The sequence below is a fragment of the Callospermophilus lateralis genome, chromosome 17 (assembly GCF_048772815.1).
Source record: "Callospermophilus lateralis isolate mCalLat2 chromosome 17, mCalLat2.hap1, whole genome shotgun sequence".
Taxonomy (NCBI): domain Eukaryota; kingdom Metazoa; phylum Chordata; class Mammalia; order Rodentia; family Sciuridae; genus Callospermophilus; species Callospermophilus lateralis.
This window is the reverse complement of record NC_135321.1, coordinates 27339157-27411245: the sequence shown is the minus strand read 5'-3', so window position 1 is coordinate 27411245 and position 72089 is coordinate 27339157.

The window sequence follows — 72089 nt, the reverse complement described above, 5'->3', positions numbered from 1 at the left end:
CAGCCATGTAGAGAAAATGTCTCTCTAGCATAGTCCCAGAAGTCTTGTAACTGCTTCCTTGGCTCTGATTGGTTTACATTCTTATCCTTGAACCAATTACTGTGCCCAGAGCAAAGGGATGCTGTGACTGGTCATATTTCTGTCACATTCTTCTCCTTGGAGCAGGAGGTAAAAATAAAATTAATACCTGAACCATGGAGATCTAAATTGGGAGAGGAATTCCCAGGGAAGAAAAAGAAAATCTTCTACCAGATGAAGAGGAAATGGGTAATGAGCAATACAACTGTGAAATACCTATACATTTTAGACTCAACTTTTTCTTTGATGATGGGGGTATTTATATGGCAAAGAGTATCCAAGAGGAGGGAGAGGGGGAGACAAGCAGTGAGCAGACTAATTGTGTCTGCAAACAAGTGACCAATAGTCTATAATGAAAGCGTTAAGCAAGAGCTAAGAGGCAACTTATATACCAAGTAGGAAAACAAGCTAGATTCAGCATATTGGCACAGATTTTCCTTTGGGTAAAACAAAATTCTCTTCTCTTTTGGAAATTAAGATTTAACTGTGACAACTGCAAGAGACTTTTCTTCTATGGGCTCAGCATGGTCATCTATAAAATGGAATCAAAGAATAAAGAGGATTTAGTTTGACCTCACACTAAGATTTCATTATGCTATAAATTTATGTTATATTTAATGTTTAATGAATTTAATTTAATTTGCCTTTTATTACAAAACAGGAATAATGAGAGTCAGGGTTAAGAAAAATGTAGTCAATACACCCATACTTCCTTGTGTCCTTGGATTCCATTGGATTCTGTTGATAGTGGGCTTGCCAGGAATCCCTTTTACTGGTGATGTCATTACCTAACTTGATCAACAGTGAGTATTACAACTTTGAGATCTTCTATGTAGTGAATGGGTACAGAATGGGAGATAGGTCAAAATAAATTAATTATTCGTGATTGGAATGAATATTTTCACTCATGTTGGATCAATTCAGGCAAGATATATGTTTTTCTTGTCAATGAGGTTAAAGATGCTGGCTTAGAGAAGAAATTTTAGTCTGCTTGTATTTAAACAGAAGAACTTAAACAGTATTCTAGGATTATTTAAATTGTATACTAAGTTTTTTTCTATTTTATTTTTAGAAGCCTTTGAGGTTAAAAAATGCCTTTTAATAAGACAACATTGTTTGCCAAGGCCAAGACCCAGTTATATATCTTTTAGGATCTTTATTATAATCATAGTCCAGCCTTCCACAAAGTCCAGATTTTCCAAATATCTGATTCTTCTCTAATTTTACATACATAATTTTGTTAAGCTACCTTTTTTATTTAAGTCACCCAGAGAATAGGAAATCCATGCCATAATTAATTTATGTTTTTAGAACAGATCCTGCCAGTCAACAGATGCCTGATATGGAACTTACAGAGATCCAAATTTTAAAAGACCTCTGTAGTAGTATCTAGGCCTTGCACAAGAGTGTTCAGCTCACTTAATTTTGTTTGATTTTCTTAATACTCACATGCCATCTTGAACACCATTGGCCCATTTGTGAACACATCCCTTGGAAATGCCATTGCTGTGTTTCTCAAACATGGTTTCCCCAGAGCAGTTTTTCTAGGCTTGATTTTCTGTTTGATAAATACATTTGATGGTGTCTTCCAGGGAGAAGCCATGGAGATGCATTAATAGAATTATCTCTCTTAAAATATCTCCTTAGCTATGATCTTTCCTTTTCTTATTCGAAGATTGTTTCCAAACATTATAGAACCTAGGGCCTGGAAAAGAGCGGTATCATGTAGACAAAAGTAAAGCACTGTTTTTCATGTTTCATAGAATGTGTGGTAGTTGTCAACATTCATGGTGACTTTATTGCTAGATGAAAGCAAATAATAATGAAAAGTTATGTGTAAAGAATAGGAAGAAAAAAATACTTTTTATAAGCTTGTTTTTGAATACATATCTATGTATCTATCATCACCTTGGAAATAATATATGTCATATTTGTGCAATTCCTATAATACAAAGACTTGTATACATGCAATTCTAGTGGGAGATCAGAAGACCAGAATGCAGAGAGTAAAGTTCTATGTTCATGAGGTTCAGAGAAAAATGAGGCTTCTACGGAATTTGACTAGAAGCTACTCATATTCTGGCAAAAACTTAACTACATTTTGTCCTTTTTGTCTATGTCCTGAGACTTTGTATGAGACTGATTTTAAAAGTGATGGGCAATTAATCTTTTGTAGGGAATTTCAAGGCAACCCAGCATTCAGTCAGTGGCATGGATAAAGCTGATATCTTTTAAGGAGTGTTTTATCTGAGAACCAGGAGCAAAAATCAGAGCTAAAGGATTTAAAAACTTGTAGTTTGACCTGAAATACTCATGCAAAACTGGGCCAAGAAAGTTGTTCATATAGAAGAGATTATAGCCCCTACAGAGATGCCGAGTATTCTAAGAAGAGACAAAAAGAAAGATGCCTTGAGGGCACTTTGAGAATATGTAAGACCATAACCATTGCAGACTCAAGATGTAGAAGGGAAAATTCCTGGAAGAAGAGATCATGAGAGTACTCTGTTTGCATAGAAGGGATTTAGGAAGTTGTTTGGAAGGTACTCAGCTACCTAGGCACTCAGAGGACTCTATAGCTGTGATCCCAGGGAACTGAACTACTGCAAGAGCTGGCAGCAAAACTTGGCATCATTCACATTCTGCAGGAATGCAGAATGCTCAAGCTAAGGGGTCATGGAGGTTCCCATGGAGATTTCAAAGGAAGGCCTGGGAGTTTAGGTAAAGTGTATCAGGGGTAAAATCTCTACAGGCTACCTCTGTGGGGCAAATGCCTAAAACTGTTATGATGAACCCAAAGTTGGAATAGAGACCACAGGAACTAAAAGATGTCAGTAATGTACAGTACACTGTCTGCCTCTGCTAGCTGCAGAAGGAGATAGGCTAAAAGAGAGGCCATGTGTGCTACAATGGGCAAGGCCAAAGGGGTGGAGCTGCTTAAGCCATTTGTAGCCTAGCTGCTATACTTGCAGGTACTGTACCTGTTTGCTTAGCTGGTTTCAGTCCTGTTTTATTCCCATACCTTGTTTCTATGCCCCTTTTCCTTCCTTTTGGAATGGGAATATTGACTCTGTACCACTGGATATTGGTTTTGATTTTTACAGGGTTTCAAACTGAGAGCCTGCCTTGAGTCTCAGAGGAAACTTTGGACTTAGACTTTTGAGTAATGATGAAAATGTTAAGACCATGGGACTTTTGGAGATAGGCTAAATACAATTTGCACTGTGAGATGGACATGAGCATTGGGGATCAGAGGTGGAATTTTATGGTTTGGATAGGAGGTATCCTCTAAAAACTCCTATGTTCATTGAGGAATAGTCAGAGGTGAAATTATTGGATTTTGAGAACTATGACCTTATCATCCATTCTAGCTCAAATATGCAGGTGGGGCATGGCTCGAGGAGGTAGATCACTGGAGGCATGCTCTGTAAGTATTCATCTTGCCTACAGTCCCATCCCATCCTCCTCTCTGCTTCCTGACCCCACCATGAGCTAAGAAGCTTTTCTTCAATGGGCCCTTCCAATGTTGATGTGCTGCCTCACCTTGGGCCCAGAGCAATGGACTCAGCTGTCTGTGGAATGAGCCCTCTGAAACCATGAGCCCTAAATAAACTTTTCCTCCTAAGTGGTTTTTGTCAGGTATCTGGTCACAAGATTAATTAAAACAGTAATCAACTCAATCATTTTTTAAAAAATTAACTGAGTTATTGGTTACCATTGGCAGAAAAAAAAATTCTTGTCTTCATTGAATTCACATTTCAGTAGGAGAAACAGATAAAAATTTTCTTACATGAGCATAAAATATGGAAGTTATCGGTAAGTGCTAAGAAGAAAACAAAGCAGGTAAGAACTTAGAGATGAAGGAATAAAGGTGCTATTTTTGACAACATGGTCAAGGATTACCTCTTCATGCAGTTGACATTGGAGCAGAGACTTAAGAGAAGGAATGAACCACGACATCGATTGGATGGCAGAGAACTCCAGGCAGTTGTAGCACCAAGTGTGAAGGCCTGAGGCCAGGCTCTAGGAATAGTGAGTTTGGGTAGAAGAGTGTGTGACTGAGGTGTCAGGGAAGTGTGGTCTATGAAGTAGCCCAGGCAGATCATATAGAGCTTGTAGGCATGGTAAGGACATGTTTCAAGTGGGCATAGTTTATTTATTCATCCTTTGCATACTCTGCCATATGTGGATCAGGGGCTGTGTTTATAGGGGCTTTACAGATGAATACAAATGTTCAATGCAGTTATACAGTTATTATAACACAAGTGTGGGGAAAGTGCAGAGAGAGCCTGAGAGGTTCTTAAACCTGAGGAAATCAAGCAAGGCTCTCAGGACACTGGTTTCAAGAAGTGAGAAGTTGACTAGGAGTTTTCTTATATATATATATATATATATATATATATATATATATATATATATAGAGAGAGAGAGAGAGAGAGAGAGAGAGAGAGAGTTTTCTTGTATATATTAGTTGTAGTTGGACACAATACCTTTATTTTATTCATTTATTTTTATGTGGTGCTGAGGATTGAACCCAGGGTCTTGCATGTGCCAGGCGAGCACTCTACCACTGAGCCACAACCACAGCCCTGACTAGGAGTTTTCTAAGCAGGCAAAGGTATGAGGAGCAACTGAGGTAGGATAGTAATTTCTAATAATAGCAATAAGACATTAGAGAGTGTGGCGTGTGTAGGAACACAGTGTCTGATAGAGAAAGTCTGCTATTGAGCATATAATTTGTTTCTTAATAAAATATTGTATTAAGCAAGTATATATTGGACATTACATGGGACATGTTAACATTGAGTTAGAATACCATTTGGAACAAATTTAAATTAAATTTTTTTTAACTAAGGACAGATTAGTACCATTGGAATAACTGAATTATCATCAAACACTCCTTAGCTAAAATTTATTTTATTGGTTTGCAATCTCCAATATTAGTCTGAATCCCTGTTCCAGTGTCCAAGATAACCTATCACAGAAAGGCTGATGTCTAGACCTGACTTCCAACTCTGGCCCTGACTGCTACGCCATGACATAACTTTGCTTTTATAGCTTGTCTTCTCTAGTAGACTTAGATCCAATCTTTTCTTATAGATATTAACAAGGGCAATCTCAGGCCTTTGGTACTTATCTTCTTCATTTTCTCCTATTAGTTTAAAACTGCTCTAAAAGCAGAATAACACAAATGTTCCATTTTTCTTAGCTTCTCACTGGAGCCATTCAGTCATCTCAGGAAAAATAAATACTCCTTAGCAACTTTCCTATAGGACAGATATACCCCATACTTGAATTTCCTTGCTGGATTGTTGTGAAGATAAATGAGAAAACATATGTAATGTGGAATGTCATATGTAAGAGACACACAAAAAGATGCAAAGGTGAAGTTCCAATACTTCGTTATTCTCTTTTCCAAAGGAGCTTCTTTTGTCCCACCTTCTACACACATTTAACGTTGATACAAACAGCCTCACATTGTAGATTTCTCCCAATAAGTATAACATAGTCTTACTCCACCTCCTCTCCCATGACATCCTGTCTCCCTGTAATTGCTCACATGCCAGGAGACTTTACCTATGAAGTCAGCACTCATGGTCAAGATATTCTCCCAAACCCCCAAATTCTGTAATGACCATTGCGATTCTATGGTTTAGCAAACAAATGGTAGTTTACAAAGGGCTTTTTTTTCAGGAACTTCCCATGGAAACACAGCCCTTGAGATGAATCAGTGACTTCCTTGTAGACTTTGGGGTTTTCTTATGTTTATTCAGTGTCTCATTCATGTGGTTGGTGGTAAGAAGGAGAGATTTCCTGTTAAGACAGTGTTTCTCAATGTTGACACTAATGACATTTGGGGTCAGATAATTTCTTATTGTTGGTGGGGGACTGTCCTGTGCATTGTGTGATGTTTAGCAGAATCCCTGACCTCTCTCTGATAGACTCGCAGTATCCACCAGTTGTCCCCAAACTTCAAATATCCCTTGGGGGAAGCAAAATTGCCCCAGTGAAAAACCACTGAATTAGGGCAGGACTTCTTACTCTGGACCTAGATGGGCACCTAACTTGGGCAGGAAATAGCAACATTGGTTCACATATGTCCCAGGGTGATGGCAGAATAGATAGAACTGAAGGTGTGACATACTGGTGTTACCATTCTTATTTTCTTCCTGAACTATGAAGGAAGAATGTCACTGGGTTTGCTTTGCTAAATGCCACAGTTGCTGCCTGATGCTTCCCATGACACTCACTATATCGAAGGTGTGACTAAGACCCAGTATATATTATTTCACCGCAGTCCCAAGATATAGGCAGCATATGTACCCATTTCACAGGAAAGAGAAATATAAAAATGACAAGAAACTCCCCTGATAGCACCTGCTGGTGAGTCATGGAGCTGAGATGGGGTCCCAGAGCCTGGTTCTGATCAGTTTTGCAGGTCATGGGGAGGGTTCTCTTCCTCAGAAGCCAGTGGGTCAAGTTCTCACTGGACACCAGGTAATAAAAGGGAATGTGAGAACAGCAGTTAACAGATGGTCTGAGATATTTTAAGATAATTCAAAGGACCAATAGAAAGACCCTTGAAATTTACCTCCGATATTTTCCAGCAAAAACAAGTCACTTGAAAGATTTCCGATGAATTTATGTGCAAAGGTGAAATTTCCTCACACTGTTCGGGCCCCCTTCATCTATCACTTTGATGGCTTGCAGAATTGCAAAGGGGGGGTTTAGTCAAACAGGGTTTCTTTTGTTATCAACTTGTGGGAAAGCAGACTTGACTGTCTTTCTCTTTTTTAAATTGTCTTTGAGTGATCTGGATGTGGTTGTAGTGTGATCTACTGTTGGGTTCTGGGGGTGGGGAGAGGACAGGGTTTGTGTAGTTTACTTCTGTCTCTGTGAATAATGAACCAAGGGCAGAATACCAGATTGATCCTTTTGCCAGCAGAATCAAAAGTCTTTTCTGTGATTCATTTTACTGAGTAGTTGATGACTTTCGGGGCTTTTCACTTTGAAAGGTTCTGAAGGGAAAGCAGTACCACCCCCTGCCTGCCTGCAAGGAGCTTATGACCATCCTAAACCCCACACAAGCATAAGGAATATACAGAAGCCATCACTGTTGAAGAACCACTGTGCAAGCTGGGCATGGTGGCACATGCCTGTAGTCCCAGAAGCTGGGGAGCCTGAGCCAGGAGGATCACGGGTTCCAACCCAGCCTCAGCAACTTAGCGAGACCCTAAGCAACTCAGCAAGACCCTGTCTCTAAATAAAAAATGAAAAGGGCTAGGGATGTGGCTCAGAAGTTAAGCACCCCTGGGTTCAATCCCCAGTACTCCAACACCCCCCCGCAAATAACCCACTGTGCACAAACATTTCATGTGCCTCAAAGAATCAGAACAAAGACATAACCACATGCAGCCCTGCAAGAGATAGGGTACCACCGGAGAAGGGACCTCAGTATAGATAGTTGAGATTAAAGGGAAGAGGGTGAGGTACAGGCTGGGAGAGGAGGGCAAAAGCCACAGAGCGCAGAGTGACTCTACCCCTTCGGGGTGACATTTGTACAAGTCCTGGAAGGGGGATACTTTCCCTCTGTATGGTTAGCTCTGGTTGAGCTCTCCTGACCCTAAGCCCTCCTGGGAGGCATTTGTCATTGGGCTTTTCTTCCTGGAGCACTAAACAAGCCATGCTTGCCACAAACTGCAAAGAGAAATAAAGCACGGGGGAAGTGATGCTTATCCCTGCTTGGTCTGACTTTTGGCCCCTGCTCTTTCTCTTTAATAATCCCCCAAGAGGGAGACCTGGTAAATGCAAGTCTGCCCTTCTCGCTTCACCCTGCCACCAGCAGCCCAGAAGCCCAGCCTCTCACTGCGCCTTTATCTTCATATCACCTCTCTCCCCTCCCTCCAATTTGAAAAGAATTCCCGAGCAGGCTTGTCAATCTGTCACAGAGGTCTCCAGCCTCTCCCCCTCCCTCTCCCCAAACCTCACCAACCAGCACCTCCCTGGCTCTGTCCTGAACATCAGTCTAAACAGTCATTCGGTGTCTGTCAAAATACTGACAGCGCTTCTCCCAGCTCGGAGACATCAGATCCCATCTGTATCGCAAACAGTCTTCCAGGTTTATTTTGCCTATCACTTCTGAACACTTGCTATTTAAATTCCAAATCATTTTTCTGGGGGTTAACAGTGTCCCTGCTATTCTTGGAGTTTACTCACTACATCTCCAACTCAGCCACCTTATTTGTATGCTGCTAGTATGATAGACACACGCACTTAGACACGCGTGGATCTGGTACACATGTGGTGTGTACACAGATGTGTCAGTCAGGTCTCAGGCCACACCATGACCACCCTAAACATCAGGAAGGGCTCTCGTTGGTCTGTAAGTTACACGAGCAACAAAATATCTGAGATCGTTCCTGCTTTCAAAGACCATTTGAATCGTCAGCGGAGCCGGTGGGCGGCGGGGGTGGGGGGGGATAAAATAGGAAACAAGTTTAGAAATTTTGTTTGTTTCTTCAGGTCCTTTCCAATCAAAATTTAATTATGTGACTGTGTCAGTCGAAATATGTTGGGAACGCTTGTCATCAGTCTGTCCCTCTCTTAGACGTTGGAGTTGCGGGAGTTAAAAGTATTCCTTGGTAAATAAAAGATGACTTGTCACTTTCTCTGTCACTAGAAACAAGACTACTTAGTGGCCAGGGAAGTGCAGTAATCCTGCCTGGGTCAGGGGCAGGACTCCCTTACCAAATGTGACCCTTGTCTGTTCATGTAAAAAGCTTCTAGGTCCAAAAACATTGACATGCCACCTCCTCCGCTGTCCCTTCTTCCCTCCCTCCCTCCCTCACTCCTTTACTTCCTTCCTTCTGTTCCTCCTTCCACCTTTTTCATTGACCTTTTGTGCATTTGTGTGAATTCCCAGTATGAATGTATTAAACATCAAAAGAATATGAAAACATGTGTAGAATATGAAGACTAGCAATGCAGTCAATACTCACGGGCCCATCCCTGAGTAGAAGCCATGACAAGGCCACTTTTAAAAGCCCCTGTCTCATTCTACCCTCTCCCATCAAAACTAATCATTACACCACCCTGGGTGTATGACTATGAGCCTCATCGCCTATTGAGACTTCTTACAGCCCCTAGATTCTACATCATTACCTGCTCCAAGGAAACTTTCCATCCAATTCTGGAAAGATCATAGTAGGACAGATTCAGAGCACTTCCAGTCTCCTTCATTGTGAAAGTAGAAACTATTACAAGTTAATATATCCTCATTTGACATCACCAAAAGAAACCCACAGATCAATAACATAGCTTATGATTCTGAAGCTACTTAATATAATGTGTGAAGTAGTCTTAAATGTTATTAAATCTGGCGTCAACAGCACGTCACAATATACAGACATCTACAATTTCTGTTCCGCAGGTTTCTGTTGTATTTTCCCTCTTTAAGTTCTGAGTCTACTCAGAACTTGTGCAAATTTTCACTCTTGTGAGATCTCAGATGTGTAGATGTACTCTAAGGTGGACTCTTTCTGACCTCAAAAATCTTACACCTTCCCCAAACTTGAACCATAAGAAATAGCTGAGAGTTCTTAATACTGTGCTCTTTAATAGGGACCCTCTAAGCTTCCATGATCATTGAGCATTTGAAATGTCTGAATTGAGAAGTATTGTAGGTATAAAAAGTACACTGGATTTCCGTATGAAAAAAAATTAAGATATCTTATTAAACCTGGTAATATTGATTATATGTTGAAGTGATAGTATTGTGGATATGTTGAATGAAATTAAATAGTATTAAAATTCATTGCACTTCTTTTTATTTTTCAAATGTGGTTATAAGAGCATTTAAAATAGTAAATGTGGGTCATATATCATGGCTTGCATTATATTTCCATTGAGTAGGGCATTCATCAGGTGTTTTTTTTTTTTTGTTACTATAATGAAATATCTGAGGTTAGCTACTTTATTTTTTAAAAGAGGTTTATTTAGCTCACAGTTCTGGAGGTTCAAGGACATGGCACCAGCTTCAGCTCAACTCTGGGGAGAACCTAATGATTGGAGCACATGCAGGAAGAAGAGATCACACTGCCAAACAGGAAGTCAGAAAATGATGCAGGGGTCAGGCTCAGGGTTTAATAAATACTCACTCTCACAAGAACTAACTCATGGGTCCATGGGAACTGCCGTCATCCCTTCTGAGAGTATGCCCCAAAGACCCAAAGACCTCCCATTGTACCCACCTGTTAATGTCAACACACAGGGGACCAAGCTCCCACCACCTAAATCCTTGGAGGATTAACTCAGACCATACCCAAATCACAGCAGTAGCTCTGTCTTCCAGGTATCCAACAAAACAGGATGCATTGAGGTATTAGAGGGTGCTTCACAAGCCACAAACACAGTGGGGGCTTTTGCATTTAGCTCCAGCCCATCCCTTTTATCTCCCCTGTTTGCTCTGCATCACAGTGGGGCTGACCCAGGGAGAATGTTTCCATGATATCTGGTTATGATTGAGTTTTGTCAATGGGTGGCATTGTTGGGAGATGAGAGGGCAGGAAGAAAGGAGAAGCCAGTGTGATTCTCCCTTCTTCCCATCAATAGAAAAACTGATAAAAGAAGATGTACTTCTGAATAGTCCAGGAATTATTCTATCAGCCACTGTGCTGTTCCTGGGGCAGCTGATCTTCCCTACAGACAACAGGAAGGAAACCAGGGCTAGAGTTTGGTGCATGACATTCCTCAGGGTCAGTGCTTATCCAGCTCTCTCCTTTGGGGAACATGTTGGGCCATTGATTGAAGGAATTAGCCGCTGCCCCACATTTCCTCGACCTTGGCTTCCCATTAGAGCCAACTGAGGAACTTGTAAAACATCTGTGTCTGGACCTAGTTCTCATCTAACTGGTCTACTTAGGAGTCTGGACATTGGTAGTTTTAAAAAGTTTCCTATAGTGTCCTAGATTGTCTAGAAGCTCTAGGAGATCATACATTCTGGCTTGATAATTTCCCTTGCTATGCCACAGAGCTGGCTGATGATCTGAGTATAGATTTCCACAAACATTGTATTCAGTCAGGTGCTTTTCAAAGATTCCTCTTCCACACTTCCTAGGAAATATTTATTTATCACTTGGAGACTTCCCATTCATCTGTATTACTATTAGCATAATCAAAAATCTCATTTTACCATGATCCATTATTTTCATCTTTTTTTCTTGTAATCACATGACCTTATGGTGATGCTCAAAGATATTTGTATTTAATTATGTATCAAAATTTTGAGGGCTGGGGATGTGGCTCAGGCGGTAGCGCATTCGCCTGGCATGCGTGCGGCCCGGGTTTGATCCTCAGCACCACATACAAGCGAAGATGTTGTGCCCGCTGATAACTAAAAAATAAATATTAAAATTCTCTCTCTCTCTGCCTCTCTCTACCTCTCTCTCTCTTTAAAAAAAAAAATTGAATTTGGTCTTTGCCAGCTCTAGCCTCCTTTGGTCTCTTATTATGCCCCACATCTGTACAGGTCTAAAGCTTTCATTGCATGTAGCCTCTCTTCCCTTCTTTGTTAAAATTGCAATTATAATTTCTGATTTATACTGAACCTCAAAACTTAGAATCCAAGAATTTTGGTGACTGTATAGAGCTAAGAGACTACCCCTACCCTCATTTCCTAGGAGACTAAGGGACAATACTCTCGTTTTCAGCTGAATATTGCCTTTCCTTCACTCATTCTCCTATAACTCCCTTGCAGAAGTTGAGGGACTGAGGGCATTTCTTTCAACTGGTATTTGTGGTTCTAAGGTATGCATATCTGTGTGCGTGTGCATGCATGTGTGCATGTGTGTGTTAGGGTCACAATATACAGTACCCATAGATGCTCACAGATGTTATGGAAATAATGGAAGGGCTGTGCCAATCACTCACATACCAAGCATGCATTATCCTAAGACTTTGGCTTTCCAAAGGGGAACCTGTAAAAACAGATGATAGATTTATGTTCATATATTAACCAGGCCACCCAGCCCCAGTGTAAAATTAGGGTGACAACTGAATACATCACTGTTCCCAGCAGCTACCTGGGTATAGTCATTACCCAGTGGAAAATGGTCCAGCCTTGCTCATTAGAACTCCCTTCTCCTAAGGAGAGTCATTTACACGCTGTCTCATTTAAAGCAAACCAACCAACCCCACAGAGACTTAAAAGAAAACAGAAAGACCTTTTCCTGAATAGCCCCTGGAAGGCGGTGTGTGTTTCTCCTGTTTGCCTGTGTCTGGGTTGTCGTGGATGACGGATAACTGCACACCTGCTCAGAAGAGGGAATTGTTTCCTTGTGGGAGGAGGGATTGCCTGCCAGCATTAATTAGAACGAGGTGAAATCTGGTAAATATTTTGGGAGAAATTACTGCAACTTGCACGAACAGCATATTGATTGTCACCACATCACCTCAGAGAAACAAATGGACTGATTGGATTTGGAGGAGGAAGCCTGGGGAAGCAGCGTGTAGCTCAAGACCCTGCAGGGCAAGCCTGAATGGCACAGGGAGAGGAGCAGCTTGTGGCCACCAGAAAGGAGCTCCTTGTTAGACCAGGAGAGTTCAGGGGACAGGGAGGAAAGGGCTGTATCCTGGGCTTTGCTGCCTGTAGCTTTACTCTCTCAAATTTTGGCATAATGGAATTTGGGAAGAGAAGCTGAGGCCGCAGGGCAGCATGGGAATTCAGTGATCCTGCTTTACTCTGCCCCTCTGTTCTCCTTCCTGCCCCCTCGCCAGCTGTGGACTCCCCCCTTCCCTTTATCTCTGGCCCTAGGGTTTCTCGACAATTCTTCTCCTTTTCACTGGGGCCCTCCTTGATCTGATGAGCCAGGTGGGCAGCACCATGCTTTGACCTTTCTCCCAGGTGCCTTCCCATCATCTCCCTCTGCCTGGATATAGGCTGCTGTAAATAAAAATTGGTCTTCCCAGCACCTCAGGACCTAGCACAGCCAGCCACCAGCCCTGGTCATCCTTGGGTACACTGTCCAACCCCAAAGCCACCCTTTGCTACTGAGTTCTGCTGAGAGCGAAACAACTGCCCTTTGGTCCTTGTTCCCTCTTACACAGTGGTTTCGAACCAGTCGCTTTAATGCTACGTGCTTTCTCCTTTCTAAACAGGGAGACTATGGAACAACCCCTTTACATACAGAAGCATCATGTTTATAGGGGGAGTTTCTGTCTCCTCTTCCTCCTTCTTTCTCCTCCTTCTCCTTCTCCTTCTTCTTCTTCTGTATCACTTAAACTGTTACTATCCAAGTTAGAGACCTGAAAAACTCGAGGAGACAACTCAGCCATCTCCTATGTGAGTTGTGACACTGAGAAGGAATACAGAACTGGGCTGAGGCCTCCCTTGCTGACAAAGTGGACAAAGTCAATGAGTTCTTGATAATAACTTTGACAAGCCTTCAACTGCCGAGATGCCATCTGTGGCTGATCTTCCCTCCTCCCATCAACCTTTAAAAGATTCTATTGTATTGTTTTAAGGCCACATTCTTAAAAGCCAGGCAAACTAAATTTTTCCTGAAACTTCTCAGAAGTTTGGTGCACCTCGTTGCTTTCTTGAGGTATTTGCTGGGTCCAGTTCCTGGCTGAGGCTGGGGTACATTGCAGGACTCAGGAAGAGCGAAGGGCGATGAGCATTGTGGAAATTGTTTGCTTCTCCCTTGTGTACTGAAGAGTATCAGAGGGTTAGGAGATGTGACTTCTGTTTCTGACTCTGCTACTAACTGGAAATGAAAACTTAGAGCCTGTTGTTCAACCTACGACCACGTGAGATCTGTTGTGAGAACCTGTTGTTCAACCACAGTCCCAAGTGAGATCTGTTGACAGTGTAAAACATGCAGAGTTTCAAACTCTTGACATGAAAAAAAAAAAAAAAGAATGTAAACATATTAACAGTATTCATGTTGAATACTTGATGATATTTAGGATATATTGGGTTAAAATATATTATTAATATCCACTGTGTGTTTTTACTTTTTTAATACAGCTACTAGAAAAATAAAATTTCACCTGTGTCTTATATTTTGTATAGGACAGTGCTGCCTTAGACAAACTTGTATAGCTTCCCCAATTTGGAAAATTAGGGGCATTAGAAACCATCTCTGACAAATAGTAATTTCCTTGCATGAGCTGTATCCTCCAAGGTTGGCTGCTTAGACATTTTTTTTTTAATGGTTTTCAGAATCGCCAACAAATGTTAGAGTAGAATACAGAACATCTGTCATGTGGGTCATATGCTGGCATTTGGGTGCCACAAAGATATAGGAAAAAATAAAGAGAGGAAGGATGGGAAAGAAACAGAATTCTTAGCCTCCACTAGCCAATGTTGGGGGTAAAGATAAAGACATATAAAATATAAACCAAGTACTAATGATATAAAGTCAAGTGTGATTAACTGCCTGGTTCATTTTCTCACAATTTAGGATGCATAAGGCTTTAACAGGTCCAGAGCACTTCAAACTGGGGGACTATTTTCTATTGAGAAGCAACAGTTAACAGCAGAAACAAAGAGGAGATTACCACGTCCATCTCTTTCTCCCATAAATAATTGCACGATAATCACAGGGAATGACAGTGAGCGTGGATGAGTTAAAGGTTGTTCACTGGTAATGGAACATGCCTTCTGGTTCATTATCTTTCCCTCTGGGAATTATTTCCCTTATTTTTTTCCCCAGCAAGACTGGGAATCATGTGTGGTAATACTCACTGCTCCTGGCTCCTCAAAAGCTCAGCATTTTCTCCTAACCCCCCAAGAGTGGGGAGCTGGAGATGATGTGAGCCCCACCCCATCCTCCCATCCCAGGTAACAAGAGATTATATTAGAAAATCCCAGTAGAGGACAGTGAGGGCATAAGGTCCCTGATACTCTACAAGGAGAGAGAGGGAATGGTGATTGAACACCCCTCCTTGGCACTTTGGGGATCTTCCATATCAGCTTTGTGAACTTCTTTACCCCATCCTAGGACCAATTCCCCCTCTGCAAATTTAAACACAGCATTCCAAGCTTCTGTGGGACTTGCAGTGACGCATCAGTCGAATTGTCGTCATGTTCTTCTGGGTTCCTCTGGGGAAATAAATCCTTTGGAGAAAACCACAAACTGGCCAGCACCCTCTCTCTCCTTCAAAGTTCTCCTCCCAGGTAATTGAGGAAATAACATCTCAGAGGCTCCTATCTTGGCATGTGTGGTGTTTTTAAATCCTTTCTAAATGGCTAAGAAGGTAATTCTTTTCAGTCATTTGCTGTGTGCTGCCCCCCCCTTCCTGGCAGAGACAGTGTATGCACTCTATTAGAGCATTTTTTTTTTCTTCATATAATGGCACCAATTAAATTACCTTGCAGCCCGACCTTAATCTGGCAGGAATGATTATTCCATGAAACAGTTAGGGCTCTAATTGACATGAAGTGCCTGCAAAATATGTCTTTTGCAGCAACCCCTGTCAAAGTCACATTGATATGCTAATCCCTATAGCTGGCAGAATCACTTCATAAAGAGAGACATTGAAAATTGAATTATTTCAATTTCAGTACCTAGGAATCTAGTGATCTGTCTGTATATGTAACTAAGTAGGTGCAATACTTTATATGGGTAAACAGCTGTACTAGGGCGTTGCCATGGAAACTGCTTGACTCATGGCAGTTGTGTTAGTGATGAAGTCATTAGCAGTGTGAAATGTACTTTGAGGTTGTCAAGTGTAACACTCCAGGAATATTTCAGCGGTATTAGTGGAGCCTTTTCATTTACATAATTTAGGTTTTCACACATGATCTCATTATGGTGCAAGAAAGGAATGGGTTGTGGGGGCAATTGTACCCAGACCAGATGAACCTTTGTTATGCCACTCAATAATTATTCTTCCTCCTCAAATAGGGTCCCCCAAATAAGTCTTATAGGAAATTGATAACTCCCTCAGAATAACGAGTTTGCAACCCTGTTGGTGTGTGACCACCAGATTGGCCTCCATGTTGCCTGCACAGTTAGGAACCAGCGAGGAGATTGGGATGGCACCCCCTCACACACACCAGTTACTTTTGTTCTGATCGTTCATTGACCCTGTGAGTTAGGAAATAAAACGTGACAGTCAGGATACACATTTTTAACTCAATATTCAAGTCAGTGTTGCCTACTTTCACGTACATCCCAGTGTCTCCGTAATAATCCCCATGATGATGGGATGGGCAAAGATTTCCAATTTGGAAATTGTCCTCCGGGCCTAATGATGAGTTTTGATTCTTGACACTCACTGGCCCCCAAATATGACTCAGCTTCCTTCAAGCTCTCTAGATTCAGTTCTGAATAATTTCTGCCTATTTCCCCAAATCAGAACACCCTGAATCAGGCTCTAAAGAACCCATCAAAAGGAGAATTCTGAACAAGTTTCAGGCAGTAATCACATCATTAGAGTTAGCAGATGCCTTCCCATGGGGGAACTTTTTAGACCTGCCAAGCACTGTTATGCACTGAAGTACATGAGTATGTAGCCACTTCTTGGTGTTTAGTTTGGTGTTCTGGGTTTTTTTTTTAAATTTTTTTATTAAGTCATTCAATCTTTCGTGTATTTATTCACCAAATATCTACTGAGTTCATATAAAGTACATGCCAGAAAGTGTTCTAACTTTACTGGAGGTAAGTGGAAAATATACAGACACAGCCCCTGTCTTTACAAAGCTTGATTTAATGAAAAAAAAAAACCCATATACTAAAATGTATATTTGTGATTATAAGAACCAGAAACAATGAGACAGAATAATGGAAAGTGCCCAGTTTAGATTGGCAGAGTCAGACAAGGCCCCCAAGAAGTGCTCTTTCCGCCTAGAACCAAGGGAGAAAGGGTCTGTCCAGTGAGATTAAGAGGAAGCACATTTCACAGGAGACAATACTGATATTGTGAATCTTGGGCCAGAGGCATTTTCTGGGACTGAGGAATTTAAAGAAAGAGGGTGTGATCCAGGCAAAACCCTTGGCTTCACCAAGAAAACTAATATGGTAGGGAAGATAGATGCCACCTGAAAAGGTTATTGTGCTTATCATTTGAGTGGTGATTTATTAAAGGATGGCATCCATATAGATGGAAACCTTTACATTTATCAGAAATGTAAGTATGTGCCAAAATCTCAAATAACCATTTTTTTATTTCTGCTTTTCCTTTGTGAGGGAGTGTGTGTGCATGGGTGACATACAGTCATTCCTCAGTATCCACAGGGGAGTGATTAGAGGATCCCTGTATATACCAAAATTCAAGGATGCCCAAGTCCTTTCTATCAAAAGGATTAGGATTTGCATATAACCTAAACTCAACCTCCTCTATACTTTAAATAATCTCTGGGTGACTTAGACCTAATACAATGCAAATGCTACATAAATAATTATTATAGTGTATTGTTTAGGGCATAATTACAAGAAAAACATTTGCTCATGATCTTAGATACAATTTTTTCCAAATATTTTTGTTCTGTGATTGGTTGAATCCATGAACATAACCTGTGGTTATAGAGGGCTGTATATGTGCTGAGATATCACACAGGTACTGAATTTTTACTTAAGAAAGTAACTTCTAGCCTATGTCATAGGGCCTGGACTAATTTGTTTTTCTTTTCTTAATATCTAAATACAGCTTCTTTCTAAATAAATTACATTAAATTTTGTGTGTGCTGTCAACCCAAGGTGTGAATTAATATTAACTACCATTAATATCAACATACCTGTTCCTGTTTATGTTTAATTATAATACTTTTAAGGGTAGGAACAGCTGTTATTTGTTTGAGATCCCATCAATTATCTTTTAGAACTATGTCCTAGAAATATTATAGTAGTTTCTGGAAGGAATGTATAAAAAAAAAAACTAATATGCAGCAAGACATGCACCAACCCTGCAAAATTCTTAAATGCCTACTAAACTCAACTGTTTTCTGCAGAAGAGTCTTGTACGTGTTAATATATACAACCTGAAGATTATTACCCTCATCAGATATATTTGGCTACACAATATAACAACTTTGTGAAGGCACACAGTGTGTGTCGGCATCTTACAAACGTGAAATCCTGCTTTAAAGATCAGACTTGAAGTTATATAAGTTCCCAAGCTTGGTTCATTATGGATCTCTCTCCAACTCCCTCTCCATTTTTGACTAAACATACTTTAGCATTTATGGAATAGATGAGTTTGGGGACCTCAGTTCATTTCAAGTCTTTAAAAAACATCTGAAATATACATATTTGCTTTCCATTTTTTAAAAGCATTAACATTCTTTAGTTAAAGTGAATATGTAATGATCCATCATATTTATCATTTCATTCCATTACTTATTCATCAAGCATATATTGTGACCTCCAGTGGGCAGGTAGTGTGCTGCGAGCCTCAGTCCAAGGGAAGTGACTGATGAGAAAATCCACTTCTGCGCAACAGTAGGGCAAATGATGGAGCTGAGTCCCAAGGCAGGCTGTGCTGACACAGAGGTGCAAGCCCTTCCACTCTGATTTGGATCCATAGAAGACAGCGCTATATACACAATAATGAGTGATTCTTCAACTTGTTTCACATTGTCCATCCATTTTAAGCATCAGCTTTAAAAGTAATATGCCTATTGTGTATATTTATAATTAAATAAATGTCAGTATATATATATATATATATATATATATATATATATATATATATATTAGAAGGATAATTTCTGGGAATAGGGGGACCCTTGTGGGAAACACAGCTGCTCACAGCCCTCTGAGTCCCTCTACTCTTCCACTTGCAAACTCATCATGGGCATGGGCATCGTTTTGTGTTGTTATAGATCATTGTCTGCCTAAGAGCATTGTTAAGGATCTGTTCCTCCTTTTCCCCTCTCTTAGCTTTCTATATCTAAAAGAGGAGGCACACCTGTAATCCCAGCTATTTGGGAGGCAGGAAGATCACAGGTTTGAGGCCAGCCTGGGTAACTTATCAAAAATTTTTTTAATTTTTAATTTATCAAAATAAAATGTAAAAAAAAAAATGTGCTGGGGATGTAGCTCAGTGGTAGAGCGCCCCCAGGTTCCATGACAGGACTGCAGAGGGAGAAAAAGGAAAGAGTCCATTACAAACATTTTCCTAGATGTGTTTCCTCAGAAAAGGTCAGGGCGCAGTCACTGCTGGATAAGAATCAGCACATTTCTCGGAAGCAATCCCAATCCTTTCCATCAGTCCTCCCAGCGAGGCATGTCATGTTCTGTCCATTTTTGCAGGCCTTATCTATCTGCAGCCTGCCTTTTTTGACTTGATAACTGATTTCTGCACCATCAGTCGCATTGGCTGTGGGAACTATCTGAAGGACCGCAGAAGAGGGCAAAGGACCAGATTTACACTTTTTCCCTCTTTGGTGTCTTTTATCCTAGAAATACTTTGTTAGATCCTGATTTTAGTTTTAAGACCATGGGCTACTGTGCTCATCTCTAAGTTAAGCATCTGCAGAATGAGAAAACACACACACACACACACACACACACACACCACACACAAATACCTCAAAAAGGCTGATGTGGTTATAAATGAGACAGTAGAGAGAAAACACTTGGATGTTAGGGTTAAGATATTAGGGGTCCCCTAAAATGTCACGTGTTAGACAATGCAAGAGAATTCAGAGGTGAAAGAATTGAGTTATGAGAGTTTTAACTCAATCGGTGCATTAATCCACTAATAGGAATTGGGTTTGGCTGAAGGAGGTGCACCACTGCGAGCATGCCTCTGAGATTTATATTTTGTTCCTGGTAAGTAAAATTCTCTCTCCTTCCTTATTGCCATGTCCTGAGCTACTTCACATCCTTCCATCATGATCTTGGATCCAGAGCAATGGAATCAGCCATCTTTGGACCAAGACCTCTGAAACCATGGACACCAAATAAACATTTTCTCTTTTAAATCGTTCTTGACAGGTCTTTTGGTCACAGTGGCAAAAAAAAAAAAAAAAAAAAAAAAAAAAAAATCTGACTATAACATGAGAGGAACCTAACAGGTAGAGTGTACCCAAAATATGTGTTATATTTTTACCCATTTCTTAGCTGTCTTTGTCAAGGCAGGTGTGGAATCAATTTTTTAAAGTCTTACCTACTATTTGAGTTAAACAAGGCTTCATTGAGCACCAGACGTGTAATTCAGCAAATATTTGGTAAGTACCCATGATTTGCAAGGCTTTGCACAGGGCTCTGGGGAAATATAGGTAAATAGGATAGCAGTCCTGCCTCCAAAGGAAAGCACTGTGGAATAAAGGACCTTGGAGTTGAGTACTGTTCTAGGGACTGGGAAGGTGTGGGATAGTTACAAATGTAGAAAAAAAAAAATAGTTCTCTTCTTGCAGGGATTCCATAACTTGGTTGTTATACAGAGACATCAACTTTTTGTGGAAGTAGTAAGGTTAAGTCGAGATCTAATTGGACCCCAAATTGACAGGAGTGTTTCTGTAGCATTAAGTACAGAAGCCAGGTGTGAAGTTAATCTGGTTACAACCTCTTGCCACTCAGGAGTTAATTAGGTATTTTAGGATTAGCTAAGTCAGTGTCTTGGTCCTTTCAGCCTCCTAGGTGACCCAAGCTGCATGCCAAATCAGGAAGTCAACCTTCCCTCTGGAATTCTCTGTTGAACCAATCAGTTACAAGTGACTGTGTTCCGCTGCTAGGGACACAGCTCTCTGGACCCACTGACTGAAGCAGGCAGTCCCCAGGCTGTTTCTGAAGGAAGCGAGGGAAGGAATTGTGGTCTCCACTTCCCTGGTTTAGGGAGAAATGTAAGATAACTTCTTTTCTTAGAGTATTTCCCCCAAGGTAGCCATCATAAAAGTGTCAGTCTCTGCTGACTGAGATATTCTTCTCTTTTTCAAATATCCTATTGTTCTTTTCATGTTTATTGTTTCCTTTATGCCCCTTGATAGCTGCTTTTTGAGGACTTGTAGGATATTTTGATACTGAGTTACGAAGCCAGATGTGAGGCCCTCTATTATTCTGCCTCTTATTTTGATTTAAAGTTACATGCTCCCCTATGGAAGAAAACAATAAAGATACAGTCCTGGAAGAGAGAAGGAGTGTGGGAAGATGAATAGGAACCTATTTCATTGGAGAATGAAAGAAGAAGGATAGTGAGTATAAACAATCAATACAAGAGATCATGAGTGACATTTAGGTAGTCCTTTAACCCAATAATGTCTTGTTAGATGACTATATTTCTTAAAGGTACAGCAGCTATTAGCAGTCAACCTACAATCGTAATTTCTCTCAATATTTTATCCAATTCAGTGTCATCATCATCTTTTGCATATTAATTACAGCTTAGTTTTGCAATTGGAAAGAAGGAAAGAGCTGACATTAGGCCAGATTTGTTAGCCTTCTTTGACAGGATTCTTATAGGAGCTGGCCTTCTGAATATCGTACCCTCTGGGGACAAATGTCAGTGAGTTTTGTTGTGAGCAGGGTGCAGGTCACCCTGGGTGCTCCGTGTTGGACATTACGTGCACTATGGAGGCAACACAGATTCAGCAAGGCCTAGTTCTAATCCTGCTCTATTACTTGCCAGCTGTGGATTTAGGACAAGTCACTTAACCTTTCTGAGTCTCAGTTCACTTCATCTTTAAAACAGGAGTAAAAATAGCCAGTCTGTTGACCTATACGATGTTTTGGAGGATCTCATGGGACCGTGTACGTGAAGGCACATGTTGTAAACTTTAACTTGTTAAGCAAGTGTCAGAGTCATCCCTGAATGGCCAGAGACACCATTCCCTGCTGGACAAGTCAATCCATCTGGACTAGCGTTCAGGGTCTGGGCTCAGCATTTCTGTGATAGCAGGCTCTCAACCCAGGGGACTGGCCAAACGGCCGGGCTGCCCAGTCCGGGCATCACCCTGAAGGACAGACTTTACAATCCCATTTAGGAGACAGATAAAATGTGACAAGCCACTCACTCAAAAGGTCAGAATAAGTTCACTTTAAAGACAAAGAGGCATTTTAAACTCATGCCTATGTCTCCATTTGAAAAGTAAGTGGAAAAATCCTTCAAAGACAAATTTGCTTAAGCCATAGTTTGAGCCGTGAAAAAGCTGTAATCATAATATAATATCTTCTGAATATTTATTACTTCTAACCTGACATAGCATCATTTCTTTTATTCCTAACATCATTCCCTGTAAAGTAGCAAGGGAGATAATTTAAGATTTAGGAAAGTGTGTTCCAAAACCATTTGTCTGAGGAGACATCCGGGTAATTGGTAGAGCAACGTTGAGAAAGCAGGTCATCCAGGGCCATGCTCGTTGCCGTTACTTAGAGGAAAGGCTAATGAAATAACCATTTATTTAAAGTGGTCTGTTTGTTTTGTTCTTCCCTTGATGCAGATATAACCAGGTAGCATGAAAAAAATCTACTGAGAGCCCAGGCTACACCTAGCCAAGGGCAATGTCAGGGAAAAGCATGGTGTTTGGGACTCTTACCTGTGTCCTCATCAGATCGGTTCAAATCAGGGTTTCTTTCTCTGGAGACCCCTTTATTCCACCTTCTAGGCCACAGTCAGGTCCCATATAGATGAATATTTTTTCCTCTTGTTTAGGTTAGTAAACCTGATCAAAGACTATCAACCTGCTGGTTTTCAGCTGAGGTTAGCCTAAGTCAGAATGTCATTAATGTCTGATTACATATTGACATCATTTTAATCACAGAAACCGAAAGTTAAATAAAAGTGCTCCATTTAAATGTCTCCTGGTTTCTCCCTCTGTGGGGTTCTCTGGGTGAGAAGAAAGGGGTTTTCTCTGACCTATTTCAGTGGAGGAATTCGTCTTATAGCTCTCAAAGACCTGGTTTCATTCCTTACTTTTTGATATTAAAATGACATCTTTCTCATTCTCCAGCATGAAATCATTTTCGAAAAATGTATTTTCTTGTATTTTCCAAGATATAAGCTGGAGCTGAGGTACTTGACCAGTTGGCTGAGAAGCCGCTGTTTAGCTGTAAAACAAACAAAACACAGAATAACTGAGAGAACCCATCACAACCCCTCTGACTAACAGTTTATTTTGTTTTGCAACAAATCAGATTCTTCCACACACTAAGAATTTGGTGAGAGAGAGAACAGCATTCAGCCTCAGCCTGGGTCCTGAATAGGTGATGGTCATCTAGAGGTAGCTCTGCTCCTAATACTGCAGCCAGGGGGTACATGTGAGCACAGTAACTGCTGAGGCCAAACCATCACTGGGAATGAGAATTCTTTAACAGGTGCAGCATTTTGAACAGTAGCAATTTTTCTAATGTTCTGGGCAAAAATAGGGTGTTAGGTAGTAAGTAGGCTTTGCATATCAGCTTGCCTGTCAATGGAATCCTCATGCTGTTTGATGTAGATTAGATGTCAGGAATAGTCAAGGGTGCATGGGGTGCACACATTCCCTACTTTAAACATAGCTGAGGGAAAAGGAAGGATCACCAGAGTTCCCTCCATTGCCCATTTCATGTCTCAAGTCCTGGCCTAAGAGAGGGTTTTGCATTTGCATTCTTGCTATTCCTTTGCATGTCTTCCATGGCTGGCCACACCACCACCACCACCACAGAGAGCTGATGCTTATGGCTAGGATAAGAATGTACAGGAGATGGCTTCCTGGGTTTGAACTCTTTTTAGATAGTTGGTAAATAGGTGTGCAGTTTCACTTTATGCATTTTGAGCAGCAGGAAAAAGAGCCTCTCTGACATCCCTGATTATGGTCCCTTTGTCAGGTCAAGGTTTGACCTAGGCACATTTCAGAAAAGAAGGCCAAGACAGGAAAAGAAAGAAACTCTAGACCATTCTGTCTGGTGTCACACTGTTCCCTGCCACTGTTTTCTTTTGTGGGGATTAAGCCCTTTCTGAGGATTTGCAGCTTCCTGGGTGCTACAGGCACCATTCCTTGCGTTTATCAATAGGACTGGGGAGTTAGGGACTATTGAATCTTCATTTTAAAGTGGAGGGTACTAAGTCTCAGAGAAGTTAAGTTGTGCTTCTGTGCCAAGATTTGTCTACCCACAGATCAGTTATCTCCACTTTTATGGGGTGGCATTTGTAGTATTCTAGGGGTGAGATGATATTCCATTGTAGTTTTGATTTGCATTCTCCTTTTAGAGAATGGTATTGAGCACATTTTCATATTTTTGTTGGCCATTTGTGCTTTGCACTTTTGAGAGGTGTAGTCAGATCATTGGATTATTTAATTGAGTTTCTTATATATTTTTGATATTAATCTTTTGTCAGAAGAATAGTTGGCAAATATTTTCTCTCATTCCATAGGTTGTCTCTGCACTGTTTCCCTCCATGTACGGAAGATTTTTAATTGGATGTCATTCCATTCATCTATCTCTGATTTTGTTTCCTGTGCTTTTGAGATCACTTCCAAAGAATCATTTTCTATTGTCTTGAAATGTTTCCCCTGTATTTTTTTTTTCCGAGTAGTTTCATAGTTTCAGGACTTAAGTCATTGATCTATTTTGAATTTATTTTTGTAGAGAGTGAGAGATAGGGGTCAAATTTCCATTTTCTGTGTATGATTATCCAGTTTTCCAAACACCAAGGATTGAAGAAGTGTCTTTTTTTCAATGTATGGTTTTGGCACCTTTGTCAAGAGAGAGTTGGTTGTAGATGCCTGGGTTTATTTACAAGGTCTCTATTGTTATGGTTTGGATATGATGTGTTCCCCAAAAGCTTATGCTTTTGTTTGAGTAAATGCAAGGAGGTTTACAGGAGAAATGACTAGGTTATAAGAACCTTACCCTAATCAGTGAATTAATCCCCTGACAGGATTCACTGAGTGGTAACTGAAGGCAGGTGGGACGATGTGGCTGGAGAAGGTAGGTCACTGGGGGCATGCCTTAGGGTGTATCTTTTGAATCCTGCCAGTGCTCGCTCTCTCTCTCTCTCTCTCTCTCTCTCTCTCTCCTTTCTGATCATCATGTGAGGCATTTCCCTCTGCCACACTCTTCCACCATGATGTTCTGCCTCACCTTGAACTTTGAGGTATGGAGTCAGCCGTCTATTGATTGAGACCTCTGAAACCATGACCCCTCAAATAAACTTTTTCTCCTCTAAAGTTGTTCTTATCAGGTCTTTTAGTCACAGCAGAAAAAAAAAAAGCTGACTAAACATCTATTCTCTGCTATTGGTCTATATGTCTGATTTTATGGAAGTACTGTGCTGTTTTCGTTACAATTGCTCTACACTATGTCTTGAAATAAGGTGATACCTCTAGTTTTGTTCTTTTTTGTTCTGATTGCTTTGACTATTTGGTTCTTTTGTGCTTCTATAGAATTTCAGAATTGTTTGTCTTTAGTTCTTTTTTTAAGCTTTTTCCTTATTTTTTATTGGTGCATTATAGTTAGACATAATGGTGGGGTTTCTTGTTATATATCTGTACATACACATTATATAACAATATACTTTGTCCAATATCATTCCCCAGAATTTCCCCGTACCCTGCCCTGTTCCCTCTTCCTGGAGTCTTCCCCTACTCTATTGATCTCTCTTCGATTTTCATAAGATTTGACTACCGCCTTTCTTTTCCCTTAGAAAAAATATATGACTGTTGACTTTTTGAATTTAACTCATTTCATTTAACATAATATTTCCAAGTTCTATCCATTCCCCTGCCAGTGAGATAATTTTACTCTTCTTTATTGCTGAAGAAACTCCATTGAGCATATATACTATATTTTCTTTATGCGTTCATCTGTTGATGGATATATACGCTGGTTCCATAGTTTGACTATTGTGAATTAGGCTGCTATATACATGGGCATGCATGTATCACTATAGTATGATGACTTTAATTCTTCAGGATAAATACAAAAGAGTGATATAGCTGCACCATATGCTGGTTCCATGCCTAGTGGAACCTCCATACTGATTTCCAGAGTCACTGTACTAATTTATAGTTCCACTAACACAAACATGTACATTTTTCTCCATTTCAACTAAAGCATTTATTCATTCTTTGTCTTCAAGATGGCTGCCAGTATAACTAGATCCAGAAGAAATCTCAGTATGGTTTTTTTTAATTTTTATATTTATTTTAATTAGTTACACATGAGAGTACAATGATCTTCACATATCATACATTTGAATCAGATGGGATATAATATCTCATTTTTCTGAGTATACAGGTTGCAGAATCACATTGGTCATGCATTCACATATATATACACAGTAATAATAATGTCTTTAGTTCTGTAAAGGATGTCATTGGTATTCTGAAGGGGATTTCATTGAGTTTGTAAATCCCTTTGGATGGCATAGACATTTTAACAATAACATAATTAATAACAATATTAATTATTACTTATATTATTTTTTTAATAATTAATAACAGTATTAGTTCTTCCAATCCATGAACATGGGAAGTCTTTCCTTTGTTGCATGTTTTTTATTTCCTTTATCAGTGTTTTGTAATTTTCATTGTAGAAGTCTTTCATTTCCTTGTTAGAGACCATTTGAAAGGTAGAAACCACCCCTGGGACTCATTCCTCAGTGGTCAAATGTAAAATAAGTACTTCCACCTTGACTTGTGTCCCAGGTTGGAAAAGTGGCTGAGTGCTGATGGCATGGGGTGGAGGAGGCCACAGCATTTTAGGAATAACAGCAAGGTCTAAGTGAAAGAGAGGGTAGAGAGCATGCTTGATTGGGAGATGAGATATAGCCCTAAATGGAAATAAGTATTAAGGAAGGAGTCTAAGGTCCCCAATCCTCTTTTTAGGCACCTAAAAGTGAGTCTGCCTCTAGATCAAGAGAAAAGTCACTGTACTGTCCATCAAAGGTCATGGGATTTCAAAATCTGAATCCTGAAGAGTACTTGAGTACTCTCTAGGTCAACTCCACCCTCAGTGGGAATCGTCACTCCAAGATTCTAGAGACTCTTCCACTTAAATTTTTTTCAGTGGCCAAATATACTGCTTCCTGAGGTGCTTGTTCCTTCCTGGTGGTTTCACTATCAGGGTGATTTCTTCCCACTTTTCCAACATTTCTCTTCTCCTGTTCTTCCTTCCCTCTATGACCAAATTCCCCCTGAAAGTTACCATGCTTTACTCCAGCCCCACCTGACTCACCACACATCCACCTACTACTGGAAACACAGAGCTCTCCATTGGACCTGCTATCAGCCTTAGTCACCAGCTTATGGCTTCTTATTATATTAATTGCTATGTGTAGCAAAGATGACTTTTTTTCTTCCTGCCAGATTTCTCCTCAGCCTTATTATTGTTCGGAAACCATAAAACTGAAAACTGCATTTTTATGACTCCAAATGACCTTCAGAATTCCAGACACGGCTGACTCCTGCTTGGCTATAATATTTTGGCTCATTAATTTCAGAGAAGATATTCTGATGTATAATTTTATTAAGTTTCTGAGGATTTTTTAATACTGTGTTTCTAAATATGATGAACTTCCCTCCACCAAATTTTAATTAGGGAGCATATTAAATCCTCAATTAATGCTTGCAGTAATGCATATTTAATATCCAATAACATTTGATCAGGATCCTTCCAGAGGGAGGGACTGGAACATCATGGCTCCTTGGTTCTCATTGACCAATAGAATAGTCACATCTTTCTTTCAGTCTTCCTTTGCCAGTAGAATAGAAGCCCATTAGGAGCTATTGGCCAGAAACACAATTAACACTCTCATTATTAGCTTTCCCATTGGAGTGAGAGGGGAGTGACTGCCTCTGGGTATGTGAGAGGAACAGTGTGGATTTTGTGAGCAAGCCATTCAAAGCACAGAGCAGAACTTTTAAAATTATGCACCTTAAAGATACCTCATTTCCTTTTTTCACTTCTAACCCTATTTCCCATGCATAGGAGAAATATGCTTTAGTACAGATATCTGCAAATGTTTCCTGTAAATGTTCAAATAAAAATATTTTAGGTTGTGAGGGCCATAAAAATCTCCATCACAGCTAAGTGATACTGCCCTTTTAGCATGAGAACAGCCATAAACAATATGTAAATGAATGAGGGTGATTGTATTGCAATGAAACTTCATTGACACTGAAATTTGAATTTCATATAATTTTTTTGTGTACAAAATACAGTTATTTGTTTAATTTTTTTTCAAACATTTAAAAACAAACAAAAATTCTTGACTCATGATCTGGCCAATGGCCACAGTATGCCAACCCCAGTTTGAAGGGAAAAAAGTCCTAGAACGAAATCTGGTATCTCAGTCTAACTCTGCCACTAGGTCACCAAGAGGAAAGCCACTGTACTGTCTTGGAAACCAGTTTCTTCATTTGAAAAATGATCATGATCATGCCAATGAAGTTTGAGTTAGATGGCAGCTAAGATCTTGTTTGAAGGATGATTTCTTCCCCATGAGTAACTTGTTTGGATTCTCTTTCTGTAGTCCACAAGAACCGTCTCTACTCATTTTTCTCTTTCCTCTTAAAATAACCTGTTGCCTCCACCATCAGAAGACTAATAGAAAGTAGGGCAATTGTAGCCAGGTCGGCTCAGGAGTGCTGGTGGCTCATGATCTGCAGCATGGGAGACCAGAGCTTCATTCATTTCTTAGCTCTAACAGAAAAGAATTCTTCCATGGTTCTCTGTCATCCCCATTCTCTAGAGAGCATCCAAATATTCATCTAGAAAACCTATCCAGAAAGACCCAATCACTGGGAGAGACCCATAAGATTCAGAAGCAATTGACATGGCTGTGGCATAGTGAGCATGCTTTTTCTTCCAAGGGCTGACCCCATAATCAAGATGCTGAAGGAGGAAGAACCCCCACCCCCACCCCGCTCAGCACCCCTTTCTCGCTCTCTGTCCCTTTCACAGCCAGGTCCCTCCCTTAGTACTCTTCTATTAAAAATCATCCTTGTGATAGGGACATAATTTGATGGTTCATGTTAAGATAAGAACTATTGCTGAAAATTGGTAGTACTGGAGAATGCTAGAGGAAGTAGGCATTGATAACCCTAGGAGCCAACTGGGTGCTTACTGTATGCTAAGCTGTTTGGGATGGGTGAGTGGATGGGTGTATGTGTGTGTGTTTACTAAAACCTCAACTTATCCAAGGTCACTACCTAGTATGCAGCAGAACTGGGATCTGAACCCAAGCACTCTTATTCCATATGTAAGAGCTATCATTCTTATATCATACTGTTTCTAAAATGGTAAAATTTGGGGGAAACAGTAAATAGAAGACATGTATTTGAAAGAGCTTGCCTGCACTGCAGTACCACTCGCCCTGATGCTGCTCTTTTTGTCTCTGTGGGGACTGTCTCTCCAGTCCCCTGCTTTCCTTCTCTCTTTAACAATTTCCTGGGAGGGAGGGTTCTTGTGTACTAGAATCCAGGAGGTGATTTTCCTCAGAGCCGTTGGTTCTGCCTCCCTCCCTTCGTCCCAGGTGCCTTGCCATCCTTTGCAGTATGATTTCATCCAGATGGCCAAATAATAACTTCATTATAAAAATAATTGGTTAACTAAAGCTAATATTTATGATTTCTACTCGAGATTTTTCTTTCCTCCTCTTCTGAACATAACAAAAACACAACACTTTGAAATGCTATCACAGCCATCTGTTCGTTCCTATCAGTTCTTGACGTCATTTGAGTGGCTTGGTTATTTCGGGGTTTCTGTAATGGAGAGAGCACAAGAAGCATTTCAGAAAGTGCTAGGACCATGGAACAAGGACTCAGAATTGGAAGGGACCCATAGCTCTCCACTCCTCCCTTCCCTGTTCTCTGAGAATTATTTCTAAGAATGTCTGGTAGGTGGAGTTCAGTTTTGGAGTCCCCTGATCCAGTGATTGAGAGATTCATTTGTTAGGAAGTTCTCTAGGTGCTAATGAATCGTCCCTCCCTTCCTACCCTCTAGAACTACATGGAATACGGTGCTTGACATGGGCAGCTGTTCTGAACTTTTAAAGCATAAGCATGTCACTTAGGAGGCCTCCTTATTCCACAGGGAACAATTCCTTCAAAGGCCTTCCATTCATTATACTTGCTTTCCTAATCTTTCTCCTCCATTAACTTCAGGGCTCTTTTTTGACATGAGTTAACTAGTAATTCTCAGAAACACCTTTAGAGTTGTCATCCCATTGAAACTCCACAAATCCCCTGTGATTAGGAAGGACACTACAATCCCCATTGCACAGAGAAGAACATTGATACCCAGGTGGATCAAATGATGTGTCCAAAATCTATCACCAACTTCTTTACAGTACAGTAGAAAGTCACCTTGTCCAATGCCCTTTTCTCCTCAGCCTGTTACCTGCTGCTCATGGCTCAGGGCCTTGTAATGAAGATATTCAGAATTAGTTTTCCTTTTTCTCCTCTCATTTTAAAATCAAATAGTATAAGAATTTAATTGACAGACACTTCTGTTGTCACTATTCAATGTAATAAAGAAAACATAACAGGTAACAATAGTATCTCTTTGAATAATAACCCAACCTATGTCCTTCCTTTTAGCTCATAAGTAACCATTATTTTAAATTTGATGTTCATCACTCTCTATTTTACATCTCTTGCTATACAACATACAGTATCATTTTGTATTTTATTAAGTTTCACATAAATGTTGTTCATAATAGGTATCCTGACTTTTTTCACTCAATACTTTGGTTTTGAGATTCATCCACATTGATACACATGACTATAGTTCATATTTTTGCTATACCCTATAATATTCCTGTCAATGGATATTCTATTTATTTACCCATTTAACTTTTGATGAACATTTAGGTTCCTTCTCATTTTTGTCACTGCAATAATACTTCCACAAACATTGTGCTGGTCTCCCTGAGCTTACATTTTCTCTAGGGTTTGCTTAGAAATAGAATAGCCAGCTCATAGGATGTGTGCATTTTCAACTTTATGAGATATTGCCACATTGCTCTCCAAATTGGTATTTTATATCCAATAGCAATGGCTGAAGGGCTCCTTGGTGCCACCTCTTCATCTATACTTAGCTGTATCCTGCTTTGCCAGCTTCATAGACATGATCATTATTATTTTGAACAACACATATATTACTATTTCTAATTTATATTAGAGTGCTGAGAACTAAGCTTTATTAAAGCTAATTGACTTCCTCAAACCATACAGTCCAAATTTGAATATGAAGACTTTGGCAGGACTTAGAATTTGGACCATTAGTCACCATTTCCCAGGTGTTGCTGCAGGGAGTGCACTACCCTAGGTGCCATGAGATATTCACAGGAAATAAATGTGTACTTGTTAATGCTGATGGAGGCAGGAGACAAGTAAAATGAGTTTGTAGTTTGGACTTCTGCTACTTTCAGAGATGTGCAACATGTCATTTTTTTTTTTTTTTTAATCACAGGAAGATGCGCTCATGTGATTCTATTGAGCCATAGCCTCAAGAAGGTTCTATTGGGTTCCATAGCCTCAAGAAGGCCACCATTTACTAGGAGAGCCAGCTAAGACCACAACAGTATCCCAGAGGGAGGGTAGAGTGTTGCTTAGACTCAAGTTGTAGAAATAAAAAGTCAACTCAACTTTGAATATGTGCTTGGAGAATGTCTTGCTGGCCCATGGGTGAAAAAAAGGCACAAATGACCTGGAATATGAAGATTCGCTGGTCAGGGAGGGTCAGGCAAATATTGAAAGCTAAGGTAGGTCAGTTAAGGCAGGAAGAAGCAAGAGGTAGGGAGGGGGTGCAGTAAGCCAAGTGCATCAGCTCTCCTAGGACAGTTCCCTTTAGGGGGCTTATAGGCAAATAGTACAGAGAAGGCAATTGTATGTCCCTTGACGCTGCTTGCTGGTTTGGGGATCCCAGGGAAACGGCTACATAATCAGATCCAGAAAGCAAGCTTGTAGTGGAGTCTGTACATGCTTTTCTGCGTGCCTGCCAGTTCCAAACTCTGGAAGTACTGAGGAAGCAGGCTCAATCCTTGCCTCAGAGTTGATATCAAGTTGGAGAGCAAGAACAAGATACAAAAAGGCATCCTAGGCTTTGTGCACACAGCCCCTAAATTAAAAGAGAGAAGTGAACATACCATGGGGGTCCAGGGTAGGGAGTAACAGCACCAAACTCTGAATGTCTGAACACAGTGGTGGGGCTCCTAGGATGCTGGGCATGGCGACCATCTCTCACCTGGTAAGAGCATTAGCACTCCTGGAACACAGCAGTGTTATATACTAGGCACTAAGCACTCTGAATACTTTATCTCATTTCATCCTCTCAGTAACCTAGGAGGTAGGTATACTCTTATCCTCATTTTACAGATGAGAAAACTTGGCATAGAGAGGTTGAGAGATATCCAAAATCTCATATTATCCAGTGGCAGATCTAAGCTTTGGACGCACGTAGGGTCTGAGCTGTCAATCATCACATTTTATTCCCACTATAGAATCTAGGGATTTCTAAGTACAGGTGAGTTAAAAATTTATATACAGGGCTGGGATTGTGGCTCTGTGGCATAGCATTTGCCTCACATGTATGAGGCACTGATTTGATCCTCAGCACCACATAAATAAAATAAAGGTATTTTTCCATCTACACCTAAAAAAAAAATTGATGTCCAAATGCTTGGCCCCATACTAGACCAGATTTGATGCATCTGAAATATTGAAAAACCCCTGGTTGTGGTGGCAACCAGCTGCTTGGATTTCAGATAAGCCTGAAAGCATCCCCAAAGTTATATTTCTGATCAGGGGAGTGTCAGAATCAAAGGGGTTTTTCAGGAGGATGGATCTGGCAGTTGTGCAGTTTAGCAGGGACTAAGAAAGCCAAGAGTGCTTAGACAGGGAGGGAGGATTAGGAGAGAGTGGCAGATTGTACATAGGCCAAGACAAGGGAGATGAGGGGCTGGATCAGAATGGAAGAGGAGAAACAAGACAAATTATTGCTGCCAGAGACCAATTGGGATCATCTACAAAGAGTCATGGAAGACTGAGTGAGTGACAAAATCCTCATGCTACTGAGTCCACCAGCATGGTTAACATGAATCCTGTTCCACACTTACAAGCTGTGTGACTATGGGCAAGTTACTTAACCTTTCTTTGGCTCATTTATAAATGCAAAATAATAAAACTTCCCATATTGGGTGATGAAATATACTTATAGGCCTAGGAGTATGGTTTTTCTCACAATACATGCTCAGTAAATGCTACCTCTTATTATTTTATGATTAGAAGAAGGAAATCGGGTATGTGGTTAGTATGAGATAATAAAGTAAAATCTGAAGATTTTTGATCATAGCTGTGCCGAGATCTCTGATCCTTCAACAAGATACCTTCAAACTAGAGGAGAAAAAAAACACGCTGCTTTTTCCAAAATGACAGCAGCTTCATTTTCAATGAAAATGATGCTAATTACTGGGTATTGACCCAAGATGAATTTCTCTTTGATGAACTACATACTGCTCTTCTGAAAACCTAGCCAAATCATCTCAAATACCAGGAAGTGTGGGGTAATGCAGCAAATTGGGGGAAAATGTGTATCAGAAAAAATTATTGCTACAAAAATATTTTCAGTAAGTTTGTTCCCTTCATAAATAGTGTGAATGGAATGCCTCAGCAATCAGCTGAAAGCCCGATCTTCACTGTGGGCTAATTGCTCGTCTGGTTAGTGCAGAATTTAATTTGTGCTATTGTGCAGGCAAGGCTGAGAGCGTGAAATAAACAATGTGTGTTAATTTCACGTTTTCCAGTCTACTTAGCCAAAGCGAATGCTTAGGCTCCTCTGAGGTCTCAGCCCACCCCCTCCTCAGCTTCTCATCCTGGAGCCTGCAGACCACTGAGTGGTGGTATGGTATTAATGACAGGTGTGGATTCTTGCTCCAAGACCAAAGGCTCAGAGAAGCAGCTGGCCTGGGCAGTGATGCTAACTGAGGACATGCGGGGTGCAGTCCACTCATCCTGTGCCCAGGGTTGGCATTGAGATCATTCTTCCAGTGAGCGCCTCCCCTCCAGTTGGATGATGCCTTTGGTTTCCTATGCAGCAGCTTTTAGAGACACAAATGAAGGGCTACCATATTGAATGGCATCTGCACTGAAAAGATTAATCTGATGAACTGGGGGATTCTCCCCTGTGGAGGGCAGTAGAGGTATCCTGAAGACGGAGAAGAGATGCCAGCTTCTAGGATGGGATTTGAGGGAGGCCAACATGGCCTCCCTTTCTGCTCTGAGTAATTGGTGCTGAGCTGCTCTCACAATTTGTCCCTGTGGCTAAAGGTCCTGAGCACCAAGAGAAGTCACCGGGGTCATAGAGGTGATCAGTAGCTTGAGTAGGACTCCAACTAAAGCTTGCATCCCCCTTGTACCAACCACTCTTTCCCTTGTGGCATTTCTCACCAGGGTTGCTAGAGTGAGCCACGTTATCTTCTCAATAGCTAATTTATGAGCAGAAACCTTGAGTAGAGTTGCTTAAATTCACATCCTGGTTTGGGTTAGGTTGTATTTCACAGGCTATTTAACCCTCTCCGTGCCTCAGTTTCTGCATCTGTAAAATAGAAATAATGGCATATGGTTCACAATGTCATTATGAGTAACAAATTAATGAATACAGGAAAAGTGCTTACAACAGTGCCTGGAAAAAAGTCCTCAGCAAACATCAGCTATGAATATTATTATATTAAATATTATTTGAAATATTCTAAATTTCCAACCTATTCTTATCATAAGGTTATTTTTGTATGTGATCAGATATTCTTGTTCCCCCAGAAAAGGAGGACCTTCTGCTCCCTGGCCTTCACTTTTGATCCATCCTGCTTTTATTATTGAAAATCTAAGAGGGGAGTTCTAGTTGTTGGAAATGCCTGAGGTTTCCTTTTAATTGAGAGATGAGCAGAAGATCTAAAGTCATTGATGCAAATCCTTGCAGTGTCAGGAAGCTTGCCTGCTTTGTCCCACTCTCTCTGGTGACCGGTGACTGGCACAGGCCTGACACCTAGCACATTTGGAATGTATGCAGAAGCACCCGAGAGTATAGGGGAGTGGTCAGATATGGTTTTCAAGGCTTCAAAGCCAAAGAAGCACATGAAGAGAAATCCCTTACTTTTTGGGCTTCTCTTGATTGTGGAAATGACTTGCATTTCTTTTCAAGAAAAAAAAAAAAAGATCAGTCTTATCTTAACCCATTAGAGCATAGGGTAGAGTCACCTCCACCTGATTCAGATACATGGACTGCTGTGTATGGGCTCAACAGAACTTGCATAAATATTTAGTAGGGCCCTGTCTTATTCTGTTGAGGACACCCAACCCTGAGCATATGAAGATCATGCATGTCCTCAGGGAAGCCCTATCCCCATAAGTAGGGATCATATTCAAAATTATGCAACTAGATATTGAAGTGGCTTCCTGCAGTTTTTATGTACCATATTGACCATTCCTATATCAGGATATCAGGATGATGATGGATAAAGGGACTTGCCCAAGGTCTCACAGCTGGGATGTGACCTGGTGTTTCTTGATTTAAGGTTCTCTCTTCTCTTCACTACATGGATCTATCCTTCCATGAAATAAAGGGCATTTGTCTTGACAAACTTGATCCACTCATTGTTCACTGGCAGGAAAAAGGCATGTCTTATAATGGAACTGGTGGGACCATATAACCTGGAGATAAACACACACACACACACACACACACACACACACACACACACATGCTTCCAGAGTGTTGCAATGTATTTTAAGACCAGGCATCTAGGGAAAGTTAACAGTGCTATCAATAAAGCATCTACTGTGAGAGTTGAGAAAGGAGGCCCAGAGATGAATCAGATACTATCCCTGCCTCCGGGTGCATCACAAATTCAAGAAAATAACATGAGTGTCCACAGGAGAGAGCCTCAAGTTAGCATGTGGAGGCAGCTACTTGAGTTGCATAGGCTGGATGTAGCTTAGCATTTGAAGGAGATTGGAATCTAAAAACACTGCACTGGAGTTCAGTGTACAAAAATAGAACAAAATAAGAGAGGACCCTAAGAGCACATGACTGCAGGTAGATGTCATCAGGGGGAGCTTCAAGAACCTACAGGGCCTTAGAATTCAAATTACAGGAGGAGTGGGACAAGAGATTCCAGAAGGAAGAATCAAGATCAAAGGTACTGGGAAAGGCAAAGATTATCAAATCAGTCTCCAGTTGCAGTCTAATTGGAAAGTTCAGTGGACTTGAACATTCTTGAAAATATAGAAGACAGCTGTTTAGTGCCTCCTGCAGTAAAAGATGGGTAGAAAGAAAGGGACACTTGGGATGAAGGCTCTTCCATCTGACTTTGCTCCCTGACCAGTATGATTGGCCAATGCTCACAGATTAGACATTGAATAGAGGTTGAGCATTTTTGAACAAGTCGAGAGGAGCTAGGAATTTCCGTGAATTAAGGGTGCTTGAGAAGTTTCCCTCCATAATCACATCTTCCTTTCTCAGAACCAATCCATGTGACTCAGAGCTTAGGGCTTGAGGATTCTCCAGTGTGTTGGCAGCTAGAAGGGCAGGAGAATGATGTGTTGGCATTCTCCGTTCTCCAGGATGTTGGTAGCTAGAAGGGCAGTAGCTCATGACCCCACCAGCTTCAAGGAAACACTGCTTGGCACCACCCCCCATCAAGATTCCCTTGAGTTCATTTGCAGCAAAAATGTACAGGTAAAGGGGAAGAGGTGGAGATGGAAAAAAGAATGGAATGTTACCTATGAGAACCAAGCGCTCCAGCCGGGGCCACCATTAGTCTCTTTATGCACTTGGAAGTGGCTTAGCTTGTTGGATTTTTCTCTATGCCTGTTCTAGAGAGTTGGCTTCTCTGCACATAGTTGGGGTCTGCATTTAGAGACTTCTTTCTTGACATGGTAAACAATGCAGCCAATTGAGAACCCAGAGGGAAAGGACACTGAATCAGGGACCTCAAGGCAATCCCTTTGCCCTCACCATCTTTTAGCAGACTTATCATTCCTTCCTTGGAAAGGCCAAGGAAAGACTCGGCAGGGTCCAAAATTTGCACCCTGCCCACCCCTCCCAAGGCAGAGTGGACGATGGTCACTAGGAGGCTGCAGAGTTACAGAGGTCAAACAGAAGGAAGGGAAGTTCATGTAGGATGAACTCAGACACCAGGTAGACCAACAGGAAGGTGAGGTGGCTTTTCTAAGTCCAGAACCAGACTGGAACCAGACTTTGGGGCATTGGAGACTTCCAAACATAAAAATCTGGCTTGGGTTTACATATTCCAGAGAAACTGATGGTTTGAGCACTTGTGAGGACTACAGCATACGTTTATTTGATTATTTATTTACTAGATCTGGGAGAGCCTGAATTCTAGACTTCTCATGATGAATAGACCATCAAAAATTATGAGATGGTCTATAATGAGAATTCTGAAGTGAGGTGCCAAGGGAAGGTGACATTCCTCTGGATAGTCTGCCCCGAGAGATCATTAACTACAGGTTCTCTCTGTGGGGCAATGTCCTTGAAGTGTTTTTCCTCATTTTTTAAATTGGTGCATTATGGTTGTACATGTTGATGGGATTTATTGTTACATATTTGTTCATGTACATGATATAACAATATGATTTGGCCATATTCTTCAACTTATTTTCGAAGGATGGAAAAGGTTTAGGAGTTGGAAGAGAAGGCCAAGGTAATTCTGCCCTTGGAAGTTCTGCAGAGCTGTGTTTCGAACCTCTTCTAGCCCTGATTGCACACTATTATTTGATATTAAAACTGCCTTTGATTGTAATTTAGCTTGCTAGGCTCTATGGGAATGTGAAGCAATGTGGCATATACACAACTTCTGTCCAGAAAACTGGAAATCTAGATAGAACAGTCAGGTAGTGAAAACACAGGGCCCACATGCACACATTGGATCACAATATCAACTGATATTTACTGAGCGTTTAGTTATGGGGCAGGCATGGCGGTAAACTCCTACAAGACCCCAAGAGAGACCTCAGTCTCTCTTTCAGTCTCTATAGACCACCGGGGGAGCAAGTCCTTTAGCATTTGCAAACAACTGTATAATTTACAGAGTGAAATATTTGGGAGAGAAAGTTCCACCTGCTACGAGAGAGAGAGGGGACATGTTTCAGGTGAGAAGATCAGAGGTCTCCCTTGTTATTTCAGCTGAGATTTGAGAGATGAGCAAAAACTGGCAAAACTGACGGAGATTGAGGTCTGGGGAAGGAAGATCTCCGGCCAGAACCCCAAAGCAGGAAGCAACTGGAGCTTTAGAGAAACACACCTAACCCAGGCAGCCAGCTGGGTGCCTCAGGCTTTTTCCATTCTCTTTTGGATTTCTGGAGCCCCAGCGCCCACATTCTGAATGCCCTGGGCTGAGCAGATGGCTCCCCTTCTGTCTCCGCCCCTGGTTTATTGCTAATGACGTTATCCACAGCTTCATTGTGAGCTGGGCCTCTTTGCTTTGCCCATTTCCTCCTTTTGATCAAGGCGGGGGGGCTCCTGGACCACATGGACAGTATGGCTCATGGTTCGTCTCCTTGTCAGAACCCCTGGCTCGAAAACTGAGCTTTCATTTGGGCCTCCTCTTCCCCAGTCTCTGCGGGAGCTAGGACCTGGGAAGGACTGTAAATTGTATACATTATTTCCTTTTTGATTAGGTGAATAAATAACTTGATTGAGACGCGCCTCTTTGGAGGGCGCTGCTGGCAGGCTTCCAGGAGTGGGAGGCAGCTGGCTCCAGCACAGAACAGCCAGGAACAAAGGGCCGAGGGACAGACATATCGCAGGAGTCTTGGAATCCAGCCTGGCACTCGAGAGCGCTGGCCACAAATATTAAGGGAAAGTGGTCTTCCTCTTCCCCCTCCATGAGAGAGAAGGCTCAGGTTTGAGATGCCTTTCTCAGCATTGAACCATCTAACCCATCTCCTGCCTTCCTAGGGGACAAACTTCAGCCAGGAGGAATGGGCACAGGCTCAGGCAATGGTTATGTGGCCCCCAGTGAACAGGTCTCAGGGAATGTTCTCCACATCCTGGGTCCTTCACATATGTCTTGCCATCCTATGTGGAAAAAGGTTGTGGTTTAAGAAAGGCCTTTTGTAGAGGAATGTGTAAGATGCGTTGCTGTGTAGAATGTATTCACTGGTCATTAGGTCAGACGCCTCCTCCTCACTCTCCAAATTTACTGTGGGAATCAAAGCTGGGATTCTCTGCCCTCTCCATACCCACCTGACAGCTAAGAAAAGCTCTGGTCATAATGACCCACCATGCTGTCTAGCAGGGGCAATTTCAAAATGTAATTCTGTAAGTATAAGATAGAAAGTGATTCCTATTCCAGCCCTACAACAGCCTCCAGAATCCTACCTGAAGGAAGGAGAGGTGAGTCAGTTATTTCTCAACCCTACCATAGGTGCTAAGATTTGAGGCATCTGGAATAGGCGTCTTAGTAAAAACTTGCTCTTCCTTGCTTGTTATTAATCTACCACCAGAGCCCTTTTCCTTCCAGTTAAGTTCTGGTGACTCTGGGGTTAAATACCTCCCTGAGATTAAAAAAAAAAAAAAAAAACATCAATTTTAGTCGTTAACATTTTGGTCGGTGAATAGCTCATGACTACCCTTTGGAAAGTCTGTAGAGTCCAAAGAGAATAAGTCAAGGGAGATGATAGGAATATAAAACAGTGTGCTTCCATTTATGGGGCACATTTGAACCCAGGAGAGTTCTGGGTCCTTCACATATGCCTTGCCATTCAAGCTCCAGGATTTGAACTCAAGGCTGAGCAGTGACAACTGTTATGCCCTTTCCACTACACCTGCTACCTCTGTCAGGGACATGAAACTGTGCTTGAGAAACACTACCCAAGAGACCCCTGAGAGCTGCTCTGGAGTGTCCAGTCTTTAAGAGTAGAAGGGAGGTCAGCACCAGCCAGTAGTGTTCCAGGTTGGACTGTGGTCAGCCTGGGGCACAAGCCTCACACTAGCCCCATACTTTGTACTCCCCATTTCTGGGTACTAAGAGCCCTTCCTCAAGTCCTCCCCAGACTGTGGTCATCACTCAGCACCAGTCAGCTTGCCCACTTCCAAGAAGGTGTCACTGAGTTCCAGGAAAGAAAGAATGCACAGCCACAGTTCTGAGCCACACCTGAGCTCATGGGGATGAAGGAGCTGTCAAAGGAAGCAAAGAACCTTACTTTGAGCTGGTGTATACAGAATCTGCAGTGCTACCTCTATAGCATGTTCTTCAACCTGCCATGTGAACTCCAGGGTGGCTTCCCTCAGGAGAAGACTTCTCACCTACAGGAGTTCTGTTCAGCTTGGAAGCTGACCTCCAGTTGCTCTTCTTTATGAACATTAGCTATGGTCCTCTCCTTGTTCTTGCTAATTCCCTCCCATGCTTCGAGGTTCACAGAGGATCTTTCTGATGCAGGGTGACCTCACATCTCCCTCTTCTCATTGCTTGCTTAACCCTATAACAACACTTATTCCCCTGCCACACCTATCTTTCTTCCCTTCTAGATGGGAGACCTCTTGAAGGCAGTGTCTTGTATTTCTAGTATCTAGCACAGGGTCTGGCATATAGTGGCTCTTGGAGGAAGACTTTCCTGGCCGTCCCATACCAGCCTCTCCCAGTCTTCATTGGCTATGAATTCTCTGTACCCCCACATTGTGCTACTCACACATAAAAATGATTGGCACCATCCAATAGCCATAGCTCCAGGAGAATTGAGACCATGACCATCTTGTCCATCTGCCCAATGGCCAACACATTTTGACACTTTGGAAGTGCTTTATAAATACCTTTGAGCAAGTACACAAGTCAATCTGGGCTTCCAGAGACCAATTCAGTAATAGACTTTGCCTGAGCCCTAGGTTTATTCCAGCAAACACCTTGTTCTCTTAGTCCATACCCCCTGCTGTCACACTTGATCTGTAATTGCCCACAGTGACAATATCATCAACTGTGCTCACCTCAATCACTGTGCTGGGGGCAGTCATTGTAGATAAATTGCTCTAGTAGGATGTTTAATTGTTTTTTTCAGAAGTGCTGGGGTTTTTTTCCTTTGCTGTAGTACAAACAGAACATCAACAACTACTGAATTTTTTTCTATTATGCACAGGAGAGAAGAGAAAGTTTATTCCATAGCAGGTTTGGTACTTGGCAAACCTGGGAAATCTGTGAGTGCTATCTTGGAAACAGCTTTCTTCCCAAGAGTCAGCTGACCGCTCCATCATTTCCAGGAGACCCCAGGCAGATTCACTGAAGGGACCTGAGTTTTCTAGTTTGTGTAATAATTATTGCAAAAATATTAAAAGTGCATTCCACAAGTATAGCCTTTTAATGTTTGTGAAACTTACCATGTACTGTATCTTGTTTCTTGACTCTGCAAGGTAAGCAGGTCAGTGGGATCATTCTTAATAAGGACTTTGCACTGAATGATTTCTAATTTTTGTCATAGCATTCGGTTTTTTAGAGATTCAGTTTCAAAGCTTTGTGCCCTTTGACCCCTGTATGGAATCCCTTCTCCAAGGTGGGACCCAGGGCTCTTACATAGCCCAATCACATGAATCACAAAAGATTAATTCATTTACATGGGATGCTAAGAAAGAAAACCCAAGGGATTTGTCCTCCAAAAACAGGACTCCCTGGTGCGGCACTTTCCCACAATCATAACTGGATGTGGGGGTTTGGGGCAAGAGTGTCTTCCTACTTTCTGAAAGTCACAGACCAGGGCTACTGATCCCTTGCAGTACATCAGGCTGACCTTGCCTTGTGGTTTAGTGGCCCTGGTACAGGGTCTTTTGAGCCTGGCAGGAATCAAAGGGCTGTCAAGTGAAGTCTGGACTTTTCAGATGAAGCTCAGTTAAAGATGCAGCTCAAATACTTTCAGCCAAGTTCTATCAATTACCATCATAAGACAACAACAAGACAACTAATTTTTTATACTATTTTTGAAATATGAGATTTAGAGAGATGAAGCAGCTGACCCAAGGTACCCCCCAAATGTAGTAGTCAGGACAAGTGGCTACACCACCCACACCCTGAAGGAGGAAATGCTACCTTTCCATCTGAAAGTACCTTTCAACTTTGACTACAATGGCATCTATGTGCATGTTGCTATCACCAGTGTTGGTGGGCTTGAACAGAAATCATATGATTCTATAGAAAGAACGCTGGGCAAGAAGACAGTGAACCAGAAGTCTGGCTGCAACCCTGGAGAGGGAATCACTCTCTGGGAAGAGCAATACCCTGGGCCAGTTTATTCCAGAAGATTGCCTGAGAGAAGTGGTTCTCACTCTTTGGTCTGAGGACCAACTATACCCAAATCATCTGGATCTGGGTTGATAAAGGCAGATATGCCTGGGCTTCCCTAAGGTCTATTGAATCAGAATATTAAGGGGCATATCATAGAAATCAGGGAGCAAAACAAGTTACCCGGTGATTATTTTATATACTAAGGCTGTGCAACCACCAACACGAACTGGGATGATCGCTAAGACTCCACCCCAAAATAGCACCTGATGTCATCAATATAATTGTTACAAGGTCACAAGAAACAGTAGCTAGGAATAGAGCCATGTTTTGGGCCTCCCAGTTCTTCATTCCTGGCCCCATCTGTCCAGTTTTATGTAGAAATGAGTTGCCTTTTGAAGAGATAGTCCATTTTGTGAGGCACTGTAGTTACAGGCTCATTCTGAAGTTTCTTCTAGGCTGTTCTGGAACACGAAGCCTCTTGTGGTGGGGTGAGAGGAGAAGAAAGCCTGTTCTGTGTTCTGAGGGAGAGAGAGTCCCTATAAACAGCAGTCCCAGAATTATCCCCCAGCACCCGTGCTATTATAAAGAAGAGCTGACGCGGCAGAGTCCAGGGGATGCTGTGTGTCTGCGGCGCACTAATCACAGAGGCAGGCAGGCTAAATGCAAAGAGAACATTTGCACAAACAGCACCTGTACTGAGCAGTCATCTGCTATTTTTAGACCTGCTGCAAAGAGCAGAGGGACACTTGGAGAGGCTCCCAAAGGGCGTCAATTAGCAGGAAGGTAAAGGTTTTGGCAGATTCTGTGTGGCTGACTCTATAATCCCCTAAACGAGTCACTGAAAACTTGGGTAGTCTGACATTTTTGTTTTGGGTTGGTTTTTTGGTTGAAGATGGGATGCAGACATGGTGGTACAAGAACAAGGGAGAGATTATAGGCGTCATCCTGATCAGTCACTGATATTTAAGATTGCAGAACATACACTTAAAAATTTAGGTGATTTTGATTCCAGAAAATAAAAAAGAACAGTTTGTTCTCCAGGATTGATTCTGGAGCAGCCCAAAGTAGGAATAAATGGCAAATACCTTTATCTCCATCATTTAGTTCAACTTCAAACACATTGTCCCTTTTGAGATTGTCACCCTTTGCATTTGTGATAGAATAAATTATCTAATTTAGTGTTGGGCATCTGTTGGTTAGATCAGGTTAGAGCTTGGAGATGGTGGCTATTTAGAAAGAACACTGACTCATAACATCAATTTTTATTTTCAAATAAAAAAAAATAGTCGTAAAGACTAATTGAGGACTCAAGGAAACATTTCCAAGGGCGGGTCCATTGACAGTTGGCTAATGACATCGACTCTACACACAAGGGTAAAACGGGACTTTCAAGGCTTTCTGACATGTGGAATTTTCCATCAAAGTGCACCTAATCGATTTGATAAATGTTACACATTTGTTTGACCTTTCAGGTAGATTCAGAACACATCAGGTCAGCAAAGGTCATTTTCTGATGTACCTCCTCCTCTTCTCCCACTTGCAATTAGAAAATTCTTCTCTCTCTTTCAGCTTCACAAGGAAGGTTGAACTGTAATGAGGCATCTGGTTCAATCCTCTCCTCTTACAGATTAGTGATGATCTTTCTCAAGCCTACTTTGTAAACCCACTGTTGCCTGTTTGCACAGGTGGCATGAAGTTGGTTGCCTGACTCTCAGCCCAGAGCTTTCTCTACTAAATCAGAAAACCTAAAGCTCCTGGAATTGGAAGGACCTTAAAGCCACTGTCATCCAGCATGATCCATTATCCTCAATGCTCAAATTGTCAAACTGGAGAACAGTGGACCTTTTTCTCATAATTGTTTTGAAATACAAAATTAGACATCAAAGATGGATGCCAAGTTCAAACAATTTTGAGTTCTGCCTATAAATGAAGCAAACATACAAAAATTCCACCTGGTTATATCCTAATTTGAAGTTGTCTCGAGCTATGTAATTCAGAACTGTGGACCTCTCGAGGCTATTTTTGCAGGGTAAACAAAATTGTGATGGGAACCAATCTGGGATTTTGCTACATATATATATGTTCACTAATGTATTCTGACTAATGCAGACACTTTGAGACGTTGGAACAATAACCTCAGTGAACTCACTATACACAGAACTATGAAATAACAAAATTCATCTTCTCTAATGCCCATTCTGTTTCCCAATGATTTCTCCCTCCCATTTTCCTGGATCAAACCTCTCCCCATATGCCACGCTGTGTTAAACATCATCCTTTGGGGTCTTTCTCTCAGCCAACTGCTATATCCTCCCTTAACATATTTGCCCATGAAGATTTAATAAGTTTGGAGAGGGTAAAAAGAATAGGGAAGGGAAGGGAGGTTTACCAAGTTTTTCTCTGTCCTTCTTCTTATTATCATTTATTCCATTGTGACTCTTTCAAATTCTGCTTTACATTAGCTTGAACCCTATAAAATTGTCTGTCACTGTTTTAGATCAAACCTGCTCAAATATCAACAATTCAATAGGGTTCAACCTGATGGCATTGGGTCGTGTCTTCTGGTGCCTGATGAAGCACCACTGCATGAAGAACTTCCCCTGCAGCCACCCAAATAGACCAAGGTGCCCAACTCAATGGACTTTTTTGCCAAGGCAAGTTCCAAACACTGTGTGTAGGTTGACCTCTCCCCTTTATCTTCCACCACCCAAAAAACACCCTGTTTTCTGAGACCTTTGCACTAATAAACATTGGGAAGTAGCAGGGTTTTCTCTTAGGCTTCATAGGTCTTCTCACAGATGACTGTTGAACTACACTTAGCACTAGGTATAAAAATGCATGCACTGGAGATTTCAAGTTTAATGCCAATGGGGAATGAGGGCAAAAGGATAATGTGAAAAAGGCATTATAATTTAAAAGCACTGTGCTTTGTGGGTTCAGGGGATATATCTCAAAGGTAGGTATTGACTGTTTCAAACCCCAAATCAGCAGGAACATTATACTTGTTCAACAAGTGTCCATTGAATGGAAGTAGAACACTGTGTTGAGAGGCCATATTCATGGATATAGGATATCTTTTTCTGGGTATTTTTCTATTCTTTTTTTTTTGCTGATTTTATTTTTTAATATTTAACTGATTTTATTTTTAAATACATGACAGTGAAAACATTACAATTCTTATTACACATATAGAGCACAATTTTTCATACCTCTGTATATAATGTATGTTCACACCAATTCATGTCTTTATACATGTACTTTGCATAATGATGTCCATCACATTCTACCATCATTGCTAACCCACTACCCCCTCTCTTCCCCTCCCACCCCTCTGCCCTATCTAGAGTTTGTCTCTTCCTTCCATGCTCACCCTCCCTATCCCATTATGGGTTAGTCACCTTATATCAGGGAAAATATTTGGCATTTGATTTTTGGGGATTAGTTGTCTTCACTTAGCATTATTGTCTCCAACACCATCCATTTACCTGCAAATGCCATGATTTTACTCTCTTTTATTGCTGAGTAATATTCCATTGTGTATATGCCACATTTTTTAAATCTATTCATCTACTGAGGGCATCTAGGTTGGCTCTACAGTTTAGCTATTGTGAATTGTGCTGCTATAAACATTGATGTGGCTGTGTCTCTGGGCATTTTTCAAACCACATCATGGAGCAGCCAGTGATTCTTTGTAGTCACAAAACCAGCTTTGATCCAAGTTTTTTTCAATCATTTTACTCTTCTCTGCACCCAGGCACTCTCCAACAATTATTTTAAGCAAGATTCACATCTCTAAGTCCTCCTTTATTCCTCTCCCCAGGACTCTAAAAGCAAATAAAACAAGTAGTCAGGAAAGTTGGAGTCTTTGAACTCCATCCTGGCCTTACCCCATCATGTCACACCCTCCCAGCTTTTGCAGGACACAGCTCAACTCCCCTTCCAGCCTCTGCACCAGCTCCCAGGGGTCTGTTACCCTATCCCAAGAAATTCCAGCAAGTCTTGGAACAAAGACTGGCAGCAAATAAAAATTCCCTGTCTGGACTGAGACTAGAATGCAATTAGTCAAGGAAGGTTGTGAAATTTGTTTTTAAGCATGACGAATATTTTATCTCCTGACCCTCACCTCCAAGATATTCCCCTTCCAGCCCTCCCCGTTACCTTGAAACCCCTGCACACAGGATCTTTGCAAAGTAAAGTATGACCTTTAGATTGAGACGTCCTCTGTTGCAATATGTTGGAATATGTTTCAACACGGTAACTCGAGATCTATTTACTAAACTGTTTGGCACATTCCACACGTCCTGGGGGAAATGTTGGCAGGACCCGCCGTGCGCTTTCCGCTCCTCCCTGATGCATTACCAGACATAAGGTCATCCCAGTCTAGCAGAGATGGGTGCTGCACAGGGCTCATTACCTCGCAGCAAGCCAGCCAGATGAGGCCGTGGGATGTTTTCTCTTCATCATTCAAGCTTGAAAGGAAACTGTCAGCCTCCACTTGCTCTTAAAACAATGAAAATTTAGGTGACAGCGCTCTCATTAGCTCAATGGAAATGAAGGATTCCGGGCAAAGATGTTCCCCCTTCACAGCATGCTAACAACTCTTCCTCTGGAGTCATTCTGGCAGCCAAGACACAGGATGGGTCTCAGCCTCCTAGGCAAGCATGGTGATCACATGGAGGATCCATTCTTCTTTGGATGACCAGAAACTTATAGATATGCAGATTCTGAGCTTGGAAGAGAAAGGTAGATTTTTAGATAGATAACCGGTTTTTTCCTGACTCCTCTGCAGGAAATAGATACATTATGGGGCTGTCCTCTTGTGACTTACATACATTCACGTTATCAGAAAATAAACAAAAGTATCATTACACTGGTAAATCCTTTCCCTAGGAGAGACTCAAACAAAAGTACCAAGTACAGACCCCATTCCTTAGACTTGCATTGCACAATTTCTTATCTAAGAGGGTTTTGTTAATATTTGATGAACCACTTGGATAATGCATGGGACTGTGGGAGCCCTGATAATTGCTTACATCTGTACAGCATTCTATTCTAGGACATCCTGTGCATTATATTCTCATTTGATCCTTTTAACAGCAATGTTTAAAGGCCTTGATAAGGTATTCAGACTCCACTTTTTATAAAATCTTAAGACTACTAGAACTGAAAGTGACCTTAGCTGTAGTTTTGATTAGTGGAGGCTAACACAGCTACAAGGGATGCATATTAACTGACCAACGTTGCTGTTTTCTAAACCTATGTCCCCAGTCATCCTACTAACTCCCCAACTTTTTGCACCCCAGCACACACATACAGGGTCTGAATCAGTAAGTGGGAGTGAGATTTCAGGCACAAATATTTTTTAGAAAACACCCTGGTTTATTTTACTGCTCTAGATTAAGCTGGCAATGAAAGCAGCAATATGCTTGACCAGCTCACACGTGATGACAGGTCCCAGCGTCCTGACACTGAGTGAGGGCCCTTCTTTCACACTTTCCTACCATTTTTTTTTTCTGAATTGCAGAGGGAACTGCCAAGATATTTTAGCCCATATTTTGCTTCTTTATATCCAGAAGGAAAAATAATAAGAGATTCTCTGTTCAAAATAGACCTGATGTGAGTAAAACTCCAAACACCGCAGTTTTCTATTCTATACTTTTCCACTCAAATGCATGTTCTTAATGGGTTTGCCCCTCAGTTCCAAGATTGGTCTCAGACCCTTATCAATAGTGGTTCCCTCTTTCTCTTGGAAATGCCTCCTTTTGATTGTCTGCTAAACTACAAGAACATTCCATTGAATTGTGGGTTCATATTATCAATGACTTAAGATAGGTGGGAAAGGACTTGTGAAGAAGAGGCAGGACTCCATGTGTACATGAATTAGTGGAAGAGAGGAAAAACATGTCTCTCCCCCACCTCTCTGCCTCTCTGACAACCGAATTCTTTGTAAGTAATTTCTCTATTCCCCTTTCCTCTCAGAGAGGAGGGTCTCATGGAATTGCTGAGTCCTTCACAGGGTCATATTCTACTCATAAGCAAATGACTGTGAAAGGGTAGAGCGCTCTTGGTCATGTGCATCCTAAACCCAAGCACAATATGCAAAATCAAAGGAGATCTTTCTTCTGCTTTTCCGAGGCACAGTTGGACAAGCAGCCCAAAAGCAAGCTCTATGAACTTCCTACTCTCAATTCCTGGCCAGGGTGCAGGATCCTCATTGAGGCCTCAACTCTATACCATACTTTCTCATCTAGATTCTAGTAGAGGGTCTTACATGGAGGTAAGGTGCAGGGATCAGGAGCACAGAGAGCTGATCTTCCTTACAACAGCCAAATCTCAGCAAAGAAGGGCTTCATTTCTCTCTTATATAATTATATAAGCCATGGACATTATATGTGTAATAATGTCTGTATATGTACATATGTACAGATGTACATATACATGTATATGCACATCTGTACTTGGTGTTTACATATATATGTCCATGTGTATACACACACACACACACATAACCTATGTATGCTCATTAGAAAATTTGACAGTAGAGAAAATGTAGTACTGCCCATTCCATCTCTCAATAGAACATGTACTATCCAAAATATCCCTAACTTGAATAAGTTTCTAAATATCGCATTTTTTATTACAAAGCCATTCCATCTACTTGGTAGCAGCTACAATATAATTAATTTACTTCTTTACTTTCAAAGAATATGCATTTAGTGCTATTTTTCTAATAATAAAGGGATGCAAATCAATAGCTCAGTCACTTTTTTATTGTGGTAAAATATACATAAACACTTTTGCCATTTTTGCCATTTATGAATATATAGATCAATGGTGTTAAGTATCTGTACAATGTTATGAAGCCATCACCGAAATCTAAGCCATCACCAAAAACACCTCCAGGATTTTTTTTTATTATCTCACATAGAAACCCTGTACCCATGAAAGAGCCCCATTCCCTCTCACCTCCCTGTGCAAGCCCCCTCTATTCTACTATCTGGGTCTCTAAGAATCTGTTCCAAATATGTCATGTAAGGATAATTATACAATATTTGTCCCTTTGTGGGGTCGAATTATTTCACTTAGCTCATGTCCTAAAGACTCATCTATGTTGTAGCTTGTGTTAGAATTTTATTTCTTTTTATAGCTGAATAGTATTCAATTGTGCAGGCGCCACCTTTTGTTTATGCATTGTTCTGTTTCTGGACTAGCCCAGTACTTCAGCATGTCACTGTTCGGGTTTGATGCATTTTTATCTAAGTTGCAGGATAGAGTCAGGGAAGGAAACGATGGAGATTTGTGGGTTCACAGGAAACTTCTATGAGGCCCCATAAACTATAGAAATACTATAGTGCTCATATTTTTTCTAAACTAAAAATGAGGACATGATTGGACAGATACTGTTTGTGTAGGGATAACTGAAGGGAATTCAGAAACAAACTATCTAGGAAATTAGGCAGGAGTAGTCACCATAACTCTTAGCAACCAAAGAGACTAAGTTGGAAAAAAAAAATGTAGCTCTGTAAGGATTCTCTTCTTCTCAAGCAAAGGTTACAGAACTCTCTGCTCCCTGCCCTCATTCTCCCTTCTTCCCAGGCCAATTGCTTGGCTTTTTAGTCTAGTCTCTTCTGTGAAGCCTAGTGTTCTTGCTTTCTGAAAGTGTGGTCCCAGAGACCTGGGAAGAGCATCCTAGGGGAAGCAGCTAGTGGCCCAGATAAGATGTCTATGTCATCTCAGCCTCATCACCATCTATTCTATTATTGCAGACATATGGACATAGCCATGAAAAGTAGGAAAAAGAGGCCAAAAACCAACCCTGTCAGAACTTTCCAGGGCCTGATTTGCACTGAGATTGAGCCCAGTGCAGCTGCTCTGGGTTTGGATGATACAAAAGAATATTGAGATTCCTGAAGTCTCAGAAACTCCCTCCGGGGACATGTCATCTGCCTGGAGAGGTATCTGGACATTATGAAGTTGGTAGCACAACAAAAGGATAAAATTTGCGATTGGGTCTAGAATAAACTCCAATAAAGCCTCCTCTTTCTTTGCCCTAACGGGTGGATTCAGTTATGTAAGAAGCACATGCTTCAACCTGAGGGTGGGAGTTACCAAGGGGTGATGGTGGAACACTGGGGGAGGGGCTGAGTGGTTTTTATGAAAAGCAAAGGAATTATGGAAAGCACATTGCAAGTCTTGTTATTTTTCTCATAATATGTTCCAAACCCAAACAAACTCAAAAAAAAAAAAAAAAGTATGTGTGCAAAAGCAAACCTTAAACCATTTTGCGAATCCCGCCCTAGATTTCACATTTCTCCAGTGAGGCTCACATTCCTTTATTCAGATTCCAAAAGTAGAGATAATTTGTTCCAAATGTTTCCAAAGTCGACGAGCAGAAGGGCCTAACGATTTTTCCAGAGCTGGAGAAAACAGTGAAATCTTCTACACTCCACTGGAGCATTCAAACTGAAAGAAAAAAGGTAGACCAGCGAGGGAAAGGGGGAAAGAAATGTTGTGATGATATATTTGTTTATTTTCTCAGTTAAGGCACTTTGACAAGGTCTAAGGAGGCATTGCCAATGTCCTATTTCCTTTGGCAAGGTAGCATTTTTTCTTTGTTATGAAGCATAGAGTGATGAAGAAAATGACCAAGCAATTAGACATTTCATGCAAGATGGTGAGGGAGCTTATTTCAAGGAGTCTCATCCTGGGAATCCTTGGGGATGATGGGTATAGATGTGTGTGCTGGAACACCCAAGCCTCTGCAGTGATCCCCTTTCTCCACCCTAACAGTACTTCTGATAACTACCAACTTGCAGTCACGATTCCCTCTACTGGTAAAAAAGACTCTGTCCCAATGAAGCTTCCATATGGAAGCATGCTTGGGCACGAGGGGCCAATGCTGGTGATTAACTACAGGTGTAACTTCTAAGGACCAAGCAGGCATCCATTGAACTGATAGGAAAAGTTTTTTTTTTTTCTTTTTTTTTTCTTTTTTTGTTACACAGCCAAAAGACTGTGATGTTACCCAGTAGTCTAAAAATCAGTCTTAATCTCCACAGTGCTAGAAGAGTGCTTGACCAATAATAAATATTTTTTTTTTGAAGAGGGGAGATAGAATGGAATAGCTAATGCACTTTAGCTTATTATATTTGTATGGAGCCAAAGAAAACTTAGGCAAACTCAAGTGGGGAGATAGCAGATCAGATTTCAAGCCATGATTTGTGAAATAATACGAATATCTTATTACTATTGTTGTTATTACCGTGATCGCCATTTGTTGGAGTTAAACTCTGTGCTATTACAAGTGCCCTAGATACTTAATCTCCTTTAATCTTTACAACACGTCTGCAAAGGGGAAATGATTCATTCTGCAAATGAGGAAACTGGGGCTCAAAGAATTAAATAATTTCGGATTTCAATGATTGAATGAGGGTCAGAACCAGCTTGGTTGGTGAATCCTTGTGTATAAATCCGAATGTATGAAAGCAAACAGAGCTAGTGTCACAACCAACTTAGTCACTGGGGCCAGTGAGGCCAAGACCATGCTTGTAACTTGAGGGTTTGTGTTGCATCAGGAGAGACTTTTTTTTGGAATTTCTAACCATACCCCTAAAGCCTCGTCATCTGGACTTGAGATTGTACAGTCAGATATGTGGGTAGCCCAGGAAAAATGCATCGCTAGGCTTAAGACTGCATTTCAGAGCAAATGGTCTTCTGACTGGAGACTGGAGAAACATTTGCATTTATGAGAGATGATAGTGTGTGGTTGCCAGGGTTTGAGGGGGGATGGACACAGAATTCTCAAAGACTACTCACAGCCTTTGAGAAGTGAGGGATTTACTAGATAAGATAGGATGTGCATTCACCCTGAGTGGATCCAGGAACATGGATATGGACTTCTTGGATGAGCACAAATATCCCCTTATACATAGATGTGACATCATGCTTTTGATGCAGCCAGGCAAGTCTTTACTCTCCCAACCAGAGTCAGCATCTATCACTCATGCTCAGACACCTAAGATCTTGCCCACCACCAAGGACTACCATTATTAGGAAGTCTCGTGTTGGACCTGGAAACTGTTGAGTTTGAAATAAGAAGATCCTGAATCTCATTACCACTAAGTACTAGAGAAGCTATCTCTCTGAGTCTCCATTTCTTGAGATAAAAGTTTGGTATAATCTCTGCCTTTCTGAACTTTCATGATTGAATTGCACATAAAATTATACACACGTCATACCCACGAACTTGAAATGCTCATGCATTTTCAAAAAGCATATGATTGAAAGGAAGTGTGATATATCATAAAACCCAAGGAACATATGAAAAGAGAGAAGTAACTCAATTTATTGATAGATATTTCTGTACCCAAAATTTTGTTCTACACTTGGATGAAATAACTAGAAACATGGTACATACTTTACCATGAGGCAGAGTAGGTAAAATTCTAGTTAAAACTAGCAAATGTAATTGGATTATTGGACACTTGAATCAAGTAGGATGAAAGCAGGAACCAAATTAATTCCTCCTGTCACTGGCTTGCTCCATCTTTGTTGATATCTCAAAGTTAATAATTTTCCAAGACACTTTTAGATATCAAAAATTGACTTAAAGCCAGATACGGTGATGCACACCTGTAATCCCAGTGGCTCGGAAGGCTGAGGCAGGAGGATCATGAGTTGAGGCCAGACTCAGCAATGTAGTAAGGCCATAAGCAACTCAGTGAGACACTGTCTCTAAATAAAATATTTTAAAAAAATGGCCAGGATGTGGCTCAGAGGTTAAGTGTTCCTGGGTTCAATCCCTGATACCAAAAAAAGAAAAAGAAAAAAAAGGGGGGGGGGACTTGATTGATTTTCAGGCATTTGAATGTTCAATAAAATGTTTAACCCTATCCCACCTGGGTTCTGGAGAAAGTGGGAGCCACAACCTGTTTTCCATATTTACCCTCATACCTGCTCCGCTTGAGAGAATCTCAATGAGAAAAAAATCAATTCTCCCCAGCTTCTCTCTCCAAAGGTCCCATCCTATCTGGTCACAGAATGACAGCAGAATCAAGGTGCAGCCACTGCATTAGATTTCCAGAGTTGTCATAATAATTACTACAAACTGGGCACCTTAGAATAACAGACATTTACTTTCAGTTCTGGAGACTGGCAGTCTGAAAGCAAGATTCTCTGAGGGACAATATAGTCCATGACTCTCTGGCTTCTGATGGTTGCTAGCAATCGTGATGTCCCTCAGCTTGTCAATGCATCACACCCATCTCTCCTTTGTCTTCATATGATTGGCTGCCCTTTTCATGAATCTCTGTAGGTCCTCTCCTTTTCTTATAAGGACACCAGCTATTGAATTTAGGTTTCACCCTAACCTAGTATGACTGCATCTTAACTTGATGACATCTGCAAAGCACCTATTTACAAATAAAGTCATACTCCCAGGCAGCTGGAATCAGTGTGTGTGTGTGTGTGTGTGTGTGTGTGTGTGTGTGTATGTGTGTGTGTGTGTTTTATATATATATGTGTGTAAAAATTTTTGGCAGTACAGGGGTAAGGAGACAATTCAACCAAGAACAGCCATCTTTCTAGCAAGCACAGCATAGTTGTTCAGGCAGCCACTTTAGAAAATATAGACACCTAACTCCCTTTGTCTTCAGATTTTGGAAGTAAAGCCTAAAGTAACATCTCCTTTAACATTCTCTCATACAGATTCGAAATTATTTTGAAATTTACATAAAAATTCTGACAAACAAAAAAGTCCTCTTTCCTCAGTTTCTAAAGGTGATAAAGAATTATATTTCTCTTTTTACCTAATTTTTTAATGATCTGATATTTCATATATACACAAAAATTATGGTCAGATCCTCTAGGCACCTCCATTCACCTTGAGTGATATTCACATTCTAGTACTGTTACTTCTTCTATTTCCCTCCACCAAAAACACAAAAACAAAATATGTATTTCTGGAATATTTCAAAGCACATACTAGGCATCATATCCTTTACCTATAAATATGAAGTAATCTCCTCTGATTATTGGGGTTCAGGCTATATTTGGACCTTCCCCTGTACAGACCATGGATGGGATTAATAGCAAGAAGCATCATCTCTACCCATGGATGACAGCTGTGTACATCAGGAAAATGTCATTATATGGAGGATAAATCCTGGCCCCTTTGAAACCTGTGTCCACTCTCACATCTCCTCTTAAACTTCTACAAAGCTAAGAGAGGCTATAACATTTCAATCAACTAATATGGTGGATTTATCTGCTTTCATCCTGCTAGATTTATCTTGGGCCATCAATCTGTTCAAATATGCAATAATCCAGGACCTAGGTAGATGCTGTAGAAACTTCTTTCAAAGTTGGATGATATGAAGAAAGAAATAAGAAATGTACACACAGAATCAAAAACCCAAAGAAATATAAAAACTTGCAAAGTTGAGTCAAAAGAGTCACCCAGATTGACAACTGCCATTCTGGTGTCAAGAGAAATTTCTGGAATTATAATTTCTAAGCTAAAACCGTAGCTTAAATTGCAGTACAAGTACTGGCAGCCATTTGGATGATACAATTTTGCATGAGGGGAACAGCAGAATAGCATGAAGTCTCTGGCCTAGAGACATGTGCACAGCGAATTTCCCAGCTGTGCTTCTCAAGGCTCAGTCCACCTTGGGGAGCAAAAGCAGCCATTCAGATCCTGACTTTCCAAGTTCTTTCCTCAAGAATTCATAAAAATGCAGCTGGGGGTGAATGAGCTGAAACCTCCTAAGCTACACAGGGTCTGGCAATTTATCATTCAGCAAGCCTTTTCTCCAACTCAATTCAGCTTTTTTCCTCTTTGTTAATAATAGAGTGTTTAGGGCAGCTTGTGGTTTCGGGTTATCTCTTTCCTCAGCCAAATTATACTCCCAAATGCATCAATATCTTCCGGAGAATCATATCCATTGACAGAAGAAATTATTTCCCTTCTGAGAGGATCAGGGAGAGTGGTCTGGAACTGAAAGATGAAAATATTTAGATAGGCAAAAAAAAAATTCCTTATTTATAGTAGTAGCTACATAATGCAATAGAGCCAGTGAGTGACCATCTCTTAGAGTCAGTATGTGGGTCTCATGAACACATGAGGGAGGTAATTCAGGAATGAGGCATAATGCGTGGAGGGGCTATTTTTTTGAAATCTAAAGCATGATATAATGCCATTTGTTTAATAATGGTGGTGTAATTTATATTTTAAAATATACATTGTCCTAGAATTTGTCTTGAGAAAAATTGTGAAGTTTGTAAATTATATTCACTTAATCCATCAATCTTTGTTGAGCACTCAGGAGGAGCACCATCTTGCTCTAGGACATTATGAGAAGCTTGGAGGGTACCAATTCTGCTCCATGTCTCAAATAGCTTATGCAGCCCATAACCCACCAGCTCTTAACACACCTTGTCAAAAAGGAACAACAGGTTTATGTATGACTCATTGTACTTATCGTGGGCAACAGGATCTTGACTCTATTCATTAATGTAATAAGTGTTTATTGGGTGCCAGGTACTGAACTATGTACTAAGCCCACCCAACATCTACGCCTATTAATATAATATTTGGAATGGTTGTTTAACTTAATAAAGTGTCTGTTGAGATTAACTGAACCCAGATATAAAATGAGAACTATTTATAGTTTATTGCACCTAGTGGTATACAATCCACTACAAAGATACCTAACAGGTCCTGACATTAGTCTCAGTTTCTTCTTACAAAAACAAATATTCTAAGGGTGAAGGGACTACTTTTCATTTGCAATGCATTTTATTCCATGTGGCCCACCTTGCTTTTGTGCTTTGAGGTGTGATCAGTGCTGAAATGTTTGGTTCAGAATCTGTCATCGGTGACATACTGGAAGAGATAATATAAAAATTGAATCAGGCCTTGCCTTTTGTTGTAAGTGTAAGTCTGCATGTTAGGAATCCAAAGGGCAGTTGCATTCTATTTGGCCTATTAGATGAGAATTTCCTGTTGCTGCTCTGTTAAGGCCATTTAGACAGCAGCAGTAGAGCTAGGGGGCAGGAGAAATTCGGAGATGGGCAAGTGATCGCCACATATTCTTTGTCCATGAAGACTGCACCAAGATATTCTCCCTTTTTCTCTCTCTCTCTCCCTTTCAATTTCTACCAACTTCCATGATAGTCACAGTTGCCAAATTCCCATTATGCTTACTGAAGAATAAAAGATAAATTCCTTAAGTATGTGTGTCACCATATCAAATAAATGTATTTATCTCTGTGCATCTGTCTTGGATTTTAAAGTCATAGAAGTTTGGAAAGCATCCTTTGGATGCCCCTTTTAAATGACCCCTCACATTCAGAACTCACTTTACCTTGATCTGTCTTTTCTTTCATCTATAAACAGGTACCACAAATAAACCAAAACCCACTTTGTGCCTTCATCTCATGGGGCTGTCATGATTAGTGCCTGAGTCATACCTGTGACACTTGCATTTGCATTCAGTGATCAGGGACAGTGACTCAGTGACTCTCAGTCTTATGCTGGACTCCCCTTACCATGGAGAAGGTACACTGCCATCACCCTAGCTGAGAAGGGATCTTGGGAAGCCCTGGGATTTGCCTCCCTTCCTCCACCTCTACGCCCACAAGTGCTTCCATGGGAGTGAATAAATATATTGTCTTTATATCTCTGTGCATTTAGGGAACTTTATGGAGGTATAATGATGATAAATAAGAGCCACTTATTTAAAATATGCAACTTAAGTTTTGACAAATGCATACATCCTTGAGAACATTATCACAATCAAAATAGTGAACATACCCACCTCCTCCAAGTCACCTGTGCCCTTGGTAATCTCTCCTTCCTGTCCTCCCCTCTTTTCTCCCCTACTCTCCACACCAGGCAACTGCCAACCTGCTTCCAATCACTATAGATGACTTCACATTCTCTAGAGTTTTATATAAATGAAACCACACAGTATAGATCCTATGATTTTCCTCTCCCACCCCTCAGTTTCTTTCTTGGTCTTGCTTCTTTTGTTCACCATAATTATTTTGAGATCCCTAACTCCTGTGTATAAATGAGACATTCTTTTGGGGGGACATCATACTGAAAGCAAAGTCATTGATTAGAGTAGAAAAGGGGAGAATAAGAATGACTATATTCAGACATAAGAATGCAAAGCATTTTTCCTTCTGGGCATCACACCTCCTATTTTGCTAGTCTCCTGTCATTCATTCATTTAAGCCAGTAGAACTTTGGTCAATGAAAATGGCTTCCCATAAACAAGGAAAGATCAATTTGGGGTAGATATTCTCTATTTTAGAATATATGGCAATGAGGAAAATTTTTTTCCCAAATATTTAGAATTATTTTGAATTTTCAAGCCAAAAGAAGGCATCTTAAACTACCTGGAAAACCTGGCATGCCAGATGATTCCTTCCACAGGATTCTGAGCAGCCAAGGTTTTGCTATACTTCACTCAAGGGGTTTCTTCTTCCAGCCAGGAGAGGAGGAGCCGTTCCTGACTAACTGGGTAAATGGCTTCTCTCAGAGGAAGGTGCTAAACTCTTGCTGGTTCTCTGGCCTGGACAGGTAGATGAAGCTCTGGGCTTCCATAGCATCTTTGCAGGCTTAATGGGGCAATAACGAGGAGAAAATGGCTTAATCCGTGTTTTGGCCTCCTTCTGGCCAAGCTGGTTGGAATGAGAGAGGTTGTAACTTTGGGAAATCTGGTCATAAAATAGTTTTGATTTTTTTTTTAAAACATGGCTGGTTTTGGCAGGGGCAAAGAGACCCTAAAGGAGCAAGGCTCTGCCAGCTTTAGCTTTGAAAATGAACCAATTAATTAGGAAAGTGAGGGCATATGAGGAGATGCATCATATACCACCTGGACCGCCTGTTCCTCTGTTGCCTTATTTGTAAGAAAAACAGATTTAAAAGAAGTATATTTAAAAGAAAACAAAAAGGTATTTGAACCAGGAAAATGTCATTTGGGAAGTAGCCTAACTGAGTATAAAAGGTGAGGGAGAGAGCCGGGGAAAAGGAGTTTTCCAGGGGCAGCAGCAGGAACCCCCCTATTAACATCAGCCTGCCATAGTTAATAGCCCTGCATTGGGCAGGAGGCTGGGCCAGATGATCTCTAAGGGCCCTTTCTCACTCTGAGATTCCAAGATGCTGATATTTATGGCGCAATATTCAGAACCTATAAATCGACTGCTCTCAGAAGGTGTGCCTTATAATGTCTCTTTTATTTCATCAGTTTTCCCCCTGGATCTTGCCTCCTTCCCTCTGTTACCTCATTGCCAACAGAGAAGGAAAAGTGCATTCATAGATCCCTGAGTAACATCTGGAGGATGTGTGTTGGCCTCCGGCCCTAGACAGATGCTCTGAGACTACGCCTTTGGCCCCATATTTCACATGGAAATGTAACAATAACTGCCTATGATGGCTCCCAGTGTCCTCCACCACTAAATTTAAACTCACAGTCCAGAAGTGCAGATTTCAGCCTCCCCATCAGCTGGCCTCTACTTGGTTGTACAATCCAAATACATGGAAACTCAAAAGTCAGGTCCTTAAGTCAGTTGATTGCCCAGCAAGCACTTATTAAGCATATAACATGTGTTGACCTCTAAAGTACATCCAAGGAAAGAGGATCTTTATACTTGGGATGTTAACAGCCCTGGTTTTTAAAAGTATTTATACAAAATTATTTAGAGAAGAAAAAAATCCCTTAGACTATATAACCGTATACTAGGTTGTATGGATGCTCAGAAAAGGAATCCAACAGGACTTGAAGTAATAAACATAATGTTTGACTCTGAGAACCACTTGAACTGGACTGAGAAGGATGGGATCGAATGGGGACAGGGAGGGGGATACAAATAAGACATCATCGGGTAGATGAGAATAGGCAAAGGGCACAAAACTCTTTTCAGACTGATCCCTGCCAATTATTGAGTTATTTTTAGTAGGTTGTGGTAGCCTCCCGAGTTAGAAGTAGGAGAGAGCTATAGGTGCATGCCCCTACTAACTTTTTTCCAGGTTGTAATTTGCCAGGAGACCAGGATTCTAGGTAGTACTCTATTCTGCCATGCACACACAGTTAGTTAGCCAGCAGCTAATCACACAATGTGCTGTAAGCAACCCGGGTCCCCTCCCACTATTCTTCAATGGAAACCTGCACTGAAGCAGATGTAGTGGTATTCTCATGGCAGGATTCCATAATCCTCTAGCCTGACATGAAGACACAGGACCCATTTGACCTAAATGACCCATTTGGGACATTATCCCAAAGTGAAGGGAAAAAAAATCCCTGTTACTAGATTCTTAGACCTTCTTTCCATGCCTGTAGTATACTGAAAACCAAACTCACAACTGTAGCCATCAATGAAGAAATGGTTTCTAACATCCTTTAATTAGTAAAGCCACTGGTTCTAAGCAGAATGACAGAGGAAAGCCTGCAGTAGGTGCCTTTGGAGTTATGGTTTCTGATTAAGGTCTTTCAAATGCTGACTAACTACTTTCACCAGTTGCCTCTAGAATATAGACTAAAATAAACACAGCATGCACGCACACGCACGCACACACACTATGATGTCCATGCCAGTGCATTTTGAAATTAGGAATAATGTAACATGAAGATGAGCATAATATAGATTGTAGACAATGAAAGACCTATCATCTGAACAATAGATGATGGGAAGAAAGGAGAGAATAGGCTGCATGTTGCATACATGGGTTTTTGGCGGACTGGTGACATGTTAGATTCCAGGATGAACAGGTTTGCTGGGGTAGCCAATGGATGGGATGACTATGTAATTTATTGTTCAAAGAGGGATACTTTAGAGAGTAACAGGAGACATTGTTAATAATAACACAGGACGACAATTGAAAACTGGCTCTGTCCCAGGCAAACCAAGTCATGTAGTCGGCCTAGCTATGGTCACTAAAGGAAACATGGAGAAGCTGTGTCTCTGAAGAGTCATCCATCAGACACTAGAGTACAGCCTCTGCTCTGGCTCATCAGGACACAGCAAAGATTGCTCTATGTGACCTGGCAGGTCATATTCACTCTTTCAATGGGAAAGGAACCTTCTGGGACTATATGTTGATTATCTTAGATTTTTTGATCTGGATCCAACCTGGAATCCTACCTTTCTCTGCATATCTTAAACATATTCTGTATTCCCCAATTTTGACTTGGCCATGAACAATTATATGACAGGGTAGAAACCACCTCTCTCACTATTTTGCTAATGTGAACTTGGATAATTATCTTAAGATTCAGAGAGTACTAAATGCTTTGGCACTTTATGCGGTTTCACTTTGGGAATATCACAGTATGGATATGGGTGAAACCATTTGTGACTATTGATGACCCAAGGAGTGGCCCATGCTATGAACACAGGTGATCAGCAAATGATTAGAACTCAGAGGAGACAGTCCCATAACAACATTGTTGCTGAGCCTGAAGAATATTATAATAGCTGTCCTAATAATAATCCTTATTATCCATCCCAGAATTTCCCTTCCAACATAGACCACAATGTTGGTTGTGGAAGGGTTTAGGTTTTCCTAAAATGAATAGACAACAGACCAAGATTATTATTTTAGTTTCAAAATAGTCTCAGACATCCCTTGCCTTTGCTTCTTCACTGCACAGGTATTTATTAGGCCTCTTTCAGTTTCCAGGCATTATTAGGCGCTATGGATCAAATGTAAAGCAAAACCCCAACAACCCTCTTATCAGTGGAGGATTAAAATAGAGTTGATCCTTATGATTTGCCAATTCCACATTTGTGAATTTGCCTGCTCACTAAAATGTATTTAGAACCCCATTTGCAGACATGCACAGAGTGTGAAAAAATTGGAGTTATCTAATGCTCAGGTTCCCAGCTCAGGTCAAACAATACAACACTGTCTATTGTTTCAGCTTTCACGTTGTCAACAAGTGACTTCTTATGGTCTCCTCAGGGTCACATTTTTTTTCATTTCTGTGCATTTCGTTGGCGAATTCACCCTTTCAACTGGGCCCAAGCATACAGCTGAAGTGCAGTCTCATATTTCTAATTACAAGAAGATTCTGATAGTCCTTCTAAAGAAAATGCCTACTAGATAAGCTTCCTTCAGGCTGGAGTGATAGTGCTGCCAGCCATGAGGTCAATGTTAATGAATTAACAATATATATTCAATTAGGTGTCTTTAACCAGAAGCCCACATAAACCAAGGCTATATATTGATTGGTCGATGAAATTATTATGACCAGAGGCTTGCTTAGGAAATGAACCATACCTTTCCCTAGGAGTAACAGTTCCATATTCCCTAATTCAGAGTTTGTGGCGACTTTATAGCATGGATCTTCCATGAATAATGCAAATCAGCTGTGTTCACTAAAACACTCCAAAAAAATAAGAATGCAGCTAGAGAGCAGCTGGCACTGTGAGGTTAGGGTGATCAGAGAAGATTTTTCTGGACAAAAGAGGCATAAACTGCAGTGTAATAAATCAGGAGGGAGGTAAAGGAAGAGTACTGGGGAGCAGAAATAGCAGGGGTCTCTCCTGAAATGAGAGAGACAACAGGTCTCTATAGCTGGGTGGAGAGTGAAGAGACTGTAGTTCAAAGGCAGGGTCAGAAACAGACCATGGGCCAGTTTAATGTTTGGTCCTATCGAATTTTAATTGAGAGCAAAGGTGGGAGCAAAGTCTGATTTACCTCATAAAGAGTTGGTTTGGCTGAAATGAAACTTTCTAGAGCAACCAGAGTGGATACAAGGAGCCCAAGAGATTATTGCTAATGCTTTGCTGAAAGATGTTGTGTGTTTGCGCCAGAATCTTGCTGATTAGAATGGAGAGACACAATTATTCAACACATATTTAGGAGGTAAACTGGGCAGAACTTGGTGATGAACTGAGGATTACAAAGCTATCAGGATTGGACCATGGTTTCAGAGACCCTCCCGTGACAATGCATTTCAGTGACTGGGGATCTTCTGAAACTCAAGCATTGTCCTTGGGGCCAACACAGGACTTCTAGACTGACTTCTATATGTGAAACTAGTTGTAGAGCAGGACCCTCCAGGTCTTCCAACCTTCCTGAATTGAACATTTGCTATTAAATCGGGCCTTTCATCAGTCTTTCTTTTTCAACTGAGTCACAAACCCAGAGCCATTGTCCCTGTGCTCTGAATCCCTGATGATGCTCAGTCTGGCTGTAGCCAGGGGTCAGAAAATTAGACACAGAACCTAAATCTGGACAGCCTCAATAGTGACCTCAACCATAAGATGACTTTGTCCTCCTACCAGGTTAGTGCTCCTGGGTGTTTTCCTTTAGTTTTACTGAAAACCCTTGTGTGAATTTGATCTTCATAAGTAAAGCCCTGATCCAAGTCCAAGAGAGGCCTCCCAAAGCTGCCTCCATTTTTTGAAGTTTGCTTAATAGAAGCTCTATCCCTTCTATAAGAATTTACACTTGAAATGAGCCGTGCAGAAGAGTTGGGTCTTTTATTTTTAAAAAAATTTTTTTTTAGTGGGGGGAGTACCAGGGATTGAACCCAGGGACACACAATCACTGAGCCACATCCCCAGCCCTATTTTGTGTTTTATTTAGAGACAGGGTCTCACTGAGTTGCCTAAGACCTCGCTAAGTTGCTGAGGATGGCTTTGAACTGGCGATCCTCCTGTCTCAGCCTCCCAAGTCACTGGGATTACAGGCATGCGCTGCCATGCCAGCTGCACTGGGTCTTTTTAATTTGGGCAGCATTCTGCCTATTGGTGTGTTGGTTCAAGCTGTTTAAAGATAACTAGTAATGCTAGGGGCTGAGGGTACTCCTGGATGGTCCCTTTATTGATGGGGACGCTCCTGTGGACCTGTTTCCCTTGTGTTACCTGCCTCCTATGACCCCGGTGGCCCTGCTGTGACGGTTAGAGCACAGAGCAGGCAGCTGATCCAGAGTCTCCACCATCCAATTAAAATGTTTTACTATCTTTCCTTTTTATCTCGCCTTTGTAATTGGATTCCTACTTTCTCAATTTTCATGGCAGCAAAAGACGGGGGGAATGATAGTAAGTACCTGATAAAAATAAAAAAGCTATGATTTAATTTCTGCTGAAGGGATTCTCTCTTGCCTTCATGAGGCCTTTGAAAGGGTTCCTGAGCACCTGACCCACTCAGAATGTGGCCCTAGAAATAACAGGCACCATAAGAACAGAAAAATTGAAAACCACCAAATGCACAAAGGATCCAGAAGGGACAATTTGTGAGGTGATGACAAGACTAGATATTGTGTGACAGCAATATCTGATTATAGGAGGCCTCAGGCATCCTATAACTATGAAGCTCCTGGAGTGGGATCAGGGAGGTCCTGTAAGACTACCCTTTCCTAAGAAAGGAGACAGCAATTTATGCATGAAATAAACTATCACTTGCTGGTTCTGTAAATTTCATAAACTGTAACATTCCAATTTTGGTATTAGGATGGAAAGGGTCAAAATGTGTGAAAGCCCTCTGTGTAATTCTCTAGACAAAGTTTGTTACGGTCATTGTCATTGTTATATTATTAGTACTCCTATTATGTTCCACAGTGCCTGGTAGAGTCCTACCTGTATCATTTACTAAATAAATATATGTACACTGATCCATTCACTGGGAGATTACTTAACCTTGATGCATTCCCAACACCAATTCTCCAACACTAACTGGGTGTCCTACAATTCAATTCAATTCTGAAGCCAACTGTCCAGAGTTCTACAAGACCCATTAGGCTAAGGGCTCAGGGAGACAAGCTATCCTCCTTCAGACACTAACTCTGAGTTCCAGGTATCTCCAAGCACTTCCCACTACCTGACTTGCAATTCAGGACTTCCCACGATGTCCTCAGATTCTATAATGCACTGAAACAACTCAGGAAAGCTTGATATTTACACTTACTAGTTATATCGTATAGGATACAAAGGAACAGCCAAATGAAGAGATATGTAGGGCAAGCTCTAAAATAGTGGACAGCAGATATTTTAAAAAAAGAAAGAAGAGTCAAATCCCAGGAATGTAGTCAGAACAGAGCCAGTGAGTACTCTGAGAAGAACTAGAGTGAGAAATAAAGTAGTCTGGAGGCAAATGCAATGAGGCCAGCCCCAAAGAACACACTATACCCACTGTGTGCATCTTTCTACCAAAAAAAAATAGAGAGACTTAATTCTTGCCATTATTTCTCCATTTAAACTGCATTATTGAGAATTTATTATATGCCAGTAGGTGCTAAAGAGATGGAGATTTAAAAAAAAAAAACAAAAAAGCTTACTGAGATCACACTATGAACATGATGGCCTCCAAAAGATTTCCTACAAAGCACAGCCCTGACTGTCTTCCCTTTGATTTATTTTGCTGTTCTTTCTATGCAAACCTCTCCCACCAGATGTTGCCTCTACACTTAATTTATGAACTTTTTTTGGGGGGGCAGGGTACTTGTGATTAAACTCAGGGGCACTCGACCACTGAACCACATCCCCAGCCCTATTTTATATTTTATTTAGAGACAGGGTCTCACTGAGTTGCTTAGTGTCTCGCTGTTGTTGAGGCTGGCTTTGAACTTGCAATCCTCTTGCCTCAGCCTCCTGAGCCGCAGGGATTACAGACATGCACCATGTGTCCTGCCTGGTTCACTAGTCCTGCTCCATATTGCTCTACTGTAGGACCACTTCACAATTTACTCAATTGCTTTGATAGACTTGTAGATCAGTTCCAGTTTTGCATCATGATTGATTCATATACAGATCCCTTGACCTCCCTATGATAATGTAGGAAAAATACTTACCAGAAGAACTGCAGGAAGAAAGAAACTGTGCATCTTCAGTTTTTCTAGAAAATTTCAAATTTCTCTCTCCAAAATGAGAGAAGTACCAATTTATACTCCCATTAACAAGATATGAGAGTTCCATATCTACATTCTTGCAATACTTGGAATTGTCATATTTTCAAATATTTGCTAACATCTTGAGTGAGAAACTCTAGCTCACTACAGTCTACTTTGAATTTCCCTAATAATAAGGGGTCAACTTCTGTTCATACATTTATTGGTGATTTGTATTCCTATTCTGTAAATTAGTATTGAAAAATCCTATCTACCTTAATTCATGACATTTTATTCTTAAAAAATGTTTTGCTTTCTTTATTAAGGTCTTTACCTAACTGTAATTCATATTCATGGTATGAAGTCAGGATCCAATATTCAACTTTATTTTCTTTCCATAAAGATGACCAGCTGTCTTCACACCAAAGCTGGGCAAATCTAAAGAACCATCTCTTTCAGAATTCCAGAAAATTCAAAGAGTCTATTTCTGGCTCTTTATCCTGCTCTCCATCAATCCCTGTGCTAATACCATGTGGTCATAACAACTATAGCTTTGCAAGAAAAGTTTAGATTGGAATGTTGTATTAGTCAGCTTTCAATGCTATAACAAAATGTCTGAGTTAACTTATAAAGAGAAAAGATTTGTTTTGGCTCAGCATTTTGAAGTTTCCAATCCAACATTAGGCAGACCCATTGCTCAAGGCCTCTGATGGCAGTGCCAGATGGCAATGGCAAGGAGCATGTGGTAGAGCAAACTGCTCACCTAGTGGCCAGGAAGCAAAAGGGAAAGAGGAAGAAGTGGAATTTCCATTATTCCTTCAAGAATGGACCAAGAACCTTCCATAGGCCCCACCTAAAAGTTCCACTGCATTCCAATAGCACTACCATGGGGGCCAAGCCTTTAACACCTGGGCCTCTGGGAGACATTCAACAACCAAACTACACTAGAAATGAATCCTGATCTATTCTGAGTCTTGGGTCCCTTCTCTTTTTCCTTTAACTGCCTCTAGTTCCCACTCACTACCCACTCAATTTTCAGGACTCAGTACAAAATTCAGTACTGCCATAAGCTTTCCCAGAACACACCATTCAGAATTATTATGGTCAATTGCCAGGCCCCTTTAACCCCTTTACCCTAATGGTAATATTACATTTTGAATTTTTTTTTTTTTTGGTAATTCCTCCTGACCCACAGGGATTACAGGCATGTGCTACCACACCCAGCTTAATTTATGAGAACTTGATCCACATGTCTTGCCTGGTTCACTAGCACTACTCTATATTGCTCTACTGAAGTCAGCCTTGAGTTCTGTCATTGTCCCACATGTCCTATCCCCCTTCTCCTCATGCCCATGCATCTCTGAATGTCCTAAAAAACAAAACTTTCATCTCTGCATTCCAGTGGGACCTCACACAGAGTGCATAGCACAGATAGACTCCAGGTCATTGTGTTGGCACTGACTTCTGTTGGTCACAGCATCCAGGGCACTGGGACAGTTTCCCCTGCAGAAGTTTACTCAATTCTTCTACCACATCTGGGTCACACTGACCCACAACCTACAGGAAGCCAAGAGTGTATAACACGACATCTGTAAGGAATTCTAGCCTGTGAGATATGTGTGAAAATTACTTACAAAATCTGAAATACCATAGCAATGATATTTAGTTCTCTAATCCATTTATGAATGTATAAATAAAAATTTAGATTTTTTTCAGAACTCCTGCACATTGCTTCTCTCACTTGGATGAGATGACAAAAAGGGTCCAAACTGCTGAGTGGGAACCCCCTGTTTACCCACTGATACCCAACTTCCTCTGCTTCTCTGGGACCCAATTTCCTCACTTTGGCATACTCTACAAGATCAGTCCCAAGGTCACGTCCAGCTCAAACATTCTATGACTGTGGTTTGTTTCTTCGTGGTCTCTATTGTTGCTCCTAAAGTGCCAATTCTGTGTCACCTTGACATCTCTGAATTCGATAATATCATCTTTAACAGACAAATTTGGGACTTTCCTGCCTCTGTCCAGCAGGGGCAGCTGAATTAAGGTGGCTTGTGTGAATTTGTGGTGATGATGCAAAATAAAACACAGACAGAAATTACCTTTACACAAGCTTTAAGATGACTTCCTCCAGTTCTCAGTCTCAGGCTCCCCAAAGGGGAGAGCAAGAGAAAATCACAAGAGGCTGATGAGAGAGAGAAGCATGTTCAAAAGTGAACTTTTGTGGAAGTGGGTGGGGCACTGTTCTTAGAAAATTCTATCCATAAAGGGCAGAAGGGGTAGGACTACAAGGGAGCAGGTGAGTATAACTCAACCCCAGGGGTATGCCTACACCTGAAGACCCGCCTTGCTATCCGAGCTGGGACAATGCTCAAGTTACCAAGAGTGTAGTGATTGGTCAGAGCCTCTTGCTTCAGGACTGGAAGCTGCGGTCATTCAGAGTGGCTCCCCACAAGACTCACCAAGTGATTTTCATTTCCATTACTATGATTTTATGCATTTCCTAATCAACCTGCAAGACAAGTCTGAGAGCAGTGACTTGCTCCAATTAAAAATAAGGAACCCAAGGCTCAAAGAGGTTAAGTAGTTTGCCTAGGATCACACTGTAGGAAGTTAAAAAAAAAAAAAAAAAAAAGCAAAGCCTCAGAGTTTGGGCTGCAGAGGTGAAGCTCAGCATCTGCTTTCTGTCTCATTTTCTCCACGTGGCTTTGCATGCAGACACCAGTTGTGTGGCTCTGCTTTTCTTTTGCATGGCTCATCACAGCATGGATTTATTCCTTGCAGAATTCAGCAGCAGTGAACAAAAATACCAGTGTCAGAGGTTTTTATTTGCTTCAGTTCCTACTACCCTCTTGTGTTGGTGATGACCTATCATTGACCCAAAAGAAAAGGCTGGGCGTGCAGTACAATTTGTGTAGCTTGAGACAGTTTGTAATGGGGTTTCAGTATGTTCTGCCCAATTTCTCTATGCTCATTTTGATTTCTTGTTCTCAAAGGTGCTTCATGTTCCCCATCCATTTGGACGTAGCAGATCATATTTGGAAGGGCTATAAGTTCACAGGGAAACTTCACTTGATCAAAAACACATGATTCAGTCTGGGGATAATACCAAGTGGGAGAAAAGCTATAGGATGGGAATTGTATAGATATGTTCCAAGGTGTATCTATACATATATGTATATGTGTGTGTGTGTGTGTGTGTGTGTGTGTGTATATATATATATATTTTTTTTTTTTTTGCATCTACTTGAAAATTTTCGGTATAGCAAGAGTGTCATGTTAGGCTCACTAACCATGTTGTAATTACAGAAATGGATTCTGTAGTTAAAAAAAATATTGCCAGCAATTCTTTTTCCCTGTTCCATCTTTCAATTGGCTGGCCACATTCCAACCTCCTTCAGCGGATGGAATAGATATCAATGGGCCTCCTAGGCAGCAGACCAGCACGAACACAGCAAAGGTCAGGCAGAGACAGGCAGCAACAGTTGTCCCCAAGTTGTACTGGGCATTTCAGTTCTGACATGTTGTACCATGAGTCAGCAATCATGGAAAACTTGCACAAACATAACCCATGTTGGTTAAAGCACTTTCTTCTCCTGGGCATTTTCCCAAATGTTTTCCTTGAATTATCCAAGGTGCTGTCATCTGTAGATTGTAAAAAATTAAAAGGCAAGAAGTGGAACATAGATGAAGATTAAGAGAACTAACTAGGCATAGCTTAGTTATAGGAAAATGCCAAAGGACCTGAAAGACGTCTCTAAGTATTTTCTGTGCCTAGGTAATTTGGCAAAAGGCAACATATAAATGCATCAATGATGGGAAACAATGTCTACTTACAGTAATGTAAAACTTAGTCCAAAAAAAAATCACCATTGGGCTGGGGACATAGCTCAGTTGGTAGAGTGGTTGCCTTGCATGCACAGGCTCTGGGTTCAATCCCCACCTCCACACACACACACACACACACACACACACACACACACACAAAATCACCATATTGAACAAATATAATGTGTCCACCCCGTTGCTGGGCACTGAAGAGAACTTACAACAGAAGCAAAACATGCTATGGCAGCCTTCCTCCTTAAGGACAATGAGATAAAAGACAAAACACTTTCCCTGCAGTGGAGTCTAGGGAGATTGACAATATGCTAAAAGAGTTCAGAGCAGGGAGAGTGCCCTATGACCCAAGGTGACCAAATAGCCAGAGAAATGGATTTAGAGTATTTTCTCCAAAGTGAAGAATAAATGTCACTCCAAACCAACCGGGATCAAGCCCCACAAATCACCATGTGTCACTGAGATGCACGGAACAGTTGCTGTCTCTGATTTCTCTGAATCCCAAGAACACCCCTATGACTCAGGCAGGGCTGATTATCAAATAAACACACTCATAGCTCAAGGTCACAGGGACAGCATGTTCATCACAGTGAGGGAAATTCCTCAGCAAGAGGCCGGGTTCCTTCTCCTGACAGCAGGACTAGTGCGGCCCCATGAGCCTGATAATTAGGAAGCTCAGTTTAATTCCAAATATCTGGGCAACGATCGATAGTGGGAGCATGTGGGGTGTGTGGCTGGACTGGTTTATGTGACGGGTCACACATTAGGTACCTAATTGATGTGGCTTCTCGGGATGTGGTAATGCCGCTGACGCACACCACTTTCCTATTACTGGGCTTAATGGCTCATCTTTTGATTTCTGCCGCACTCCCAGCACAGTGTTATTTAAATAAGACCCTATTAGGAGATTTATTTATCACAAGAAAAAGATTTATCCAGGAAAAAAAAAATCCACTGAGATACAGCCATTCCCTTTTTCAGAGGCGCCATAATAAAGAAGACAATAGCAATATTTTTACTGTTTAGGTCGATACAATTATAGGATGGGAGAAAGCAAGAAGCAAAAAATATAAATTTCACACTCAGTGACCTAGTAATTTGTCAGTCATTTTCTGCATTAAACCTAATGCATCCTCTGGGACTGGGGCAGAGGATACCAGAGAAATCCCACTCCTGGCCTGGCCATCCCTAGCTCCAGGCCACCTCCTCCCTCATTCTCTCTCCTTGATCTTTTCTTCTATGTTCAGTTGTCTTTGTCTTGGTTCCTGGGCCTTTCTGATGGCACTGTCCTTTGGTCTTCTATTCCAACACCAATTGGTCAAACATAATCTCCTCTTTACCTCCCAAATTAATGGGGGTTTTTTTGTTTGTTTTGTTTTGTTTTTTCTATTTACTGGAAGAAAGGGGCATAATATGGGCTGGTAGAAAATAAAAAACAGTTTTACTTGCACATCAAGGGAAAAGAAGGACTTTCCATCCTCTTGGGTACCAAGCCTAAACAAAGTCTTTTTTCCCTTTCTAGCATTTCTCCCCTCCACGATGATCTTTTAATTCTGCAAACCTTCAATTCCTCCTATATTTCCAGCCAAGAGTTGAGTTTGAGAAGCATATAAATGAGACATAAGGAGGATCATTCCCTTCAGGAGCCTATAGTCTGTGCTACAAGAAGAAACAAAATTAACATAGAGAACTAGAAGGATGCTGTGGGGCTGGAGAGGTGAGCAAGGGAGCAGGTGTAACAACTGTATCCAGATACCAGAAGGACAAGTGGATACATTATGGGGCTTTGAGGAACCTGAATGGGATCAGAGCAGAGGATCATTAGGGAAAACAGGTCAGAATAAGGAAACCTTCTCAATATATTGAGCAGAATCATCTGACAGAAGAAGATGATTTCTTTGAGGAGTTGCTGCACTGAGAAGGTATGAGATTGACCCATTTAAACCCCCAATTCTCTGATGTGACAAATATGTGCTTTAGGAACCAAAAGAAGGTACGCATTCTTGCATGCTTCGCAAGACTTCAGAGGAAGGCTATAACAGAGTTTGCCCTATGAAAAAACTGAACTTGCAGAGAGGACATGGGGAAGGGGCTTCTAAGAGGGAACAACACACGTGTAACCCCCTGCCACGTGCACAATGTGTAAACAGAAACACACGCCATTCTTTCCTCTGAATTTCTGTCCAGGGAGGAAATTTCCTTGTTTTAGACAGAGAGAAATGAATTCAACCATAATCTAGTCAATTCACCTCTAAAAGTTCTTGCATTGTCTCCTACATGAGGTTTTAGGGACATCTTGTATCTAAACGTTTGCAGTTACCTATGTAGCAGTTACTTTTATGTATGTTCACCCATCCCCCAGAGAAGGAAGAGAACAAAAAATAGACAAAATTTCAAACTTGATGGCTTTATTGTTTTTCTCTTTTGCTGTTTAATTCCACTATTCTTTCTTCTAAAATGATGTGCTGCGGACCTAGACCCCCAAACTAGGTTCAGAGATACATGGAAGTGCAAAGATAGATATAGTCCCTCCCCTCACAGAGCTTACATTCTATCAGCAGAGGCAGACCTTGGCTTAGCAATGTCACAAATATTTATTTACAGATGACGCCAAAGAAAAATGGAGGAGGTAATGAGAGCAGGTAAAACAGCACAGATCTAGGCCATGGTGGAGACAGAACAAACTTCCATGAGTAATTTAAGCTGAGACCTAAGGTAAAGAGATGATGACAGATAAAGGGAAGTGGCAGTGAAGCGTACCAAGAAGGAAGGAGAGGAAGAAAAATGATAAATAATATTTTAGGAAGAAGGCTTTGAGTTTAGCTCAGTGATGGAGTCCTTGTCTTGCGTGTATAAGCCATTAGTTTGATCCTCAGCCCTGAAAAAAAGAATCCAGGAAAATAAAAACAACATACACAAAGCAGGAGGGAGGTCTACATAGGCAACTGCAAATGTTAAGATACAAGATGTCCCTGAGACCTCATGTATGAGACAATGCAAGAATTTTCAGAGGTGAATTGACTAGATGATAAGTGGTATAACCTAGTCAATGTATTAATCTACTGATAGAAATTAACTGGTGGTAACTGTAGGCAGGCAGGATATGACCAAAAGAGGTAAGTCACTGAGGGCATGACTTGGGGGTATATATTTTGATGAATGGAGCTATCTCCGCTTCCT